Below are 64,865 nucleotides of genomic sequence, written 5' to 3'. Positions count from 1 at the left end.
TTGTTCAGAAATTTACACTTCTTCCTCAGGTATGCAAACAGACAGTCAATATGCTGAAGAAAGAAACAAACTGAATGTAAGAAAAGACTATAACAGTAACATTTACTTATCATAATATTATCATAAACTTATCATAAAAAAACACTATAACAATATACATACCAAGTTCACAAAAATAAATTAAAAGCTTGTAATCATATACTTATCATGACAGTATCATTTATTTATCATAATAAAAAAAAATATTTATAATGTTAACAGTATATTAATGAAAATAAAAATAATTATCATATACTTATCATGACAGTATCATGTATTTATCATAATAAAAAATACAAATTTAAAATGTTACTTACACTCGATTCCAAATAATCACCGGGTGTATTCAGCTTATGAAAGAAATCTTTTATAGTTATACCCTCACCACCAAGTCTGAATCCTGGCCGTAAAATCTTTTCTCTCGGATAGTAAATTTCACCGCTATAAAATTAAAGCAAAATTAGTATTCAAAGCAATTAATATAAGCAAGAAAAAATTATAAAAATAATCAAATAACAACTAACTTACCATGGATGTGGTTTCTTATATGTATTAGTTTCAATCCAATCATTGAATTCAGAAAGCCAGAACTGATTACACATATCGTGAACACTTTCAATCAAAAAAGGAAAATGATTTACGAAAGCATTCCCAACGGCTGCAACTTTTTCAGGCGCATCTAAATTCTTCACTCTTTCAAGAAGTGCATATCCAGTTGCTGCCTGATTCAGAGTTTGTTTCCTTTTAAAAACAAGCTGTTACAAATACATAAAAAATTAGAAAAATTGAAAAAACAAAACAAAACAAAACAGGATACTTAGTAAAAGAATGATAAAGTATATTACTTTTTGTCTACTTTTCGGAACAGCAACTATTTCATCATTTTTAGCTATGATATTAGGTAAATCAAGTTTTTCACCTAAATCAGCCGGTTCAGTCAACTGTTTCTGCAAATAAAAGTACACAAATAAATATATATTTGTAACAAAAAAAAAACTCAATTCTAAATTTGTTTAATAAATACCTCAACAGGAATAAAAGCAGAAATTGTATTAACAATCTTCAATATATCTGCCTCAGAAGAAGCCAGGTCAGCTATCTCATCCGATTGAGAGTTAACATTCTCTAATGATGCCTTTTCAGAAGGAACAGCTACAGTAACATTTTCAGCAGCAACATCAGATGGATTTACTATAAACTCATCACTGCAGATATCACCAAGCTTATCAACTTCATCTTGCATCAGTTTTTTTAAATTTGAATCACCGTCTTCATTAGCATTCTTGTTAACATTCTGTTAAAGCAAAAAACACAATTATGATACAGTTATCATAATATTATCATAAAAATTATCATATAATTATCATACATTTACTATGATTCATACAATTATCATAAGATTATCATACAATTATGATACAGTTATCATATTATTATCATAAAATTATAATGCATTTAACAGTTATCATATTACCTCAATTACATATTTCTTTTGTGAGAATTCCCTTCCAGAACCGATAGCATCAAAACCAAATCCAAAACATTCAGTTCTACGCACATTAACATTACTTACAAGCTCTCCCATTCCTCCATCTTTTCCAGCAGCCTCTCCAATTCCCAAAACTTCATTTTCATTAACAATATTAACTTCTACCATACCACCAGTATCCTTCTCAACAGCCCCACTCGCAACACCAACTTCTTCATATCGCTCATCCATATTAACATCAGCAGCAACTTCACCAGTAATAATTGGAGCATTGGATTCAGCATCAATCTAAACACAGATATAAGTATAAAATTAAATTATCATCAAATTATCATATACTTATCATCATGTTATCATTAAAATAAAAAATAGTACAATATATAAAGACATTATCATATGCTTATCAAAAACTATAACAATAACAATTAAAAAAACAATAAAGCATATATAATAAACAATTTACCTTTGCATTATCAAAATCAGCAACTTGCTCAATGGATTGATCATCAGCAGGATCAACATGATCATGTACCCCAACATTAACATCAACATTCTCATTAGCTTTATCTACCTCGGAAGACTCTTGATGATAGTTATCAGAATTGTAATTCACTACACCATCCATCTCAACATCAACAGTAATATCTTGAGCATTATCATCAGCATCAGCATCAATCTAAAAAGAAATACACAAATATGTGATTGTATTATCATAAAATTATCATTAATAATTATCACACAATTATCATCACATTATCATGTCGTTATCATATATAATAGGAACTTATAAAAAAACAAAAATTTACCTTTCCACTATCAAGACCAGAAACATTCTCAGGACCAGAAACATTCTCAGCAATGGATTGATCATGTACTTCAGCATCAATCTATAGACAGAAAAAACTTTCATTAAAAAATATCAGAAAATAACAGTATCATCATAGTATCATTACAGTATCATCATATTATTATTATCAACATATTTTAAATAACATCTAACATAAATTACTATTATCATACACTTATCATTAATTAGTATACATATTTATGAAAACTACAAGTAAAAATTTACCTCTCCACCATCTAAAACAGTAACATCCTCATCATTAAATTGTTGCTCTTCATTTTCAGTTTCTTCCTTGTAAGAATTATCATTATCCTTAGAAGAACTATCACCAACATCATTATCAGAAGAATATATCTGTTCTTCTACATTTTCATCCTACATTCACAAAAAATAAAAAAACATATTATATTATAAAAAAAGAAATTATCATATATTTATCATAAAAAAAAACATAACATACCTCTCCAGAATTATCCTTGAAAATATCAGTTAATTTGTTGTTTTCAAAATTCACAATAGAATCATAAATCTGCTTTCGAATATCTAACTCCAAATCAGAATATTCAACACCACTGTCAAACACCAAATCTTTAAGTTCATTCACAAAATCAGAGCAAGCAGACTTAGCAACTTCCAAAATACTTTCGTCATCCGAACTGGAAGCAGCAATGAAGTGTTGATGACTGAGTCCAGTCACAATATTCTGACTTAACTCAAAATCAGTTGCTTTAATATTTGGACCATCTTTAACCTACAATATAATATACAATATATAATATAATGATTAAAAATGCAAAAACAATTAAAAAGTAAATTAAAGCAAAATATTTATACCTTTTCAGTTGGATCAACATAAACTTTAAAATCAAAGTTCTGAATCTTTTTAATATTCTTTGGACTCCAGCGCAAAAACCGAGGAAACGCAGCAGCATTGCTCAACGAACACAAAAAATCAGGAACTGTAGTCAAGGTTTCATAAAACCAAAATTGAATGGCATGGGGGAAGCCATACAGTCGATAAAAAGTAGATTGTTTTGAAGCCTGCAGAAATGTCCAAAGCTTGTTCTTTGTAGACTGGACGAATAACTGAAATGAATATTTTCCCCACGGAAAATCATCAAAATCTGGACAGTCCAACAAGTGAATGAAACGACTGTCAACCAATGTACTTTCAAGACTGCCCAACAGAAAACATTGCACAAAATACAGCTTTGCAAACTTCACAGCATCATCATCATTATCCCAAACTGCATCATTAAACTTAGCTTCTATAACCTGACGAGTAATTCTATTATCATCGCCAAAGAATTTACCATAAAAGATTCCACCATCACAGTAATTTGAAAATCTAGACTCATCCCCACCGCAAACAAGACCACTAACCAATCCAAACTCATACAGACTAAAGCGCATGTTACGCGAACCAAAATTAAACCAAAGCTCGGACATATCTGGATAATGAACTTCCCTAAGAAGTATAGAATGTATAAGCCTAAGACTCAATACATCCTTTCCTAATCCCAGAAACACACCAAACCTACTGCTCTTGAATATAGACATTTGATCATGACTGAGCTTGGAATTAATATTAGTTATCACATCAATCGAACAAGCCTTGCCAACTTTTCCCACGAACCGACTAGTAGGAGCAATTAACAGATCAAATTTCTGCAATAAAAAGTAATAGTATTAAAAATATGTAAACAGTAGTAAATACAAAAAATAAAATGCATTATCATAACATTATCATAACGTTATCATCACAGTATCTATCTTTTGTAATCAGATAATCATGCTTAAAAATCATAAGTTAATGTCTCAAAAAGCTATTATCATTTAATTATCATACACTTATCATAATAAAATCATACAAGTACATAAAATAATATAATCATATCAGCATTTATCAAACAAAAAAGTTACCATTATCATAATGAGATATACCAAAATCATCATATTATCTTAACAGTAGTATACAAATTACCATCAAATTATAATTCCAGCTAGAACTAAATCATAAAACTATGAGCATATTATAATAATATAAACTAACAAATGACAACACCATAAATCATATCAATTATAATCATATGGCATCTTATAAATTATCATCATATTATCATGTTAGCATTGTATCATCATATTATCAACTAATATAAAAAAACCATCATTTTGTTCAACTAAAAATATAACAGAATCATCTATTATCATCATGTTATCAACTAACATATAAAAACATTATCATAAACACTATCAGCATATTATCATAATATAAACTAACACATGACAACACCATTAATCATATCAACTATAATCATATTAAAATATATATATTATCATCATATTATCATATTAGCAATGTATCATCATATTATCAGCTAACATATAAATACCATCATATTTTCAACTGATATATAATCATATAGCATACTATAAATTATCATCATATTATCATGTTAGCATTGTATCATCATATTATCAACTAACATAAAAAAAAAACCATCATTTTGTTCAACTAAAAATATAACAGAATCATCTATTATCATCATGTTATCAACTAACATATAAAAACACTATCAGCATATTATCATAATATAAACTAACACATGACAGCACCATTAATCATATCAACTATAATCATATTACAATATATAAATTATCATCATATTATCATATTAGCAAATGTATCATCATATTATCAACTAACATATAAATACCACCATATTTTCAACTGATGTATAACAGCCTTATATACTATCATCATGCTATCAACTAACATATAAAAACATTGTCATAACATTATCACCAAATAAAAATAATATTAAAATACCTGAAGAGAATCATCTTTATTCAAATTATCACTGCCAAGCCTTCTCATCTTAATATCTCTTTTTAATATAACAGGTTCTGCTTTTCTTTTACCAAATGAAGACTTTTTTACTGCTTTTCTCTTCACAATTGCTTTTTCCTCATTCTTACTCACAACATCTGGCTTTGACATTTTGATTCTTAAACTTTTCCGAACAGGAGTCACAACTACATTCTCCAATTGATCATCACTATCATCAGGCTTTCTCATTTGCCTTATGATTTGAGTTACAGTTTTATTTAAATCAGATTCACTCATACTGTCGATTCAACTGAAATTAAAACACAAAATCAATCATTAAAAACAACAAAAAATCAAATACAAACACATGCATGGACAAACAAAGAGCATTTTACAATACATAATCAAAATAAAACCTTAAAAAACAAAAAATCAAAACAAAAACTAAAAACAATGCCAGAAAAATTGAGAAAATTACTAAAAAACGCAAAGAACAGAGTAAGTAAACCGATAACCACTTCTTAATCAACGAAAACGAAAATCAAAGAATAAAAATCGATGAAAAACAATAATCAGTAATAAAAACAACAAAATATCAGGAAAACGAAATGCATTGACAAATAATTAAGCATTACACAAATACATAATCAAAATAAAACCTAAAACAACATAAAAAACGATTATATACCAAAATAATTGAAAACAGTGGGAAGCAATACTCACTAACGCAGATAACAGAGTAAGAACACCGATAACCACTGCTCAATCAACGAAAACGAAAATCGCAGAGCCAAAAACGAAGAAAAATGACGAACAGTAACAAGGAATATGAGAATGCGAAGAAACGAGAGGAGAGAGAATGAAATAAAGAGAGGGAATGAGATATAACTGCTCAGGGAGTAAAAAAATAAATATTTGAAAGCTGAGAGTAAAAACATAAACTGTCAAGGCATAAACACAATTAAAACTGCCCAGGTGAGTAAAGACATAAATGTCCATAAAGTGAAGAGTATTTTCAATATCTTTTCCAGCATGAGGTAGGATTTCTAAATATTTTATAAATTGGAGTATATTCCCTAAATTTCTCTATTTTATATAAAAAGCCCAAATTTAAACGTTGTATCGTTGGGCCGTTTGCTCCTGAGAAAACATATTAATGTTAAAGCCTTCCATAGTGCAATGACATGTTTTTATAAAAAGTACATTTCAAATAATAAAATCGAATACGTTTTTAGTAGATTATTGATAAATTTTTAAAAAGTACATTTCAAATAAAAGTAGAAAAAAATATTTTTATAAAAAGTTAAAAAAGCATATTTATTTATCTTTTTTATTATATAGATAAATACATATAGATTAAGCTCTAGACGATGAAAGTATATAAATTAAATATTACTTTAGATGGTATTAGTCGGAATCTACATACGTATTACTAACAAGTCTACTTAAATTTTTTTAATTAAACTTACAACACCAATTGATAAAATGTCTGATATATACATATATTAAAAGGTTTATTTTTAAAAGACCTAAAATAAATATGTGGCCCTTTGAAATTTTTAGAGTTCTAGTTATTAAAATATCTAATTAATCTTTAAAATATTTAATACATATTACTAAAATTTCAATAAAACACATTTAAGAAAATCAATAATTTTTTTATAAAATATTAAAAAAAATGAAGGACTCCATTTTTATATGGGGCCCTTCAAAAGTAGAGGCCCTAGGCACAGGCCTTAGTGGCCTATGCCTAAGGCCGGGCATATTTGTCGGGGCATGTGTTTAATTATTGCGAGATGCTCCCGGAGTGCGTTGAGGAAATAAATTGGCCGTATAGTCTAGCACAACGGGCATCCCCGTCTCGTAGAGTACTGGGATCTCAGGCTACTAGGAGTAAAAATGAATACACTTCCCCTAAAACTGAAATGCAGGGAGCCAAATCCAATTTGCAGGCTCAACGTAGATTGAATGTGGAGGAAGAAAGGGTTATTAATGAACTGGTTCGTGGGGTATACAACTTACCTTTAACGAATAATGAAGCAATGTATGCTCCTCACCTTGTAAAGGAAATGATTGATATTGAGAGAACTATGGAATTGCAAGCAGTTGATGATATTGATTTTGGTGTGGCATTTTAGAATTAAAACTTTTCACCAAGTTTGGGTGGTGCAAAAGCACATGAGGGGAGAGTTTGTTGTTCGGCCCGGACAGGCTACTCGTGATAGAGAGTGTTGAAGTGGGAAATCACACATTAATTGTGTGTAAACGGATTTGTATTTATATATTAGTTGGACACCTCCACTTAACACCAATTGGTTTCAAGATGGAATCTAACAATGTTCTCTTTGCGGCGTCTTGGAAACACAGGAGCATATTTTGATTCATTGTAGATATACTGGAAGTATTTTGTGCGATATTTTAAAGAGATTGTACTTGATTTGGAATTTTCCTTTGTCGTTGGTGGATTTTATGATACAATGGCAGAACATTATTCGGAGAGGTACCTACTTGAATTTATGGTAGGTAATTTGAATGCTTATGATATAGAAAATTTGAAAATGCAAGAATGCTAAAGATTTTCAGAATAAAATGTTGTATCTTTAACTGTTTCTGTAAGGCAGCTTGGTTATTTAATAATTGTAATAGGAACTTTTGTTATTCAGACTTAGACTTTTATAAAAGTGCTCGTTGTATTTTGTTATAGGATTCTTGATTTTGGCCTTAGCTTTAAGTCGTAGTCTTTAGTGCCACCTTAGTGTAGCATTTTTTTATGTGAAATTTTATAGCTTCGGTTGTGCCACTTCTCGTGGTTTTTTAAAATACAAATAATTCATAAAAAAATAAATAGAGTTAAAAACCCTGTTTTCAAAAAATAATATAAACAATTGTACCCGAAGGACGGAGTAGGATGCAATTCTTTAATAATTGTATCCGAAGAGCTTGTGCAATCTATCACGGAATAAGGAAAGAACTGAAAGATCAATTTGACAAGGAAATGGCTGGATATTAGGCGTTATTTGAAAGTGTTATGTCTCGAGTGAATCCGACAGTAGTTGAACCAAGTGAAAATTCGGATTCTGAAAGCGCTCAATTTTGATTGAGAACTCCTCTAGTTAAGTACTAGTTATGTTTTGTAGTATAATCGTTATGTTCGATGAATACATTTTCTTTTTGTGATGTAATGGAATATTTTTAGACTTTGAATTTTATGAATATTTTCCGTCTTCTAATTTTAGTAAATATTTTATGTTATCCATTTTTAGTGAATGTTTTCTGTTTTTAAATTTATCGAATAATAGTTTCTGCTTTTAATTCTTATTCTTTAAATATAAACTGTTGCGTATTCTATATAAACCGTTGTTTCAAGTTTAGCCAAACATTGCATCAGTATATTTAAGTGTTGCTTAAAGTAATATCAAATTGTTGCCTTACAAAAACAAATGTTGCCTATAATATTATAAAAATCGTTGCCTTATAAAAATAAATGCTGCCTAAAGTACTGTACAAACCGTTGCCTTCAAAACATAAATGTTCAAAAATGCATTACAAAACTGTTACAATAGATGTGTCAAACCGTTGCTTTTGTTATTAATTGCAGCGAGTTTTTTTCTACAATAGTATAAAAAAAAACTACTGCAATAGCTATCAAAACCTACTGCAGTGGCCATAAATGTAGCTGATTGAAAAGCGTTGCAATAAGCCTAAGACAATGGTTTTTACACATATAGCAACACTTACCTAGTGTTGCTGAAAGTGACTTATGTGGTAGTGAATATTCTTAATACAAGCATAATGAAACAGCAATTTAGACTGTGTAATTGAGAAAATTGACTTAAGTGGCAATATGCCCCCTAAACTTGTAAGCAATGTGCAATTAACACATAAATTAACTTGGTGGGCAAATCAGTATACGAACTTGGTGATTATGAGCAGTTTGCCCCATTTTGGCAATTTACCTCTTTAATTTGTGAGTTAATTGTATCTTAAATTGGCAATTTGCCCTCTAAACTTGTAAGTTAATTTGCCAAAATGGGCTAATTGCCCATAATCACCAAGTTCGTGTATTGATTTACCAACAAAAAAAAATTATGTGTTAATTTCCTATTGCTTACAAGTTGAAGGGGAAAATTACTACTTAAGTCTGAGAAAATTTATCAAAGTTTTAGTTTTATCTTTCTCTAACTTCCTATAATTACTTAATTAATTAAAACATATAAAACATGGCAGCTTCCAGATTTAAAATGGTAAAAAAACAAGACACATCCTAAAAACTATTCCATGAAGCTGTATGGTCCAAAATGTTCCACCATATCTCACCCAGAAAGTTAGTTTATTGGGCCCTCCAATAATTGTACCAAAACTATCACTTCCATCTCGATCATTCTTCTGCAAATGCAGATCCAAATTTTAATCCATGTATTTCTATATGTGTATGAAATGAGTGGATTTAATGACTTAGGAAATCAGAAGCAAAAGTAACGTCTTTTTTAGACGGTGGCGGAACTAGAAATTTTATATAAAATGGACAAAATTGTATCAAAAGTGAATAAGACGGACAAAATTAATAAATTATACAATTTAAGGTGGACAAATTATAAATTGTAAGGTGAGAAAACTATATTATTAAATTATATATTAATATTTTGATAAGAGATTTAAAATCATAAAAGGAGCAACTGTCCACCATAAACTCTTTAGCACTATTTGTATACTAGTGGTTTAGTCATAAAAAATTGATAGGAAACGCAGATTATATAAAACGAAGTTTTAATCGACAATTTCTTCATAACAATTAGGGCGGAGTTGATATTGAGATTTTTCTTTAAAAAGATTTTTACATTTTTTATCAACTCCGACTAGGATAAACGTCGACGAATCCACGTACAAGAGCTCTACCACTGCTGTGTAGTCTTTACACAAGCAAATAAAAACGCCTGTCACCTTGAAGGGTTTTAAGAGAATTATAAGTTAAATGCATACTTTGTCCCATGAACTTCTATTCTTGCATTGATACGGTTTTTCATCTTCCGGTTTAAGTTTTTCTAACATTTCAATTTTTAAATTGCTTTTTTAACCTCTAAAATAGAAAGTGAGAATTTATTTGAAAAAAAAAACAGGAAGTGAGACACAAATATACTACGTGGGTGGGGCTATACAGAACTGCCATTTAGTTTGATACATGTCAAAACTAAAAGATGAGGAATCAGATGGATTAAACTAGAAGTTCGGGGTTACATAAGCAAATTTGTATAAAAAAAATTATAAATTTAATTTTTAATTTTTTTTTATTGATTCTGAAGAAATTGACATAGTATTTTTATTTTAGTTTAAGAATTATAATTAATTGTTTTTATTTTTAGAGTTGATTTTATAATTTTAAATTTTTAAAAGTGAGTTCAAAATTTATTAATTTTTTTATTTTCTTTAATGCATTAATTTAACTTTTGTTAAATTTTCCTCTTATTTTTAAAAAGATAAAACGATTATAACCAAGTGCTTATGTCAGCTGCACAAGAAATAGGATCAAATCAAATGATTGTAAAAATAACAATTATGGAGGTCAAGAAGATAAAATTTCAATGCTGAAATGGCTGAAAGGTTCTACCGAAAGATGAAGGATCGTATTAATAAAACAATACAAAATTAAGAGTGTGAATCACTATATGTATATATATATATATATATAATGCACTGATCGGGGGCGCTCATAGTGACTGAGGGGTCCGAAGACCAAGAAGTGAGTTATTTATCAGCCAAGCATTCATTCTTCTTACGGCTAGATCCAATCTTCTGGTCCCTGCGGAAAAAAAAAAAGAATTTCACCTCCTTCGTTTTGGGAAGGGAGGGTTAGGAAAATCCTATTGATTGCAGCTTTCTCCAAACCTTCGGGAAAAGCATAAAAATATATATACTATCTTATGAATTAATTACTATTATCAACATTGGTTTATACATGAATTACTATTTTTTCCTTTTAGTTTTGAAAAGTGATTATTTTCTCCTTATCTTTCATATTTTATATGACTAAAAACTTATAAAAGAGAGTGTTAATTAAAAATAAAATCAAAATACGAATAAAAAAATATTATTTCTAAAAATTTACCATAAAAATAGTAGTTCGGATTTAAACACATGAAAATAACAGCAACTAACATTTATTTTATTTTACTATTGTGTCAGAAGAACTACGGTCAGTGAAACTGTTAAAGGATGATGGGCGAGTTAGGCGGTTTTCTCCACGACAGGGATAATTTTTTTTTTTTTGGTAGAAAACAACCAAAAAGCTCTTATTGATAGACACCAAAAGAGATTACAACCAATCCCCTAAACAGGTCTTAGAGGGAAAAAAAAGCCTAGGCCCTACCCTAATACAAAAGCCTCAGGGCAAGCACTAAGCAAGAACAAAAGAGAAACAATAGATAAAACTCCCTGTCTTCAAACAAAAGCCTCTAGGCAGAAAGCAACACAGCAGCAACAGCAACTAAAAAATCCAAGATCCTTTTCTGCAGAAAGACTGTTACAGAAGCCTCAGCCTTGCACCAGAAAGAAACAACCCAGCTAACCTTAACCCCTGTTACAAAAGCCTCAGGGAATAAGCAAAGCAATTAAATCTGTTGAATAGTTGTTAGGATACTAGTGAGAGTGTTACTATTACTGTAACCATTGAATTTGTCCAAAAGAATACTTCTGATTCTCTTCACAACAATGCTGGGCACACTGTCTTCCTTCAGAAATATTTTCCTGTTCCTGGTGTTCCATAAGGTATATACCACTGCAGCAAGGGTAACTCTTCTAATATTGGCAAGAGTGCTTTTTCCAGTAGCTTTCCTGGTAAACCAACTTATGAGCCTTCTCCATGAGTTAATCTGCTGATACATTCTGCAAATGGGTCTCATATTCCTCCACACTTCAGCAGCAAAGGTACAATCAAAAAAACAGTGATCAATGGTTTCTCTCCCATTCCCACACAGCTCACAATGGTCATCTGTAGTTACCCCCCAAGCTTTAAGCTTATCTTTAGTCTTGAGCCTGCACTTTAAAGCCAACCATAAGATGAAATTGTGTCTGGGGATAGAGTTCTTCCCCCAGACAATTTTAAACCAGGGCACCCCATCAAAACTGTTTTTATACTCTTTCCAAGTTTTGCTAATGGAAAAATTGTTGTGATCTACAACTTTCCATTCAATTTTATCTTCAGCATTGCAGTTGAGACTGTAATTCAGCTTAATGTAATCCCAAGCTTCATCAGTAGCTTCATCACTAGGGTCAGGTAAATCCCATCTGTTATTTCTCCAAAGAGCAGCAACTTTAGTATTCCTTTGAATGTCTGTGTCTTTCATCTTAACCCTAGGAAATTTTTCCATCAAGGTGCAGCCCTGAATCCAAGGGTCATTCCAGAATTCAGTTCTAGACCCATCCCCCATTCTGTAATCAATCACTTTTCTGGCATCAGGTCTAATTTTGAGAATCCCTCTCCAAATCCAGCTGGCTTTGTCATTGCAGTTAACCTTCCAAAAGCTTCTATCTTTTATCTTGTTAATCTTAATCCATTTCACCCATAGAGAGTCGGGAGAGTTATAAATCTGCCAAATATGCTTAGTAATGGCAGCTTTATTCCAAACATGGATATTCTTCACACCTAGCCCTCCTTCTGACTTCTGCTTTGAGATATCCTCCCATGAGACCATAGCATTGTAGTTGCCTTCATTCTTACCAGACCACAAGAATCTAGCACATATTCTTTGTATATCTTTACACACACTCTTGGGAAGGAGCAGAATGCAAGCCCAAAAGATGTGCATACTCATGAGCACAGAGTTGATGAGCTGAATCCTACCTGCATAGGACAAGGACTTGCTGGTCCAGCTATGAATCCTCCCTGTAATCTTCTTCACAATACCCTTGCAATCCTCCTTAGTTAATCTAGTTGAAATCAGAGGAATCCCTAGGTAACGCATAGGCAGAATACCCTCTTTAAACCCCAAAATCCTCAACATATCATCCTTCACAGTATTATCAACATTGCAACAAAACAGTTGACTTTTGTTAACATTGACACTCAGACCTGAAGTTTCTTTAAAACACTTCAGCTTATCATTAAGAACAGCTATAGAGTTTTTATCACCATGACAAAAGAGGAGTAAATCATCAGCAAATATTAAATGATTCAAATTAAGCTTCTTACACCCTGAATGGTACTGAAAATCATTGTTGACATTGGACAGCATCTTAGAGAGGTAATCCATGCACATAACAAAAATAAGGGGAGACATAGGGTCCCCTTGTCTCAAGCCTTTAGAAGAACTGAATTTCTCACCTAGGTTACCATTCCAAGAAACACTGAAAGTAGGGGTTCTGATACAATTCATCACAAGAGTAATGAAACTATTAGGGAAGTTAAGGCCTATGAGCATTTCCTCCACAAAATCCCAAGAAATTGAATCATAAGCCTTCCTAAGGTCAATTTTAAGAAGACACCTAGGAGTACCATTATTCCTATGATAGTTTTTAACTAACTCATGAGCCAACATTATATTATGGGCAATACATCTTTTAGGCACAAAGGCAGACTGATTCTGAGAAATCAGATTGACTAATAAAGGGCTAAGTCTAGAAGAGATAACTTTGGTAATGACTTTATAAATGACATTGCAACAAGCTATAGGCCATTAATAAAGGCCTCCTTCACAGCTTTAGTTAGATCAGCACTTAAGATATCCCATGTTGATTTGTAGAAAAAACTATTATACCCATCAGGGCCAGCTGCCTTATCAGAGCCTATTGAAAACACAGCCTGCTTCACTTCCTCTACCAAAACTTCCCTGGTAAGAGAGTCACAATCCTCAGAAGATAATCTATTCTCATTGAAGTTATTATAATTAAAAGGGATTCTTGATGCTTTTTTTTCAATAGTCAAAGCATGGGATTGGGTATTGTTGTTAGAGACTACCTTGGTAGTGTGGTGCAAGTTGGGCAAGTCGGATATTATGGAAACCTTTTCCCGAGAATGGCGGAAGCGATAAGAATTCGAGAAATTTTGAATTGGTTAAAAGAGTGTCAGAAATTGGTTATAAAATCTGATGCGATGGAAGTAATTTTTGGAAATTAGGAATCCAAATATCTTAATAGGTAATTGTGCGTATGTCCTAATATAAATTGTCCATTTCATTTCAGGTTATCATCGCTTTTCTAAATTCCTTAAATTTTCTATTGATTCTAAAGGAAAAATCTATCAATGAGCTCCACTGCTCAGATATGAAAGAGACAGCTTCCATCATGAATCCAGCCAATTTCAGCACTTCAATATTTGCAGATGGTCTAAGAAAAACTAAAATGAGAGACCCTACTCAAAAACAAATTGAAAAACGACAACAAGAAATGGAGATGCGGGGGATCGAACCCCGTGCCTCTCGCATGCAAAGCGAGCGCTCTACCATTTGAGCTACATCCCCATCTTGTTATCAAACAAAATAAAGTAACACTATATACAGTGTTTTCAAACAAAGTAAAACTAGTTTTTCTTGTGTCTATTTCGGGAAATATATAAATTGTTTGTTATGTTTAAAATTAATGGTATTCCCTAAAAAAAATATAAAAAAGTTAATGATATTCGTGTCTTACAAGCACTTATTGTAAAATTAAATTAGATATTAGTTATTCAAATTTTAAATGAAAAATAATTTAGTATATAGTTGACAGTGTATAGAAAATGAAATTTGAGCATTATTTAAAGAAACATACACTGATTTAAGTCAATGCTAGAAATTTCCCACAGTTCCAGACACAGAAGTCGCAGATTTAGACCATTGAATTTCGTTCCTTTTCCGCGGAGCATACATGTAACAAAAAAGTCCCCGAGGAAGAACATTATTGAGGTTATTAATTAACTACGACGTTTTACTGATGACACAGCAATTCTTCAATTTTTTCGGACAATTTATCAGAATGACGATAAAGAAATCATGGATGACAATGAAAATCCAACAAATGGCTATCTTGTCCAGCAAGAAAGCCTGAAAGTTGTCGCTTCAAAGGCGAATGAACTTAAACCAAGGCAGAACGGAAATGGAGATGAGACCGGAGTTCATCGAGCAAATAGAATCGTCCAACACTTGAATGAGATCCCCCATGGTAGCAATACTTGGAATGCCTGGAGTAGGCAAAACAACACTTATTATGCAAAATAAAAACATGTATTCAGTAATTTAATTCAGTACTTACCGTACCTTATAGTAAAATCTGCGATTCATAGTTAATTTTTTCCAACTATCATGTGTATGTTAAGTCTACAAACACAATGAATGAAACAAAAGAAAATGAATGAACCAAAGAACAGACCTGATATAGAGAAATAGTTACAGTTCATAGTAGCCCTTCAATTTAATATGCCGTCCGTCAACGTTGATATTAGGGATATGAGCAATGTTATTCCAATCCTCTCCCTTGTTGTTGCTGCATCTTTTTGAAAGCATAGCACATTCATTAATCTCCAACTGTTGCAATCTAGTTAACTCAACCATCCACTCTGGTAACGTCTTCAATACCGGACAGCTTCTGATTTCGAGTTGTTGCAAAGCGGTAACATGTTGAAGTGCCTCTGGAAGAGATACCAATTTCGCCAGATTCACGATGCGAAGTTTTCTGAGGTTTTTGAGAGGCTGCAGTTGGTCAGCTGATGATAAATCTAGCTTCTCACAATCTCGGACGATAAGAACCTCGAGTGAGGTCAAGTGTTGCATACCATGAGATAAAGTTGTGATTCGTGGGCAATCTATGATATCTAGTTGTTGTAAGGAAGTGAGCTTTCTCAGTAACTCCTCCGGCATCAAGTCTAAATCCTTAATTTTTTGAATACTTAATTCTTTCAGTTGTAATAGAGATGGAGACTCCGAAGAAGAAGATTGTGGCAGCAAAGTTTTCAGCTTCAGTATGTCTTCCACTGACTTGATGCTCATATTTTTCAGCACCAACTTCTCCACAGTTGGAATCAGCGGCATTGATGTCAGATTGGGACAAGACTTGATCTCCAAATAAGCAAGACAATGAAACTGGAATAACTCGGGCGTTGATGCGTTCATCCTACACCATCCCTTTAGATTCGGACAATTCCTGAGCCATAATTTCTCCAGGGAAGGGAAGAATCGTGCCAACCCTGACTCTGGAGGATAAGATGTCATACCACTTTCGATGTACTTCAAATCGGTCATTTCATCAAGTGTCAAATGTGTTAGAGAAGGGAACTGATCGAATGGCGGGAGATGTTGACATTTTATGCAATTATCGATTCGAAGTACCACTAAGCTGGTGAGTGATGCAACCCAGCTTGGGAACTTCAATTTTCCCCACCCACGAACATCTAACCATTGTAGATTTTGATGTGGCTCTAGCTCTTCCAATGATGTGTCGTCAGTCGAATTACTTTCAGCATTGTCATCATCACCAGCTGCTTTCCATGCTAATCTCAAGGTTTGAAGATGCTGCTTCTCTTTCAGATTTGCTGCCCTGAATTCAGATGCTGGATTTTTCACATTCTTCAAGTTCATGATTTCTAGAAGTCCTCTCAAATTGTTCAAGTCACGTAACTCGCCAAGTCCACTGGCATGCTTGGAAACACCGTCATCTTTAGCCACTAAGAATCGAGACAAGTTGCGAAGGGAAGTCAATTGACCCAGACCAGGTGGCATATGAGTCAAACCGTCACATTTCCAAAGGTCGAGATGCATCAGATCCACCAGCTTTTTAATGTCCTTGGGAAGCTGCTTCAGTCTTTTCAACCCTGCTAACTTGAGCACTTGCAGATTTTGAAGTTTAGTTATGGAATCAGGAAGCGTCTCAATTTTTGTATTATAAGAAAGATCAAGAAATCTTATATGCTTCAACTTCTCAATGGAACGAGGAACTGTTAAAATTCCTGAATTATGTGCATCCAATGCCCTTACACTACTTAAATTGGAGAAAATTTCACGGTAACGGTTTGCATCTCTATTATGCCTCGACTCATTTGACAAGAAAAATGTCCGCATCTTCCTCATATCTAGCAAAGAAGAAACCATAATTTCCCGATGATAATCAACCGATGCATGTCGTGTTCTATTGCTGACGTGTTTGACATTTGAAGATGAATAATCATTTATTGACCCAACCACCGAAACACAGAGATCATGCAAAAGATCATGTATTCTACAAATGGTAATATTTCCAAAATGATCTTTTTCTACTTCTTGAAAAAATGACCTCCAAAGAAGATCATTGAAATACTCAAATCCCACATCTTCAAGACATTGGCTTGGATCTGACGACTTGATATATCCTTGCGCCATCCAGAGATGAATCAATTTCTTGACATTAATCCTAGAACCTTTCGGAAATATTCTACAATAGGCAAAACAACTTTTTAATCGTGGGGGGAGATGATCATAGCTCAACTTCAAAGTGGATAAAATGTCATTATCATTTTGATCTACACTCATAAGCTCTTTATTTTTGAAGGACAACCACTCTGAAACATTCTTAAAGTACAATAAGCGTCCTATCGTTCTAATCGCCAGGGGAACACCAACATATTTACCTACAATCTCCTTTCCAATGGCCTCATAACTCGGATTTGGCACTTTACCTTGTTTAAATGCCATCAATTTAAACAAAGACCATGACTCCATTTCTGAAAGGCCTCCTAATTCATACGGCTGATTCGTGCTAACTATCTCAGCCACCTTCTTAATCCGACTAGTTACGATCACTCTGCTCCCCCTCGCACCACCAACCAGCAAATCCCTCAAACGAGACCATCTCTCAAAATTATCACACCATATATCATCCAACACAAGCAAATATCTTTTCCCATTAATAATTTCATGAAGTCGATTCTTCAAAGTATCCATCTCAAAACTAAAACATCTCTCCCCGGTAATCGACTCTAAAAGCTTTTGAACGATTAGTTTCACATCAAACTCATCCGAAACACAAACCCAACTTCTAAACTCGAAATGGGACTTAACTCTCTCATCATTATACACAAGCTGAGCCAACGTCGTCTTTCCTAGTCCACCGATACCAACAATCGGAACAACTACAACATTCTCCTCATCATTACACTCCATCAACAACTCGATTATCGCCTTTTTATCGTCCTCTCTCCCTACAATTATCTCAGGTGGAGAAGAGTGAGTCTGCTCTCTCTCCCTAGACATCATCACAGGAATAATCTCAACTCTACGTTCCTCTAAATGAAATCTCCTATTAGCTACAATCCCATCAAGCTTATCCCTAACAGCCTTAATTTTATGACTCATTTTAAGACCAAAAGCAAACTGATTAGAACTAGAAAAGAAACGTCGTACCTCCTTGGCCATTTTATTACCAGACATGGTCTGAATCTGTAAGATTTCTGTAGAGAATTCATCCAACAAATCCTCAGCATCATAAAAAACTTCCTTCAATGAATCAACCCAAACCCTGACCTGATTACTCTTTGAGTATTGCTCTTCAGCATCAAGAAGCACAGCTTGGATTGTTGAAACTGTTGCACTGAATTTTTCAAGCTCGTCTTTGAGACCGCCCCACAGGGTGATTTCTTGAAACGGTAGAGAACCCAACTTTGTAATGATCTCAGCAACCACAGTAAATAAAATCGATTCAGCCATGGCTTGTTTAAGTTTTTTTTTTTGTTGTTGCTCAAAGTAGAGTTTGAGAGTGCAGCTATGCCTAAGTAATTTGATTAGTTGTTACATAGAAGTTGTTTGAAGTTCATCAAAAACATTGTAATTTGTCATTTTCTTTGGAGATGTCAACTGAAGCTTCTTGGAAAATGGAAATGTGATTATATTTTTCTTCTTATTTTTTTTGGCAAATTACTTTAAGACCCGGCATTTGTCATTTTAATACCTCTTATTTAAAAATTAAACGATTTAACACCTCACTTTTAATCATGTAAACTAATAGGTTATTTTATAGTTTTTTACGTTTTTCCTGTTAAATACGAAGGAAAAGACAAAAATACCATTTCCCTAAAACTATGTCGTTTTCTAAAACGAAAATAAAAATATTCAAGAGACTGGCGGTGACTGGAGACGACCCAGACGCGACTGGGTTCGCTTAAGACGAACTCATTTCCATTTGGGTTTGTCTCAGACGAACCCAGACGTGTTTGGGTCCGCTTGAGTCACATTTCCGGTAGCGATGTTGACAGTTGTTTTCGGCACAGGTGTTTTTCGGTAGTGGTTGTCGAAAAATTTGAGAAGGTGGGGGAGGAAGACGAACAGGTTGGTAAAAGTGCTAATAAGCCCCTAAAATTTGTTTACAGTTTAAAATAATCAAAAGGCATTGGTTTAAATTTTTCATTTAAGGCTTGACTAAAATTTCTTTGTTTAACATTCAACTTAAACGGAATAAATTAACAGAAGAGCTTTTATCATTGACGAAATTGAAACTGAGGTACCAAATTGTTAGATTTTCAAACAATTGGTACCAAACTGTAAGTTATGACTTGGGGTGTAAACAAGTTGGGCTACTCGTGAATTACTCAAGATCGACTCAAAAAACGCTCGGGATCGGCTCGAAAAATTTGAATCGAACTCGAGTATCAATTACTGAGTCTCGTGAGGCTTGCGAGTCGACGGGGCTAAACGAGCTTGTTATTAAAAAATAATATTACTCTTATAATAATTATATTAGATTTTTATGCCTTTAAATTTAAGTGTGTATCATATAAATGGATTAAATTGCATATTATATTATGAAAATCATTAAAATGACTCAAATATGATTATTTTTTAATAATTATTTTTGATTTTATTAAATTCAAGTTGAGCTCGAGCTTGAACTCGAGTAGTTCGATATTGTTTGAGCTCGAGCTTAAAAATTTAAGCCCGTTCGAGCACGAGCTCAAGCCTGTAGAACACACTCGAGAACAAGTTTGAGCTTGGCGCCTAACTCGGCCTTGGCCCGACCCGTTTACACCCCTAATTATGCATTCGTGGGGGACCTTAGAGTAATTTGCTCTTTTTTAACATTTATTTTAACCAAGGCTAAAATTTCTTTAGTTGAAGGTTTATTTTCACCTATTGTTCCTGATATTTGGGTCTTCTATCAGCGCATTCCCTAATTTCCTTTTTATACCTGTAAACCCCCTGAGTTTTGATCTCATGGCTAGTAAACTCCTTCCATTTAATTTTTAGTTGACGTCATTAACAGACGCTGATGTGGCACTTAAATAAAAAGATCACTCCACATCATTTGACACTCATCAAACCTTAAACATACAAAATGTCCAAAATACCCCTAAAAACAAAAACAATCATAAAAAAACTCAAACTATTTACCTAATTGCCATCACCTCTAACCCCCAACCATTCCTAAGCCCTGCCGATGTTACCCTATCGCCGACTGCAGTTACCCAACTCCCAGTCACCTCCACCCCCGACCATCTCCTCAAACAAACAAGTTCGTCTTGCCTGAGACGAAGCTATCTAGTTCGTCTTAGGCAAGACGAATAGAGATGAACCATGCGTTCGTCCAAGGAGACGAGCGGTTTGTTCATCTCCTCTAACGAACATGTGGTTCGTCTTCGGAGATGGCAGGGGTGGAGTTGGGGTATAGGTGGCTGGAGGTGGGCGCGGCGGCGGCAGAGCTTAGGGGCGGCTGGGGTGGTGACATTTAGGTAAATAGTTTAAGTTTTAGTTTTAGGATTTTAGGTATTTTAAATATTTAAAGTGTTTTGATGATGTGCCATGTATTTTAAATTTTTAGGTGTCATGTCATCAAAATTAGCGGCGTCAACAAATATTGGATGAAAGGAGTTTATTAGCCGTGAGATCGTAACTCTAGGGGTTCACAGGCCGAAAATAAAATTTAGGGACTGATAATTAGAGCATTGTTTTAAAAATCGGACCGGCCGTTTCAACCGGGATCTGGCTAGCAATTCGATTTTTTAAATATTTAGAACCGGAAATCTGGTTCAACCGGTTTGGACCAGATTAAACCGGAAAACCCGGAACTGGTGAACTGGAATCGGATTGGACCCGACAGTTCGATCTATATATATACACATTATTTGAATTAAACTTTATATTTTCTTGCTTTTTTAATTATTTCTTTCTTATCCGGATTATTTTTTACTAAAATTAAAAAAATTTGTAAAACGATTTAATGTTTATTTTACTTATTTAACATTTGGTAATAAACCATAATAAATGATTTAATTACTAATTGAGTTAAAAGTGGTACATTTATAGCATTTAGATCAAATCAGTTATATGTTTTCATGTCGATTAGAGTTATATTTAATTTAAATATGGAATTGGACATTGTAATTTTAGAAATATATTCATACTTTAATTTTATTAGCTTAATTATTTAATGGCCAAAGTTATAAAAACCCTCAACTTATTCAGAAAGTACAAGAAAGCCCTTATACTTTTTTTAGTCCAAAACGGCCCTTTAATTTTTGTTTCCGAACAAAAAAACCCTTCCGTCCAAAATCTCCGTTAAATAGTGACATGGCACATAGGGAAAAAATTCAAAAACATCCTCAATGTTTAAAATACTTACCAATTTTATGTTTTTAATTTTTTTTAACCTTTTTCACCATCTTATTCATTTAAACATCAATAATTAAAACCAAATCAAATTAAACCAAACACAATAAAAAATAACTTATCCTAACCACCTATTCACCCATTGATTTCAGGGCCGCCGCCTCATCCGTCACCGCTCCACCCACCACTGCTGCCTCGCCCACACTCCCACCGCCGCCTCGCTCCATCCTTTTAGGGATGAACCATTACTGTTCATCCCTTAAAGGGATTGTCACGATCCATTTTAGGGTATGGGTAATGTAGTACCAAAACCCGTAGCTAGCCTTTCATTTAACATATAAACACATAAACCTGCAGAAAACCAATGCTCGGGGGCAACCGAGACTTTAGCCTAAATCTAGCAGTTATAATATTCAACAGTTAATATAACATGTTTATCCAATTTCGAGTCTAAAATAGATTTATCATAAACCAATGTGAATAATATAACATGCCAAAGCAATATAACCAGTCGAATCAATCCGATAAAATATATAATAATAATAAAGACGTTTGGTTACTACTGCGGTCTAAGAATAAAACAGTTTTACAGTTTATCAAAAATAAATAAAACCTCCGAAGAAAAGTAAATGCGGAGATCACCAAACTCTCTCAGATCATAACCCTGGGAAAAATTGGGAAAACAACGGGGTCAGATATACTGAGATGAGTTTATACCACTATCTACATTTATTAAGTGGAAAACCTTTAAAACCGTTTAAAACATTTAAATACGATATTACGAATAATAGTTGGAACCCTAATCCACAATTCTAAATAATATACATAATCCAATAGGTCTGGTCCCGGGAGCTGAGCTACACCGAGTTACCACTGACCACACTTACCATATCCAGAGTCCCGAGAGCTGTGCTACACCGAGTTACTCTATTTGGTCCCGAATGCTACGCTCACACCGAGTTACCACATTTCCATAATTACCTTACCCAGATCATTACCGGTGCGCACGCAGTCCAAATGATGTCCATTAGGCAGCATGTTCCAACTAGAAGCCATAATATAAAAACAGTTCGAAATATACGTGTAGTATATATATTTAATATTAAAATAACAATTTACTTAATAAAGCGGTAAATAGTAAGTACAAACTCACTGCTTGCTAATCCACGTGAAAACCGGCAAGCAACTAATCCTGGTTCGCCTCTGGAGTACGAACAATAGACGGGTCTAGACAAATAAAATAATTATTAAAAACAGACTCTAACTCTAGAGAGTACTAGACACCATATAGGACTAGCACAAATAACACGCCGGAATTAAATAATCCAAAGCAACACAAAAATACCCAAAAGGTAATAAAGCCCAATTAATATAAGTCTATTGAGTTCTCGCTTGAAATCCAATTTATAAATATTATTTAATAATCTTTAAATAATAATTAATTTCCAAATAGTGGGTTAGCCGAGTTATCATTAATTACCAAGCTAACCTCACTTGTCGGATGACCCAAGTCTAACCCGACTCAAAACGTTTATCAAATATAAACCCGAGTTTATATTTATAAAATAATTCCATAAAATAATAAACCATTTTAAAAGCGGAACTCAATAATTTCAATTTTAATTAACCCAAGTTACAATCCAAAAATCTACCCATTTTAAGTTTAATAAAGTTTAGGGACTAAACTGTACTTTAGCCAATTAGGGACTAAACTGTGCTTTTGCCAATTTGATATCCGAAATCAAATTTAATTGCTTTTGTTTATAATTAAAACAAAATATTAGGTTATTAACCCAAAGCTCACTTAAATAAATTATAAAACTCATTTAGGGACTAAATTGTAATTTAGCCAAATATACGTTAAAAGATATTCGAAGTCCAATATAATTACCCGAGTAATTATATTAATTAAAATTTCTGAATTCACTTCCGTTTATAACATTTAATTACAATTCAAAACGAAATCCAAATTATTAGGTAATATTTAACTTTAAGGATTAATTTGATTTAAACAAAATAAATACATGACTAACATAGCCATTTGACCATCTTCTCATTTCAAAACAACATGAAACCCGCCTACCTCGTGAACACCAACATGCCAAAAACTCCATTGTTAACCTACTGAACCTTACTTTAATCACAAAACCTACTTAGATCTTTAAACAACTCAAAGGCATGATCTTAAGGCATTAATCATAATCTAGCAACAACAATATGAGGATAATTCGGCAATCACACAACAACACATTTTCATACCAAGCCGACGAAGAGAACCGCCGAAATTCCTAGAGATTCAACTACGATTTCGCAAATTATCATTACTAAACGATTAATACCCGTAAGCCCAGAGATTATAGTCAACAATAACATCAAAATCAAGGTCAAATAAAACGAGAGGGACACGGCAGTAGCAACAAAAATAGAATTCATAACTTTGAACGGAAACCGTACGACGATTAAAACGAGATCGATAGCGTACCGTTTACGAAAATGAGGTGGGAGATCGAATGTACGCGAGTCTAGATCGTCCGGAAACAAACGATTTTGATTTCGATCTAGAAACGGATGAGAACGATCAGAAATACGCAATGCCGTTCGAAAGTAAAATCTGAAATTTCAAAACAACTTACCGATGATTTTCAGCAAACTTCAAGAGTGATTTTGATCAGCGAATCTTCAGAGAATTGGATGAACAATGGCAGTTAGGGTTAGCTTGCAGCAAGGAGAAGAGATTAGGGTTGGAGTTTCGTCATTTAAAGGCTCCGAAACGGAGAAATAAATCCCCAAACACCCCTCCCCCCCCCCCCCCCCCCCCCGCCGCAAGGCCCATTGCTGGTCTCGTACGAGACCAGCAAAAAGGCCTTTGTTCTTGTTCGAGAACCACGTTCTGGAACGAGAACAAAGAGGATTAACACAGGTCTCGTTCGAGACCTGTGTTATTTCGAACGAGAAATTGGCTTTGCCAATTTCCCTTGGGCCAAAAGGAGTTGATTAATTTTCTTGGGCCCAAGGCTAACCCAACGAACTAACTTGAACCGACAACCAATTTTGAATAATTTCAAAACACTCGGAACCACGTCGGAAATTACAAAAAAAAAATTAAAATTTTACGGGATATTACAGGGATGAACAGCAGCTGTGTGTTCATCCCTTTTAGGGATGAACATGAGTTGTTCATCCCCTTTTAGGGATGAACACACAGCTGTTGTTCATCCCTTTTAGGGATGAACACACAGCTGCTGTTCATCCCTTTTAGGGATGAACTGCCACTGTTCATCCCTTTTAAGGGATGAAGATGAATGCCATTGTTCATCCCTTTTAGGGATGAACATCTCAGTTCATCCCATAAAAGGGATGAACAGTGCATTTTCATCCCTTAAAAGGGATGAACACCACCGCCGACAAAAAACATTGATCGCCGGAAAGAAAATGCTGGCGGTCGGTGAGTGGCGGCGGCCGGAAATCAGTGGCTGATTAGACTTTGATTAATTTAATTGGATTTTGAAGTGTTTATTTAGTTTTTGATAGGTTTAATTGAATTTTAATTTATAATTTTAATTAATTATAGGTTTTTAAATAATGAAGAGGGTGAAAATGATTAAAACAATTCATAAGTATAAAATTGGTAAGTCTTTTAAACATTAAAGATGTTTTTAACCTTTTTTCTTATGTGCCACGTCATCATTTAACATAGATTTTGGGCAGAAGGGGTTTTTTGTTTGAAAAAAAAAATTAAGGGGTCGTTTTGGACCAAAAACAAGTTTAAGGGCTGTCTTGTAGTTTTTGAATAAGTTGAGGGTTTTTTTTTGTACCTTTAGCCTTATTTATTTTATTTAATATTTGGTAATAAATAATAAATGACTTTAATTACCAATGAGTTAAAAATGGCGAACTTATAGTATTTAAATCAAATTAATTGTTTATTTTTAGGGTTAATTGCATATAAAATCATAACTTTTACACAAAGTTTCAAAAATAATATGACTTTTAAATCGTGGCAATCATAGACATTATCTTTCATTTCTTTTCAATTTCATCATGGGCACATTTTTGGTGAAATTTCGCTGACTTGGACACACTATGGAGTTGCCACGTGTCATGCCACGTCAGAAAAAATGTCACTAAAAATTGCCGATGTTATTTTTGAAAATAAATGAAAGGTGGTGTCTGTGATTGACACATTTTAAAGGTCATGTTATTTTTGAAATTTGGTGCAAAGGTCATGATTTTATATGTAATTAACCCTTATTTTTATGTTGATTATAGATATATTTATTTCGTATATGGAATTAAACATTGTGATTTTGGAAATATAATCATATTTTAATTTTAGGGTTTTTTGTATGATATAGCACATACTTTAGCGTTTTTTTCGTTTTAAGCACATACTTTAATTTGTATCAACCGGTAGCACGAACTTTCAAATGTTTTTATTTATTAGCCCAAGCCTCATTTCCGAGCTGATTAATCCTACGTGGCACGCCGGAGGTCCATGTCATCTTCCAGCGTGGCTTCACCATACGACGTCGTTCCGTGCTCCCTCCAATACGCTCCATATTTACTCAATACGGCGCCGTTTTTGTTAATTAAAACGGCGCCGTTTCAATCAAAACCAATTTTCCCCCTTCCCCCTCACTCCCGCCCGACCTAATTTCTATTTCCCTCTCAAATCCCTAATAAAACCCCTAATTCCCCTCTGAAATCCCTAATTCTCCAAATCCCTAATTCCCCTCTGAAAAATTCCTAATTCATATCCTCCTACACTTGGTTTCTTGTTACCAAGTTTGAATGACGAAGCATGATTACGAGACAAGTACCGGAAGCAGTGCCGTTTACTCTGAAGCAACGAGTTCAGAATTCAATGCCATTCCTCAGAAGCATTGCTGCCATGACGTTGCTGCTTCTGTGTATACGGCATACACGAAAGGGAACCCTGGAAGGAGGTTTTACCGGTGCAAGTTTAGAGAGGTAAATTTTCTTATGACCTGCATTTGATAAAGTTTGTGTCTGCTCTTGGATTTGATAAATTTTGGGTTTGGTCTTGTAGTTGATAAAATTTGGGTCTGGCTGTATGTTAGGGTTGTGACATTTAGGTTGATAAAGTTTGTTGTTTTGTCTAACTATTATGCATTTGATGGTTGTGTGAAGCATGATGACTGCAATTTCTTTGAGTGGATCGACCCAGAGGTAACTGGTCGTGAAAGAAAAGTTATGACCAAGTTAATTGATAAGAGGGATGCACTGGAAGAGGCATTGAAGGTGAAAACTGAGGCGGAGTCAAAGCTTAGAATTGAGCTGCAAAGCAACACATGTAGGATGACTGCTTGTCGAGGACTTCTAGGTGTGATGAATTGGAAAGTGGAGGAAGCTGATCGTAAGAACCTTGAGCTGCAACAAACGGTGAATGAAATGGCTGAGATGAACTCCAGAGTTGGGAAGCAAGCTGATAAGCTTGGAGGCATCAAGGCTAAACTGTTGCAGGACAAAAAGAGTCTACAGAAGAGAAATCAAGTGCTGATGAGGATCATTTGGTTCATAATTATGCTGCTTGTGATTGTTTCAGCGATTTCTTTTAATTATTGTCAGGCTGATCAGAAGATGCTGGAGTAACCTTGATGGTTGTTAGTTTATAGTAATGTTATGTTGATGTTAATGTATTTTGGTTCTAGAATGCTGGTCCTTAAGTTGCTGTTAGAATGTTAATGTATTTTGGTTGTAGGATGGTTTATTCTGTTTATTATGCAACTTTATTAGGATGGTTGTAGGCTGGTTTATTGCTGTTAGAATGTTCAAGTATTTTATGCAACTTTATTATGAGTTTATGCAACTTTTGAGTTTATGCAACTTCAAATTCATACCATATATAAAGCATTGCAGGTGCAAAATGGATACAAAACTGCATAACCTAAATAGCATAACCTGTATTAGTAATAGAATGTATGTAACTAATGTAATTTACAAACTGTCATTCTATCAAAACCTGCTACAAGCAGGTGCAAAAAATGGGTCTAGCAGAACCAGCAACAACCAGGTTCCACAAAACTAACCTATAAACCTGCAACAAGCAGGTGCAAAAAACTGGCATTCCAGTTGCAAAATAACTGTTCTAGCAGTTACAAAAAGCCTGCATAGCAGTTTCAAAAAGCCTATACAATTTCAACTAATCTAAGGCTAAGGCTTAGTTACACTAGCTTGAGAACTGGAGGTCCCATAGTTTGGCACTCCTCCATTTCCAGTAGCCCTTCCACGTCCTCTGCCGCGTCCAAATCCTCCACGAGGTGGCTATAACAAATTACAAAACAACACTATCAACACACTGTTTACTTATTAAATGGTTTTGCAAGTTAAATTATGAAAACCTTACCCTTGTGTAGATGTTGCCACCAGGTTCTGAATATAACCTGGTAAAGCCACCATGTGTTGGAGCTGTGGTAGCCATATTTGGCTGAGTTGTGGTAGCCATTCTTGGCTGTTGGTATGGGGTGTGTGCAGTCATTCTGGTTCTTGCCTGAGATGAAGCTGGTGTACTTGCACTTCGAGTAAGCCTGCCTCCAGGAGCCTTTGCAGCAGGTCCCTTTGCAGCAGGACCCTTTGCAGCAGGTCCCTTTGTAGCATGACCCTTTGCAGCAGGTCTACCCCTCTTAGGTTTAGGTGCACCTGAAGATTCACCAGGTTGGGCTATAGGATGCTTTCTAGGTCTCCCTCTTGGAGCCTAACAAATACAGAACACACCAAATTAACATCAAAATATCATGATAAAACATAGCAAAACACACAGAATTTACAATTAAATAAACTCACAGGGGGCTTGTCTGGTCTCCTAACTGCATTGTTATATTTTGCGAGACAAGTTCTTTTGTTATGCCCAACTTGATTGCAAATTTTACATGTCATTTGAACACCATGTCTGGTCATCTTGTCCATTTCCAATTCCTCAATTCCCTTTCTTCTTTTTTTCTTGGGCCTCCCTGGCATCTTCTTGAAAGGTGGGGGTAAAATATTGTTACCAGTTGCTTCAGGCCACATTTTTCTCCCATTCAATGGTTGTAAAGCATACCTATAGGTTTCAATATATAATCCCACACTATAGCAGTTGTCCACAAAATCTGCACAGTCTTTGTGCTGCCAGGCCCTACATGCACATGTACCATTGGGCAGGTCCACCACAAATCCATCCTCCCCAATGCTAACCTCAAATGTGTCACCCACTGCTGGCTTGACAGAACACATCCTACTGTAATATTTAATTTCCTCTAACTTTTTTCTAATCCTAGGACAAATTGTATCAGTTCCCCACACATATGTGTCAGTTTAGTGTGAGTCCTCTCCATAAGATTAACCCTAATGTCCTCTAGCATGTCTATAATGTGCTTGACCCTAGCCCTAACAATGTACCCATTGAAGGTTTCACATATGTTATTGTCTATCATATCATTTTTACTATGCTCAGAAACATAAGCCTTACAGAATTTGGTGGGATCCCTTTGTATGAAGTCCAAATAGGCTGCCTCATTTTCATCCATCAGTTTTGTCAAAGCCAACTTCAAGCCAGCCTCATAAGTTTGTCTTGCTGCAATCCAAAATAATTTCTTCAATGCCTGACCCTTGAACTCTTTCTTCCAATTGCAGTACACATGTCTTGCACAGTTTCTGTGTTGGGCCAGGGGTGCCAGCTTTCCTATGGCATTGCAAAGGCCCTGTTAGACAAATATCCAAAACATGCCTAAAAATTAACCCATGCCAAAACATGCCAAAACATTAACTAACAGTTTATAAGTATTTAACATTAACAGTTTATAACTAACACACTTAGTATTTAACAGTAACAGTTTATAACTAACACACTTAGTATTTAACAGTAACAGTTTATTAGTATTTAACACTAACAGTTTGCAATAAAATAGGGTTCATACCTTTTGTTGATCACTTATAAAAGTCCAGCCTAGCCCATCCCCAAGATTTAGCTCCTCAAAAACAATGTTCATAAACCAAGTCCAAAAATGTTCATTCTCACTTTGAACTACTGCCCAAAACACAGGATACATCTGATCATTCCCATCTTTTGCAACTGCAGCTAATAGGGCCCCACCCAATTCTGTTTTCAAAAAACACCCATCAAAACCAAGCACCAACCTGCAACCTCTTTTGAACCCTTCTCTTAAAGCACTGAACCCAATAAAAAAATCCCTCAAATGTACCATCGGCTTCATTAATTAAAAAATCAAACCTGCCAGCTCTATCAACCCTCATTAACTCTGCCTTGTATGACCTCAATAAGGCATAATGTTCAGTAACTGAACCCTTTAACATTTTTGTAGCCTCATACCTAGTTCTATAACATTTGAATTTTCCTGCATCAACTGCATACTTCTCCATCAAATCACCTGCCAATTCCTTTACATCCCAATTAGGATTTCTCCTAAATTTTGAGATAAATTCCTTTGCAATCCAATTAGATGTAGCAGCTCTATTCCTTGTTACTCTACTACATGTGTGATTGGGTTGTAGCTTCCTAATAGCAAAAGTGTTTTCCTCCCTTATCAAGCTAGCATACAATCTCCATCTACATCCCTCATGACACACAGCCTCAAACTTATTGAAATTTCTCCTAACAATTTTCACATTACGTCCAATTACAATTCCCCACTTCTGCACAGCCTCTTTTAATTGTTGGCAGCTTTCAAACCTCATGCCTACTACAAACTGCAAGGACTTATGATCACATCTAGGGTCATAGACCTTCCTCATCTTCCTTTGCAGTTTATCTACCTCATCCAAGTTCTCTTCCTCAGATGTGCCAAGAGAATTCACATCACACTCACTGTCTCCATAATCAGAAGCATACCCAGCCGCCTCATCTGCATTTTGAATTGGTACCTCAGCACTATGATCAACAGTTTGTCTACTGAAATTATCCAGACCAGACACTGCAACATGGTCATTGGATACTACATTTTTGTTTTTCTGGTGGAGTAACCTTCTAGAGCATATGTATTCTTCGTCGTCTGACATCTCATCGTCGTCTAATCCATCATCAGTTTCAGACCCATCAGGATAGTAGTGCATCTTCAACCTCATCCTCTTCAAGTTGTGCCAAGCCTGCCCTTGTATCTTCTCCAGTTCCAGCAATGGGTGCCTCCAAACCACCAACATCTTCATGTTCTTGATCATTCTGTTTCTGCTTCTCATTGCTTGTGGTTGCCTCAAATACACCTGATAATGAAGTGGCTGGTTCATTTTCAAATTCTACCCCTGCTCCACTAGCATTGTCAACCCCTGCTGCACTAGCTTTGTCAACCCCTGATCCACTAGCACCTAAATTGTCATCTACATTGTCTAACACTATGGAGTTTTGAGTAGGAAGATAGTCAGCCACTGCTTCACTCCCACCTGCATTGTCACAAGAATCCAGTTTCTGCCCTTCCACATACACATCTATTTTATCATTCCCAAGCATAACAAATTTCACCATCTCCAACACAGCTTTATCACAATCTAATGCTCTTAATCCACTTTTTAACGGCATACCAGGGACTCGATATCTAATTTTACTGTCTTTAAACCCTAGTTTTTCAGCAAACTTTTGAATACATAAAAATTGAACCCTATCTGGACAGTAACCATAATCTGCCTCTATTCTTCCCCCCATGTAAATCATATCACCACTGGAAGTATGAAAATCCCCATCATAATGATACCACATAGAAAACCCAGATTGCAATATTCGTTGCTGCATACATATTTTGTTTATCAATGAAAATGTTTCTTACCCTATAGAATTTAACTAAAGCAAATAACAAAATCAAAAAACTTACCTCAACTAGAGATGGAGTGAGAGGACTTCCACCAGGAGGAACAAACACATGCACTGGATTCTTCTTGTTCTTCTTCATAGCGATCGCAAATTAGGGATTTAGGGATTTTAGGAGACAACAAGCACAGTCAGATGGAATCGTTTCAATGGAAAATCGTTTTAGGGATGATAGCAATTTTAGGGATTTCAGAAGAGAATTGGGGATTTTAGGGATTTGAGAGGGAAAATAGGAATTAGGTCGGGCTGGGTGAGGGAAAATGAGGGGGAAGGGGGAAAATTGGTTTTGATTGAAACGGCGCCGTTTTAATTAACAAAAACGGCGCCGTATTGAGTAAATATGGAGCGTATTGGAGGGAGCACGGAACGACGTCGTATGGTGAAGCCACGCTGGAAGATGACATGGACCTCCGGCGTGCCACGTAGGATTAATCAGCTCGGAAATGAGGCCTGGGCTAATAAATAAAAACATTTGAAAGTTCGTGCTACCGGTTGATACAAATTAAAATATATGCTTAAAACGAAAAAAACGCTAAAGTATGTGCTATATCATACAAAAAACCCTTAATTTTATTAGTTTAATTAAGGTCTAAATGCACCAAAAATCATCACCTTTCGCGTGTTTTGCATATTTAACATAAGTTTTTAATTTTGACAAAAAAATACATGAAATTTCCAATTTTTGCAATTAAGACACTAGATGTAAAACGTCACCATTTTTCAAAGAAAACGCAAACATGGTCTTAATTGCAAAAATTTGAAAGTCCGCATACTTTTTTGCCAAAATTAAAAGTTTATATTAAATACGTAAAATACGCAAAAATTGGTGATTTTTGAGGCATTTAAGCCTTTAATTAATTAAAACTTAAAAGGATGTAATATTTATTTTAAGAAATAATTATATAATAGGAGTTTGAAATGATAATGCCTAAATAAATGTTAAAAACATATTCGATCTGACTTTTAAAACAAATATAAGCTAAATATATTTTTTTATTTACTTATCGGGAACCGGCGGCCATAATGGTTCGGCCACCGGTTTGATTTTTAAAACACTGGATATAAGGCCCAAATGTTAAAAATAATAGGTGAAAATAAATTTGAAGTAGAAACTAAACTATAGGAAACAATATGGCTTTTCAATAAAACACACTAAACACATACTTTTTTATATAAAAGACTGAAATTTCATTAGATGAAGGTAAATATTATATAAATAAGTACGACTCTTCAATACAATAATAACGAGTGAGTTAATTTTAAAAAAAAACGGCGAGACTAACATAGTGCAAAGTAGTCATCAACAATGGTTTTGAGACCTAATTTCTGAAAAATCAAAAAATTAAATAAAAAATATTCTTCAAGACAGTCTAACATCTATATCATCACTAAAGGACAAATTTAATGCATTTATAAAACTTTAGAAATTATTTTCAAAGATTAAATGCTGAGTCTTTAAGCAACAGATTTTCCATCGACGTTCAAAATTTTAGCAAGTCTACCACAATCAATCCAACTACTCCAAAAAAAAGTTGAGCCATAACTAAGATACCATTATCTATAAAATTTCAATCCAAAAAAACCAACAATTCGAAAGTGGACGCCGAGATCTATAATACCATCAAAATTCAGGATTTTTGACGGATTTGGTCTTATAGAGCTTAAGAAACTTCATTTTAGTGCCTCTTAAAAAAATACCAATTTTATGCATGTATTCACGGAATCCGCATTCTTCAAATGTGGATTCCTGACTCAATCCGCATTCTTGCGCATTCTTAGAATGCGGATTGTATGCTTACTTGTTTGGTAAAGAAATAGATTTAGTTCCTAATTTAAACCAACTGATATACTGATTCTTTCTTATTTTTATTTTTATATCAATAGGAAATATGGTTAATAGTATTCTCAATCCTTCATTTCTTTAACTTATACAATCTTTTTTTAATTTTTTTTTATCTTAACGATCAAATATCCGAATAAATTCAATTACTTACTTATTATTTAAGTGTAAAATTAATTTATAGTTGTCCTAGGAAGCAGGTCGTAATTATAGAAATTTAAAATTTAAATTTAGGAATTTAAATTTTAATAATCGGTTTTAAACGGAACAAATGAAGTTTAGAAGATAAATATATTAGAAATTAATATATCAATGTACATCTCTAAATGTAGAGTTAAAAGTTTTGAAAATCTCGAAATTAAAATGTCAAAATTTAGAAGTTTCGACGTAATACAAAAATATTTAAGTTAAGATATATATATATATATAAATTATATCTATATTAATTTAAAAATTAATAAAGGTTGACAGTGGTTAAAAAAATTCAACCTCTGTTTTGAATTTTTTTTAAAGGTTTTATTGGGTTGAAAAATATTTCTCAACCCCGCTCAACCTTCCAAATTGAGATGTTGGATTATTTTCAACTGAATTTTTTTAAATCTTTATTTTATTTTATTATTTTCTTAAATATAAAAAAATTAAATAAACACTTACCTTTCTTTACGGTCCGTTTACTTTATTTTAAAAATTCATACGATTACTTTATCCTCTTCTTTCAAACAAAGTTTTACTTTATTTTATACAAAAAGGTCAACGCGGCCTCTGAATTTGTAACAGAGTCATTTAACCCAGTTTTTTCTTGTTTGAGCAACTAACCCCAAAACTCTTCATTTTTGGATCAAATAACCCTATAAGTTATATTTTTATTATAAAAATAAATTTAGAATAATTTTATCGCAACAATTAGACATTTTTTTTATTTCTATTTTGCATCCCTCGCCTCCGATTTGTATTTTACACATTTTTAAAATACAATTATGGGGTTATCTAATCCAAAAATAAAAAGTTTTGGGGTTAGTTACTCAAACAAGTAAAAAGTGGATTAAATGACCATGTGTCACAAATTTAAGAGATGCGTTAACCATTTATTCTTTATTGAGGAAATTACACCATTTACCAAAAAAATAAAAAAAATTACAAAACTACATGTTGATTTTTTTCATTTACAAAAATCCTAAAAATATTTATAAAAGTACCAAAAAATAAAAAATAATTACAAATATACGGTGTATACTGTGGATATAATGTCAGTATACTAATAAACTAACATTATATCAACATTATATCAATATCATATCAAAAGTACCAACATTGTGCATACTGAGATTTTATTAATATTAAATAAAAATTTACCAAAATTACATCAAATCGTATACTAAAAATTAAATAAATAATATACCAAAATTATACCAACAGTATACCAAGAGTATACACATCAAAATATACTGAAATTTTATTATTACACCAACATTATACCTCATCGTATACTAAAAATTAAACTAACAATATACTAAAATTATACCAACAAAATACAAATTCTCTAGTTCATTATCAATTATAGTGAAAAATACATATAAAAAAAAATTATACATGATATCAACTAGAAAATATATATAAAATTTTATAATCGATATATAAAAAATATACTGAAATTATACGAATAATAAACCAAATACTATTTTTAAATTATCTGATTTATAGGTTTAATATTCCAAAATTATACCATAATTATACCGACATTATACACATCGTATTTTTGTAAATAATTTTCATTTTTTGGTAGTTTTGTAATTAATTTAAATCAATCGATATTTTTGTAAATAAAAAAAGTGTACATGTATTTTTATAAATATTTTTAAAATTTTAGGTAATTTTGTCATCGTCCCTTATTTATTTTATTATTTTCCCGAATATAAAAAGGTAACCTTTTTTACTATTCCTTACTTTACTTTAGAGCATCTCCATTGCATATGCATATGCTATATAGTATGCTATTTTTAGCACAAAATATGAAATAATGCTAAATATACCACGGATTTTAAATTTGATCTCCAGTGCATATTGCTATATTAAATGCTAAATTATTAATATAATATTAACTTAAAAAGCGTAAAATATTTATTTATAAGTTTAATTTTAATTTTGATATTTAAATTTCATTACTAATCACTAATTATATATTAGAATATAAATCTTTAATAAATAATTTTAATAGCGTATAATATTATTTTTAAATTTAAATATACATGATAAAAAAATTATAAAATTTATGTTTTTATTAATATGCTATTAGTTAATTATTTGAATTTTTTTTAATAGTAATTATTTATTATTATTATAATTTATTAATTTAAATTTAAAAAATTTATGTATAGTTATGGTAAATAAAATTGTTATAAATGGTATTTTTATAGTTAATTTAAGCGGATAAGGATTTCGCATATGTTAAATAAAGTGCCAAATTTAGCACGAGATTTAACATATGCTAAATTTAACACGTCATATAGCATAGTAGTGGAAAAGCACATCTCATTTTAAATGCTAAATTTAGCATTATGATGTTGATTTAGCATAGGAATGGTGATGCTCTCATAAACACATATTTACTCGCTGCATAGGGGAATCTCAAACTTCATTCTTAACCGAAAGAAAAAATTGAACCTCCACCGATCGATTGTTGAAGAAGCCATGGCGGAATCGATTTTGTTTACTGTGGTTGCTGAGTTCATTACAAAGTTGGGTTCTCTACCGTTTCAAGAAATTAGCATGTGGGGCGGTCTCAAAGATGAGCTTGAAAAATTCAGTGCAACAGTTTCAATTATCCAAGCTGTGCTTCTTGATGCTGAATAAAAATACTCAAACAGTAATCAAATCAGGGTTTGGGTTGATTCATTGAAGGAAGTGCTTTTATGATGCTGATGAATTCTCTACATAAATTTTACAGAATTCTAATCAAATGGCTAGAGAGGTACGCCGTTTTTTTCGAGTTCTAGTTAGTTTTCTTTTGCTCTTAAAATGGGTCATAAGGGCTGTTAGAGATAGACTAGATGCCATTGTAGCTAATAGGAGATTTCATTTAGAGGAGCGAAGAGTTGAGACTAATCCACCTGAGATTATTGTAGGGAGAGAGGACGATAAATAGGCGATAATCGAGTTGTTGGACTGTAATGATGAAGAGAACGTTGTAGTTGTCCATATAATGATGAGAGTTAAATCCCATTTTAAGTTCAGGAGTTGGGTTTAATCGTTCAAAAGCTTTTAGAATCGATTACTGGCGAGAGATGTTATAGTTTTAAGATGGATACTTTGAAGAATCGACTTCATGAAATTATGGGAAAAGATATTTTCTGGTGTTAGATGGTATATGGTGTGACAATTTCGCGAGATGGTCTTGTTTGAGGGATTTGCTGGTTGGTGGTGCGAGGGGGAGCAGAGTAATCGTAACTAGTAGGATTAGGAAGGTTGCAGAGATAGTACTTAGCACGAATCAGCCGTATGAATTAGAAGGCCTTTCTGAAATGGATTCGTGGCCTTTGTTTAAATTGATGGCATTTAAACAAGGTAAAGTGCCAAATCCGAGTTATCAGGCGATTGGGAAGGAGATTGTAGGGAAATACGTTGGTGTTCCCCTAGCGATTAGAACAATAGGACGCCTATTGTACCTCAAGAATGTTTCAGATTGGTTGTCCTTTAAAGAAAAAGAGCTCATGAGTGTAGATAAAAATGAGAATGACATTTTATCCACTTTGAAGTTGAGTTATGATCATCTTCCCCCACGATTCAAATATTGTTTTGTCTATTGTAGAATATTTCCAAAAGGTTCTAGAATTGATGTCAAGAAATTGATTCATCTTTGGATGGCCCAAGGATATATCAAGTTATCGGATCCAAGTCAATGTCTTGAAGATTTGGGTTTTGAGTGTTTTAATGATCTTCTTTGGAGGTCATTTTTTCAAGAAGTAGAGAAGGATAATTTAGGAAATATTACCACTTGTAGATTACACGACCTTTTGCTTGATATTTGTGTTTTGGTGGTTGGATCAGTAAATGATTATTCTTCTTCAAGCGTAAAACATGTCGGTAATAGAACCCGACATGCATCGATTGATTATCATAGGGAAATTATGATTTCTTCTTTTCTAGATGAAGCATATAAGATTTCTTGATCTTTCTTATCATAGTAAAATCGAGCCGCTTCCTGATTTCATAACTAAACTGCAAAACCTGCAAGTGCTCAAGTTAGTAGGGCTGACAAGGCTGAAGCAGCTTCCCAAGGACATCAAAAAGCTGGTGGATCTAATGCATCTTGAACTTTGGGAATGTGACGGTCTGACTCATATGTCAATTGACTTCCCTTCGCTACTTCTCACGATTCTTGGTAGCTAAAGATGATGGCGTTTCCAAGCATGTCAGTGGACTTGGTGAATTAGGTGCCTTGAACAATTTGAGAGGACTGCTAGAAACCATGAATTTGAAGAATGTGAAAAATCCAGCATCTGAATTAGGGGCAGCAAATTTGAAAGAGAAGCGGCATCTTCAAACCTTGAGATAGCATGGAAATCAGCTGATGAAGATGATAAAGCTGAAAGTAGTTTGGGTGACGATACATTATTGGAAGAGCTAGAGCCACATGAATATCTACAATGGCTAGATGTCCGGGGGTGGGGAAAATTAAAGTTTCCAAGCTGTCACTTGCTTAGTGGAACTTCGAATTGATAACTGCATAAAATGCCAACATCTGCCGCCAATCGATCAATTTCCTTCTCTAAAACATTTGACACTGGATGAATTAAGCGATTTGAAGTACATCAAAAGTGGGATAACATCCGATCCTCCAGAGTCAGGATCGACACTGTTCTTCCCTTCTCTCGAGAAATTATGGCTCAGAAATTGTCCTAATCTGAAGGGATGGTGTAGGATGAACACATCAACGGCCGAGTTATTCCAGTTTCATTGTCTTGCTTATTTGGAGATCAAGTCTTGTCCGAATCTGACATCAATGCCACTGATTCCAACTGTGGAAAAGTTGAAAACGAAGTTGAAAACTTTGCTGCCACAATCTTCTTCTTCATGATCTCCATCTCTATTACAACTGAAAGAATTGAGTATTCAGATTATAGAGGATCTAGACTTGATTCCGTATGAGTTGCAACAAAAGCTCACTTCCCTACAACAACTGGATATCATAGATTGCCCGAGAATAACCACTTCATCTCATGCTATGCAACATTTGACCTCTCTCGAGGTTCTTATCGTTAGAGACTGTGAGAAGCTAGATTTATCATCGGGCGGATGGGAGCCTCTCAGAAGCCTCAGAAAGCTTCGCATCGTCAATCTAGCGAAATTGGTGTCTCTGCCAGAGGGCCTTCAACATGTTAGCACTTTGCAACAATTTGAAACTGGAAGCTGTCAAGTTTTAGAGTCGTTACCAGAGTGGATGGCGGAGTTAACTAGATTGCAACAGTTAGAGATTAATGAATGTGCTATGCTTTCAAAAAGATGCAGAGACAACAACGGAGAGGACTGGTATAAGATTGCTCATGTCCCAAATATCAAAGTCGACGGACGATGGATTAAACTGGAGGATCACTACGAATTGTAACTGCATTGGGTTAGATACTTTTCTGTTTCTTTCTCTATATCAGATTTGTTCTTGTTTCATTCTTTTTCCTTATTTATTATTTATTATTTTCAGTTTTCTTTTGTTTCATTCATTTGTGTTTGTTGACTATATATTTACTTGAACATGAATGTACACAGTTTATGTATAATTATCTTAATAGTAAGTAAATTTAGTTTACTAAGATTAAGGCTGTAAACGAACCAAGCCAAACCAAGCTACTCATAAGCGGCTTGGCACTCGGTTCATGTTCGTTTATATCCTAAACAAAGCGAGCTCAAACTTGGTTTTATGTTCATTTATTTCAACGAGCATAACATTACATTCATGAACAACCCATATATATAAGCTCGTTTAATTGTTCGTGAAGGAACTCGTATACAAGCTCTAATAAGAGCTCGTCTCATATAAGAGTTCGATAAAGATTTCGTGAACTAGCTCATATAGTAGATGGATAAAGAGTTCGCGAAATATCTTCTATGTAAATTAAATATACAATATTTTTTATTGATTATAGGAACATACGTAGTTTTAATAAAAGAAATATTGAGTTATATGGAAACTTAAAAAGTCGTATACAATTTACTCCTATAACTTTATAAGTCTCTTAACTCTAAGTGAATCGAGCTCGTGTTCGTTCGTTTAACTGCTAAATTGTTTCTAACGTGATCGTTCTTTCCACTAAAAATATCATTGGACTTCTGCTAAGTTTTTGCTATCTTTTTCTATATTTTTAGTATGTAAACTAATTATTTAAAACATTCTGTATTAAAAGTTCATTATAAATTATTTTATGAGGTACTAAATTCCGAAAAATATTAAATATAAAAAATAACTTAGGGATTGTATCCAATTAAAAAATAGATAAACTATCTACCTATTTATTTTGAATTATGATTTAATTAATTTAATTATATGTATTTTCAATTAATTTGTATTAGAAAAATCATTAAACTAGTAATGCCTTGAAAAAAAAAATTAAGGTGAATTATCCAGTATTTCTTGTACAAATTTTGATGATGAAAGTTGCTTTTAGGTGGAACAAACAACCTGGTTAGTCAAACATTTGATAAGGAGCTTTAAAAAAGAAGGAATAAAATATTCCTGAAAGTTTTGACTGAGTATATGACATAGTTACATAGTTGATTTAATATAATAATAATACTAAAAGTCTATGATTTTAAGATGAGTTGTGCTGCAAAAACTCAACTCTTGACAGCTCCTTTCTCCTTAAAAGTCTATGCATGTTCAGCATAAGACCATACTAAATTTAATTGTGAATTTCTTGCTAGATTCGGATGACAGTGAAATTATCAGACTTTAGAGTTAAGCAATTTTGCTGAGAGAAATATTTATACAGATTATGACTCTGTCCACACCATGTCATTTATGGATAGAACCAATGACATTATAGCACATAATAAAAATACATCAATAATATAGTTAGTTAATTAAAATTTTGATACATTCGGTATTGTTTTTTAATATCATTAGCCCTATATAAGAATTTCCCGAGTTTTGCATATTGATTTAATCACACTTAAATATTGATCAAAGACTTTTAGAATGTCAATGGTAGATAAATCAAAGACTAGAGCAACATGGTATATTTAAATAGAAATATATACATAGAAACTATTAATCTTTTGTAGGAGAATGAATATAAATATATGCTAATAGCATTGTCAATCTCCACACAGCTCATAATCTTGATCTTAAGCAATTCCTAACAGTTTCTTACAGAAAATAATACTTTACGTGGCAAAGCAATGGCAGAAGCAGTCATTTTCAGCATTGCTGGTCAAATCATTTCGAAGCTTGCTTCACCGATCTTTCAACAAGCTAGTCAGTTGTGGGGTGTTCAAGATGACATTGAAAAGCTCAAAATGACAGTTTCAACGATTCAGGCTGTGATTCTTGATGCAGAGAAGAAATCATCGGAAAGCAATCAAGTGAAAAATTGGGTGAAGTTACTAAGAGAAGCATTTTATGATGCAGATGATTTGGTTGATGAGTTCTCCACAATGGCTTCACAGAAGCAAGTCATGAGTGGCAATAGAATGTTAAAAGAGGTACGACTCTTCTTTTCGAGCTCAAACCAGTTTACTTATGCTCGTAAAATTGCGTATAAAGTCAAAAAGATGAGATCCAAGTTAGATGCTATTGCAGCAAATAGGAACTTTCACTTGGACGAGTGTCGTCATGAAGAAAAATATGTTACTTCTGTAGAAAGAGAGTCTCACTCGTCTTTGCCCGAAGTAGTTATTGGTAGAATAGATGATAAGAATTTAATTATCAAATCTTTGTTGCATTCTAGTGATCATAGCAAGAATATTTGTGTGATTTCAATAGTAGGACTTGGTGGCTTAGGGAAGACAACACTGGCTCAACTTGTATGGAATGATGAGATGGTGAAATCACATTTTGAGTTAAAATTATGGGTTCACGTATCGGAAAATTTTGATGTGAAACTAATAGCAGAAAAAATCTTAGAAAGCGTCGTAGGTGAAAAACCCAGGAACCTAGGAATGGACACCATGAAAAATCTACTTCATGAAAGAATCAACGGGAAAAGATACTTGATTGTGTTCGATGATGTATGGAATGAGAGTTTAGAGAAATGGATTAGCTTGAGGGATTTATTAGTTGGCGGTGCTAAAGGAAGTCGAATGATAGTAACCACTCGCCTTAGAAATGCTGCAGAAATTGCAGGCTCCGAGTTATTTCATGAACTACAAGGTCTAACCGATGATGAGTCATGGTCCTTGTTCAAAGAAATGGGTTTTAGACAAGAGGGTGATTTGAGTCTAGAGCATGAGATAGTTGGGAAGGAGATTGTAGCAAAGTGTGTAGGAGTTCCTTTAGCCATTAGAGCATTAAGCGGACTTTTGCGGTCCAAAACTTTGTCAGATTGGTTGATTTTCAGGGATAAAGATTTATCAGAAATCAACCAAATAAATACGAGTAGTATTTTACCAATTCTTAAGCTGAGTTACAATCATCTTCCTTCGCATTTAAAACATTGTTTTGCTTATTGTCGATTATTTCCGAAAGGCCATACAATTCCAGTGCCCTATTTGTTGAATCTTTGGATGGCTCAAGGATATATTAATCTAACAGATCCAAATGAATACTATGAGGATGTAGGTTATGAATATTTCAAGAAGCTATTGTGCAGATCTTTCTTTCAAGAAGTAACATATGATTCATTTGGTGACATAGAATTTTGTAAAATGCACGATTTGATGTACGATCTTGCTGGTTTAGTATCCGGGGAGGAGACTTGTCGGCATATGTGGGCTGATCTTGATTCAGAAAACTCATCCAATAAGCAAATCTTGCCTAGTTCTGTACGAAAGCTACGATCTTTTCTTTCGGTACACAGTGAAGAATCTAAAGAAAGAATGCTTCATGAAATGTTTTCTAATCTAAAATGCGTAAGAGCATTGGTTATAACGGATTTGGAAATAAATCGGATTCCACATTCCGTTGGAGAATTGAGGCATTTAAGGTTTCTCGATCTTTCTAGCAATAAAAAAATGGAGATCCTCCCGGATTCAATAACGAAACTGCACAACCTCCAAGTGTTGAATCTAGAAAAGTGTAGAAAGCTGAAGCAGCTGCCAAAAGATTTCAAGAAACTGATCAATCTCAGGCATCTTCAGCTCTGGGGTTGTGTTAGTTTGACACATATGCCGAATGGAATCAGTCAACTCAGTTTTCTTCAGTATTTATCAACATTTATTGTTGGTGAAGATAATGGCAGCAGACTTAGTGAGTTGGGAAAATTGAACCACTTGAGGAAGCGGTTGCATGTTCTGAATCTGCAATTTGTGAAAAATCCAACCGTTGAGTTTAACGCGGCGAATCTAGAAATGAAGCAACACCTTCAGCTAGTGAGATTAGCGTGGAAATTGGGCGGTTCCTATGACGATAACATCCATGAAACTAGTGGCTCCAATGAAGAAATATTGTCGATAGAAGAGCTACAGCCACACCCGAATCTAAAATGGCTTGAAGTGTTTGGACATGGAAGGATTCAGTTTCCAAGTTGGGTTTCTTCGCTCACAAAGTTGGTGAAACTTACGATTAATAATTGCAGAAGATGCCGGCATTTCCCAGCATTAGATCATTTTTCGAGTCTTAAACAATTGTTTCTGAAAAAGCTAGACGATCTGGAGTCTATAGAGACCGGGAACTGCGAATCCTTATTCTTCCCTTCTCTAGAGACACTCTGCTTAGCTGAATGCCCGAACCTGAAGGGATGGTCATCGTCAACTCGCGAGTCTAAATTACTCCAATTTCATTGTCTTGAATATTTGGAGATCGACTCTTGTCCTAATATCATTTCAATTCCATTAATTCCATCTCTTCAGAGGCTGCAATTGAGAAATGGAAGCCTGAAATTATTGGAAGGCTTGCTGAAGATGAAGATTTCTTCTTTTTCTTCGTCGTTGACATATCTTGGTATCGACAGAATACAAGATCTAGAATGTCTGCCAGAGGAATGGATGCAGAACATTTTCACTTCCCTGAAACAGCTTCACATCAAGAATTGCCGAAGATTAACAACTTTGTCGAATGCATTCCGTCATTTATCGTCACTCGAACGTCTTATCGTCGAGGCTTGCGAGGAACTAGATTTGTGCGATGATGTACATACATGTGGTACAGAGTTCGAGTTCCTTAAAAGCCTTCGAGAGCTTCAATTTGGGAGCCTGCCGAAATTGTTGTCTGTTCCGGTAGGACTTCTCTTCGTCCCTACGTTGTCCAAATTCTTCATCAAAAACTGTCCGAATTTAGCATATTTACCAGAGTGGATGGCCAACTTCAGAGAACTACAAGTTTTGGGGATTGATGATTGTCCTCAACTGTTCCAGCCATGTCCAAACAACTTGGGTACTGATTGGTCCAAGATCGCTCGTATACCAATGGTTGTAATAGATGGAAACTGGATTGAATTTGAAGAATGAGAAGGAAGAGAAGACAAGTTCTATAGTTATATTAGTTCATCAGTTTGTCTTTTATTATTGTTTTTTAAATTTTGTATTGGACAATTCCTGAAGTTGGTTGATCTAAAAAAAAATTGACTATGTTCTTTTACCATCAAATTAATCAGTATGATTTCTCTTGGTTCGTATAACTAATTTACTTGGTCAAAACATAATATACTTTCGCAAGGTATATCTACTTTAACCTCAAAACAGCTTAATTAATTTCAGATATAAAGCTCATTATCTAATATAATCAAATCTTATGAGGGTTAATTCCATATAAAATTACTATCTTTACACGTTTTTTTATTTTAATCATGTCCTTTAAGAAATATTAAATAAAATCATCACTTTTCATTTTCTTGCAAATTTATCACGAATGTGAAAATCCGGTGTATTTTTGTTGACTCGAAAACTGAAAGAAAAAAAAAAGAGAAAGGTTTTTTTTGTATTAATTAAGGTATTAGTCGATAAGGACATTTATTTGAGAGGAAAAAAACACAGGATTTTTATGCAGACTTTTAGATTTGAAACTGAAAAAATCGTGAGCAATTTTTTTTAAAGTCTGGAAGTTAATATAAATCGTAATAATCACTACGAGTTAAAAAAATCACTAAATTAAATATGAAAAACGGTGGAGCGACGAAAAAACGACGAAGAAAAAGAGAAAATAAATATAGAAAATACAAGGAATAGAGAATAAAAAAAATGGAAAAGAGAGTGTGTGACAGATGAAAAGAGTAAAAATATATGCCTAGGATTGAAAAAAAATAGGTATTATTCTAATATAAACAGGTCTTTGAATTAAAAAATAAAAATATAAAAAGTATGAGATATTTTTTTTATTTTTTTCGTATAAAGATAGAAAATCATATTATTTATAAAATAAAGTATTTATCATAAACTTTTATTGTTTTTTTTTATTATCTCGGTCTCTAAATTTCAATTTAGGTCCATAAATTACTCATCTTTAATTTGAAAGTTAATAATTTCTGCGCCGTCATTTTTTTCTTAACAATGTTAAAATCAACTGATGAGGAACCTCAAAAGAAAAATTACACACACTCCAACTAAAGTCTTAAAAATCCAAAAAAATCAAAATATTCTACCCCCTCAACTTGCTGCTGCCACCACCCAATTAACCACCGTCGCTCCCACCTAGGTCGGCGTTGCTGCCCCACCAATATGACCACTGCCAGCCATAGCATCACTAGAGATTCGTACAAAGGCACGCTAATTTGTAACACCCAACAACATGTATATATGCTCCATGAATATATATTCGTATTGAAATGTTACATGTTCAAGTTAATATATAGTCTACAAACACAAATGGATGAAACAAAAGAAAAATAGAACAACAAGACTTAGTTACAATTCATAGTAGCCCTTCAATTTAATCCATTTTCCATCAACTTTGATATTTGGGATATGACCAATCTTATACCAATCCTCTCCCTTGTTGTCTCTGCATCTTTTTGAAAGCATAGCACATTCATTAATCTCCAACTGCTGCAATCTACTGAACTCAACCATCCACTCCGGTAACGACTCCAAAACCGAACAGCTTCCGAGTTCGAGTTGCTGCAAATTGGTAGCATGTTGAAGTCCCTCTGGCAGAGACACCAATTTCGCTAGATTCACGAAGCGAACCTTACTGAGGCTTTTGAGAGGCTGCCATTGGCCAGATAAATCTAGCTTCTCACAGGTTTTGATGATAAGAACCTCGAGAGAGGTCAAATGTTGCATAGCATTAGATATAGTGGTTATTCTTGGGCAATCTATGATATCCAGTTGTTGTAGGGAAGTGAGCTTTTGTAGCAACTCGTCCGGGATCAAGTCGAGATCCTCTATTTTCTGAATGCTCAATTCTTTCAGTTGTAAGAGAGATGGAGGCACGGAAGAAGAAGACGATTGTGGCAGCGAAGTTTTCAACTTCACTATGTCCGCCACCGAGTTCATACTCATATTTTTCAGTACCAATTTTTCCACAGTTGGAATCAGTGGCATTGATGTCAGATTCGGACAACACATGATCTCCAAATAAGTAAGACGATGAAACTGGAATAACTGGGCCGTTGTCCTACACCATCCTTTCAGATTAGGACAATTTCTGAGCCATAGCTTCTCCAGGGAAGGGAAGAATAGTGCTGATCTCGACTCTTGAGGATCAGATGTTATCCCACTTTCGATGTACTTCAAATCGGGCATTTCATCAAGTGTCAAATGTTTTAGAGAAGGGAACTGGTCGAGTGGCAGGAGATGTGGACATTTTATGCAGTTATCGATTCGAAGTTCCACTAAGCTAGTGAGTGATGCAACCCAGCTTGGAAACTTTAGTTTTCCCCACCCGCAAACATCTAGCCATTGTAGATTCTGATGTGGCTGTAGCTCTTCCAACGACATATCGTCAGTCGAACTACTTTCAGCATTATCATTATCTTCATCAGCTGATTTCCATGCTAATCTCAAAGTTTGAAGATGCTGCTTCTCTTTAAGATTTGCTGCCCCGAATCCAGAAGCTGCATTTTTCACATTCTTCAAATTCATGATTTCTAGCAGTCCTCTCAAATTGTTCAAGTCACGTAACTCGCCAAGTCCACTGACACGCTTGGAAACGCCATCATCTTTCGCCACTAAGAACCGCGACAAGTAGCGAAGGGAAGTCAATTGGCCCAGACCAGGTGGCATATGAGTCAAACCGTCACATTTCCAAAGATCAAGATGCATCAGATCCACCAGCTTTTTGATGTTCTTGGGAAGCTGCTTTAACCTCCTCAGCCCTGCTAACTTGAGCACTTGTAGATTTTGCAATTTAGTTATGGAATCAGGAAGCACCTCGATTTTTATATTATAAGAAAGATCAAGAAATCTTATATGCTTCAACTTCTGAATGGAACGAGGAACCTTTAAAATTCCTGAGTTATGTGCATCTAAGGCCCTTACACTACTTAAATTGGAGAAAACTTCACGGCAATGATTCTCATCTCTGTTATGCCTCAGCTCATTTGACAAGAAAAATGTCCGCATCTTCCTCAAATCTAGCAAAGAAGTAATCATAATGTCCCTGTGATAATCAACCGATGCATGTCGGGTTCTTTTACTGACATGTTTTACATTTGAAGATGAATAATCATCTATTGATCCAACCACCGAAACACATAGATCGTGCAGAAGATCATGTATTCTACAAATGGTAATATTTCCAAAATGATCCTTTTCTACTTCTTGAAAAAATGACCTCCAAAGAAGATCATTAAAATACTCAAATCCCACATCTTCAAGACATTGACTTGGATCCGACGACTTGATATATCCTTGTGCCATCCAAAGATGAATCAAATTCTTGACATCAATCCTAGAACCTTTCGGAAATATTCTACAGTATGCAAAACAATGTTTCAATCGTGGGGGGAGATGATCATAGCTCAATTTCAAAGTGGATAAAATGTCATTCTCGTTTTGATTCACACTCATGAGCTCTTTATCTTTGAAGGACAACCACTCAGAAACATTCTTGAAGTACAATAACCGTCCTATCGTTATAATCGCTAAAGGAACACCAACACATTTTCCTACAATGTCCTTCCCAATCGTCTCATAACTCGAATTTGGCACTATACCTTGTTTAAATGCCATTACTTTGAACAATAACCATGAGTCCGTTTCAGAAAGGCCTCCTAATTCATACGGCTGATTCGTGCTAACTATCTCTGCAACCTTCTTAATCCTACTAGTTAGGATTACTCTGCTCCCCCTCGCACCACCGACCAGCAAATCTCTCAAACGAGACCATCTCTCAAAACTGTCACACCATATATCATCTAACACGAGCAAATATCTTTTCCCATTAATTCTTTCGTGAAGACGATTTTTCAAAGTATCCATCTCAAAACTAAAAAACCTCTCGCCAGTAATCGATTCTAAAAGCTTTTGAACTATCAGTTTCACATCAAACACATCCGAAACACAAACCCAACTTCTGAACTCAAAATGGGACTTCACACTCTCATCATTGTACACAAGTTGAGCCAACGTCGTCTTTCCTAGTCCACCAATACCAATAATTGGAACAACCACAACATTCTCCTCATCATTGGACTCCATTAACAACTCGACTATCGCCTTTTTATCGTCCTCTCTCCCTACGATAATCTCAGGTGGAGAAGAGTGAGTCTGCTCTCGCTCTCTGGATACCACAAGATTCGTCTCAACTCTACCCTTCTCTAGATGAAATTTTCTATTAGCTACAATCGCGTCAAGTCTGTTTCTAACAGCTCTAAGTTCGGGACGCATTTTAAGACCGAAAGCAAACTGATTAGAACTAGAAAAGAAACGTCGTACCATTTTATTACCAGAGATGGTCTGTTGGTGTAAGAGTTTAGTGGAGAATTCATCCAGCAAGTCCTCAGCATCATAAAAAACTTCCTTCAATGAATCAACCCAAATCCTGACTTGGTTACTCTTTGAGTATTGATCTTCAGCATCAACAAGCACAGCTTGGATAGTTGAAACTGTTGTCCTGAACTTTTCAAGCTCATCTTTCAGACCACCCCATATGGTGGTTTGTTCAAACAGTTGAGAGCCCAACTTTGTAATGATCTCAGTAACGATGGTAAACAGAATTGATTCTGCCATGGCTTGTTTAATTATCGATCTACAAATTGAAGTCAAGCATTTCTTTGGTCAACATGAAGTTTGAGAGTTGTAGTAGACAGCATTTTTGCTCTGGAAATAGGTAGCCACATAATAATAATAAGGGAAAAGAGACAAAAGGCAAAAATCACCTTATAGGGATTTTTACAAAAATAATATCATTTCTCAAATATTTTCTTTTGTACCATCTGTTTTTGAGCTCTTACATTTATAGTAGAATTTTTTTTATTTACTTTTATGCCATTTTAATTCAAGTGGGTCAAATTTAAATTTTTTCCACTCCTAATATAATAGATGGCAAAGATACAGCTCCAATTCCCGTTTTCTATTTAGTATTTATTTTTTGTTTATACAAATTTATTTTTTTAATTTATTTTATGATTATGACTATTTATTTATTATTCACTTTGTATACATAATATTAGTTTCAAAAAAATTAATGAAAAATAATTTTTCTTATTCAATTTTATTTTATTTTATATAATAATATTTTCAATTAATATATTTATTATTATTTTATTTCAATTTTTTGTCTATAATATATTCTATTTATATACTGTTTATTTTTTTTGTTTATTTCATTTTTATGTTTATTTATATATATATAGAATATTGTATTAATTGAGTAAAAAAATTGTGTTGTCTAACTACGAACGAGACGTTTCATATAGACATCGTAAAACAATTGCATTTAATTCAAATTTATTTTACTTTTTATTTATATGAATAATATAGGCTTAATGGCGTAAAAAACACAAACTTTAGCGTGTTTTGCAAATTTAACATAAACTTTCAATTTTTGTAAATCAATACACAAACTTTTGATTCTTTGCAATTTTAGTACCGATAAGTTTTCTGTGAAAAAAATGTTGACGTGGACGCCGGAACAGTGATTATTCCGGTGTACACATCGGCATTTTTCTCCATTTTTTTGAAGAAAAATTGGTCGGTGTTAAAGTTGCAAAAAATCAAAAGTTCGTGTATTAATTTGCCAAAATTAAAAATTTATGTTAAATTTACAAAACACGTTAAAGTTTGTGATTTTTTATGCCATTAAGCCAATAATATATAAAAATATATTTTATACTTCACGCATTGTTTATCTTATGTTTGTTTGTTTTTTTACATTATTATACATACACCTTAAAACTATTTCATATTACAATGGTGTTTACCTTTAATTTATTTTTTGTTTATTTACATTTACATAATAAAACTAAAATTTTAAGTTATTTAATATTAGAGCATTTGTAATTGATTTACTTTTAATATATGTTTCTTTCTATTGTAAAATATAAATTTAAAATTATTGATTATAATATTATTTATCTTTGATTTATTTTTTTTATTTTTATGTTACACCATTGTTTATTTTTTATTTATTTTATGTTTATTCGTCTTTATATTATAAAACAAAAAGATAAAAAATATTTTATGTTACATAATTGTCAATCTTTTGTTTTTTTTATGTTTTTGCTTTATATTTTTTATATCATAAAACCAAAATTTTAGAACTATTTCATGTTAATTGTTTTATTATCGATCTATTTTTTGTTTATTATGTTTAGTTGTTAAACAGAGAAACAATTTTTGCAAATAACTCGATGATGTGACTTAAAGTTTGTACGCATTATCGATTATAAAAAAAATTACTAAAAAATAGTTAAGAATTATTCAATAATTTAAAAATATTTTTTTATTTTTGATTCATTTTTTAGATAAATTTTATTTGTTAGTTTGATTAAAATATTTATTTTTATTTATTTTACAGTTATTGTTTGTTTGTGTTTTATTTATATGAAAAATATGTTTAGTTAGAGCATTCTTTGTATTTTTTGTTTATTTTTCTTTCCAATATAAAACATAAACTTTTTTTATATATTTTATATCTATGATCTATTTTTTTATCTTATTTAAAATTACATTATTTACGACATTGTTTATTTTTTTTTATGTAAATGGTATTGTAACTATATTAAAAAAATCTTTATGCAAGTGATTGAATATTGATAATGTATACGAGTACGATAATTGATGGAGTATTTCTTTTGATCGGGTAAATGAGACCTGCAAAAAAGGGTAGAAGCTAATCGTACGGTGGTTGTCCGATTAACTCTCCGATACTAAAGTCAGTTTAGAGCTTTGAACAGCATTTTAAGTATATTAATGTAGTTGTGTTTTTAGGCATACTGCATGCTCCTTTTATAGTAGATGATTGCATACCTAGCAGTGTTGTAGTATGAAAGTGAATCCTACTTTGTAGGGATTGACCCTGATTTGGTGTGATTTTTCTTATTCAGACATGAGTCCTATTTAGAAACGTCTTCCTAAATAGTCTCGTCTTCCTAAGTTAGAACTTATCTTCCTAAGTTGGAGTTTGTATCCAAATAGGAAGATACTTCGAGATTATGTAGTAGATCTGGCAATCTATTCGAATCCCAGGATCAATGCGCTTTGTCCGAGTCCTCAGGGATTCGGTCTTCACCTTGTTGAATGATATCATGGCGGATCCTATGGATTCGACCATCTTCCTTATATATTTGGTTCTTCTGGCGGGAGAGTGGATCTCCTGCGACTCGACTCCATTATAGTTAAGATAGGATATAGTATCCATCATTAGCCGCCCCCTCCCCCCCCCCCCCCCGCAAGTGGGCTAAAGTCTTGGTATTCATGCCTCAGTAAATTTTAGTTCTTTTGGGATCGAGTCGTTTCGCTTCTCTTGTAAGATTTTATTTTCTCTTCTTTTGCCACGTGTCGCTTGTTGATTCTTTGTAATGATTTGACGTCATCTTGTTCCTCGTACTTAAACTATTCGTGTTTCTTTTCCCATTTCCACTTATTTCTGAAAGCTCTCCATTTTCATTTTGAGATTATTTTCATCTTCATTTTTTTGTGATCTTTCTGCATTTGATTGTTTGTTTTTCCAGTTTGAGATTTCATGTATCTTTCTTTTCTTTGTTTGAGCTTTAAGGGTTTAGAGCAACTTCTTTGCTTACTTCATCATTTGTATTTTCTGATAAGTATTCTAGGAAATTATTTTTGTTGTTCTTGGTGTTCTTGGATATTTCTCTTGTTTTGATCTTTTATTTTCATCTTTCTTCGTAATTTCCTCTTCTAAGATGTCGCTTAGTCGAGCAGAAAACGCGTATGCTGCTATGGCTATTACTGAATCGGGGCTTCGTAAAGACGAAATTCTAGATATTTACTTTAAGTATAACTTTGCTTTTGATTATAAAGTGAAGTTACCATGTGCCAATATGGCCGCTTCTGGGTCCTTGGGTTCGTCTTGTAGGGCGATTATTTTCGAAGAACAATTCGCTGCTAGTCTTAGGTTCCCGTTGGATCCTTTTTCTTGATAGAAGTGTGTAGGGATTTAGGAATCGCCTTAGGAAAACTCTATCCAGGTACCATAAAGGTTATACTTGCTTTTGTGGAAGCGTGTAGGCTTCGGGGTCATGCCCCTTCCCTCAACGTCTTTCATTATTTTGTCGTTTGAGAAAGTGCGACGGCTGTATCGTTTATGCTGTCGGTAGGAAAGGTCGATCTCGTATTTATTTGCCTTGTTTGAATAACCGTTGGCCGAGGCGTTTCTTCATAGTGTATCATAATTTTTCCTTCCTTCATTTTCCGGATGGTTTTTCCACTAATCGAATCCAAAACCATCTGTCTCCTTTGAGTTTGCTCGAGTTGATTCTCGCCTTTAACTTGTCTTTTCATAGTATTTTCCAGCGTCCAGTTTTAGACGTTTTGGTTAATAGTCATCTTCGATGCCGATGGCTTCCTCTGGAGGATCCTTCGCGCGGCTTGGCGGATCTTCATTATTCATTTCTTGAAGGTATTTTTCTCTAATTTTGTTATTTCCTTTTTCTTTTGTAGGATGTCTTCTTCCTATGACGATTTGCTTTCTGGCTTTCAAGTAGATTCGGATGTTCCGATGGGTGGTTCTGAAGTAGATGTTGCTGCTGAGCCGGAGCCTGAAGATGAGGCCTAGGTAGCTTTGGTTTCTTCTGGAGCGATTTTACTTGATGGCGATGGAATAGTCGTCGTGACGGAGGGCGATGCGGTTGAGGAACTTTTGAATGATGAGATCGCTGCTCCTATCCCCCTGCCTGCTCCTATCCCCCCTTGCTCCGGTGAATTTGGAAGAAGAGGCGGGGGGTAAGTATGAATAAGGCTATTATTTTGGACTTCGGGGAAGCTTCCCCAAGTCGAGGCTCATTAGGTTCGCCATCTCGAAAGAGGTGTCGAGTTGAAGAGTCTTCTCCCCAAGATATTTCGTCATCCGCCCCTAACTTGGTGGGGTGGGTTGAGGGTCATGACTCAGCTAGTTTGTTGAACCCTCGGGTTCTAGCCGAGTACATCAGGACTCTAGCGATTCCTGATGATATTACTTAGTTTGCGTCCAAGCCTGGTCAAGAGCTCTCAGACATTACTTGCTTCCACGGATTTTCGGTAAGTTGATTTTTGTATTATTCCTGATGATATAACTTGGTTTGTGGATCGTCCTTTTTCCTCTTTTTTTATGGTAACTTGTTTTTCTTAACTTTGGATTGTAGGCCCTTCAGTCCGTGCTGGTATTAAATGACCGTTGGCAATGTGCCAAAGAAGAAGTTGAGCGTCTCTCTTCTTTTTTAGCGACGTCTGAGTCTGAAAGGGCGAAGTTAAAAGGCTTCGCTGGAAGAGCATGATTCACTCGTTTTGCAGCTGAAGACCCAAGATGATTAATGATCGCCAGGTCAAAGTGATCGAGAAGAAAACTGATGACCTGATTCGGGAGATTGAGGAGCTCATTCGGGTGAATACTTATGGAGGTGAAGAGCGGAATAAATTGAGGATCGAGGTGGAGAATCTCCATATTCGTCTTCTCGACACGAAAGCTTTTTGTTCTGCTTTAATCAGCGAGTATCGTCTCGCCATTCGGAAGAAGCTTCTGGAGCAGAACCCATATATTGATTTATCTGGCGTAATGGGTTGGATCCCCAACTCATCGCTCGTGACCTACTTGCAAAAATGTCGAAAGATCGCTCGAAGTAGATTTTAATTTCTTTTGGCTTTTGCCGTTATTTGTTTGAGACTGGTAGTCTCGTTTTTTATAATTTTGATTTATGAATATATTTCTATTCCCTCAATATTGAATCGAATGTCTGCTTTACTTTTGCTTTGATTTGTTCTTCTATAACTTGTATGAGTTGGATTTCTTGGTGTTTTCCGAGTCGTGTTGTATTTTAGTTTAGAGTTAATTTAAACTCTATGGTGACATTTTTTGCCTTGAGAGTTAATCCGAACTCTTGTTTCGGCGTTTTTCCTTGTTTGAGTTAATCTAAACTCTTATTTTAGCGATTCGCCTTGTTTGAGTTAATCTAAACTCAATTTTTATTGTTTTTTTGCCTTTGATTTAATGATTAATGATGGATTTCAATTTTTGTTTTTTGCTTTCTTTTCCGATTCTTCTTTTTAATCGCTTTTGGCCAATCACATAGTAGCAAAATTGAACTTTATTGATTTGAAAACTGCTTACAAAATATAAAAGATAGTTGTAACACCATCGGGTAAGACATAAAATCTTTACTAGCGATGGGTCGTTTTTCTTTCTCTATTCTTCTTACTTCTCTGCCTTGCTCTCTTGGAGATCTATAACGGATTTGTTATAGCATGTTTTGGCGATGTTTTGGTCACCTCTCAATGTCACCACTCCCTTCTCAGTTAGTACTTTCATTGCTAATGCTCTTATGCTGGTTACTGCAGCGGAATCATGGAGGAAGGGTCTTCCAAGGATGGCGTTGTATGTTAGTTCCATGTCCACTATGTTGAATAGTGACATGGCCTTCTTGTTAATTCCCCTTTCCGGGTTGATTATGACTTCCAGTGAGACTGCTCCTAGCGGGTTGATGGAGGGGCCACCGAGTCCTGATAGTGGGATCAGAACTCGGCGTAACCTTGATGCGGTTCCACCAAGCATCTTATATGCAACATTTGTCATGAGGTTTACAGCACTTCTGAAATCCCTAAATATCTACCTTAGAGGGGGGTGAATAAGGTTTAGTGAGTAATTAAAATTTAGTAGGAGTTTAAGAGAAGAGAGCAATTTAGAGTGGTTCGGATTACAAATCAATCCTACTCCACTACTCAATCAAAGATTGAGATTTTAGAATTCACTAATGGATTGTGCTTTAAAGCTAAACACAAACTTTACAAAAGAGATTTCCAAGAGATAATCTCAAACTCACAAAATGCTTTTCTAAGGACAAACACAAACACAAACCTATAATACTAATGATTGAATCACAATGATTAATCAATCAACAAAAGAGGTAAACAATCAATAATTGATGCACAATAAATGTAGAAAGAATAAATTGAATGCTTGAGTATGTTTGTTGTTGCTGGAGTGTCTAACCTCATAAATGAGGTAGACAAGGGGTATTTATAACCCCAACAACAAACTCTTGAAGCTTCTAGAAGAAAGCTCAAGTTTGTGCTGAAACAGACTCTGTCGCGCCCGAGATTTACAAACTTCAAGAATTCAGCCAATGGTTGAAGGCCACTTGTCAGGCAAGGAGAGGGAGGCTCTAAAATAGCCGTTGGGCCTGTTGGGTTTTATTGGTTCATAACGCAGCGGAATTTCAAAAATTTATCTAAAAACCCAAACCAAGATCCATGTAATTCGAATTAAACAGAACAATTACTTACTTGTATGTCGAATTCAACAGCAATGTAGGAAGGAAGGAGGTGGTTCACTTTGGTGATACCTGGCCTCGGATCAGAAACGCCTCCAAAAGAACGCGTCCTCTACGAGTATCCACACGAACAGACCTTAGCCAAAACTAGTGCTTGTGTGCTAGCACTATTGCTTCACAAGCAATTTCGAATTTTAGTGATTTAGTGAATAATGAATTTCGTGATTCTCAAACCAACTGCTTAATGAGTATTTATAGTGATAAATAACACTAGGGTTTGAGACAAATTCGAATTTCAATCTCATTGCAATTCTACAAGTTTATGTTTATCAAAAACTCCTTTTTGATAATTATCCATATATATTAATTACTATATTTATTATCTTCCAAAAAATAATAAATTAAGGAAAACACTTATCCTTAAATTTCGAATTAATATATATATTTATTAATATATATATATATATTACGAATTATATATATATATATAATTAATCACTTAATTACCTTGGGTACAACCCATAACTGTTTTGGGCCTGTTCTTAGTGTGCGACCCTGTAGGTTCATATAACGTTGGCAGTAGGCTCGAAATCCCTATTTCAGCCCACAAGTCATAAGTGGCCTCTAGCAAGATATTATGACTACCCAAGTTATATGAATATCGATAATCCGATTTAACCATTTACAATAATATTTTAATCCCTTTATCTCTCGATATCCAGATTGAATATAAGGCATAGTTATGTCATCCTTATAACATTCAATCATTAGTTTCTTGACTCTAAGTAGACTGAAAATGATAACTTCTTATCAATTAGCATGGCCATGCATTTACTTCAGTCTATCTTCTTCAAGGGGCCCATAGATATCTTACTCAAATAAATGAGGGACAAATTCCTTCTCAGTCACTCACATTTCTCACATAGTTACTTTCATATCCAATGACAATCTATTCCATTATCCTGTTAAAGATAATGTAAGACTGTATCAAAATATGAAATAGCTATGTAGAAATCCATGATGATTTCAAGGTCAAAGGATTATACTAATAGAACTGTAATGAGAATTACTTATGACAGTGATCTATGTAGTATTCTCACAGTGGGTCATCCAGTGCCTTATTTCTCAAATAGCACCTATGATTTGACTTAATATCTCATATACATGATTAGTAAAACATAATCATCAGTCAACATCATACTAGTCTCAATGTTCTATTAAGACTAGGGATAGATGGTATATAATTCTTTTATTAAACCTAAGGGTTCTACTATCAAGTCACATACTCGATGACCTTAGAAAGAATTAACCATTCAAGTATTTTAATCATTAATATAAAATGATAAAAACTGCCAATCAATAAATAATAAAATGATAAAGTCAAAACATGGTCAAACATGATTGACCTAGTGCATATCACTAACAGGGCCTTCAACGGTCATATGCATAGCGCCCGTGATGCATATGTCGCGCCCGAGATATCAAGTCAGACTTAAAAAGGATTTAGTTGACTGTCTTATCGCGCCCGAGATTACTTTTGTAGCGCCCGAGATTTATATGTCGCGCCCGCTATGGAAAGGGCATCTCGGGCGTGATTTCCTACTGGAACTAGTTTGAGATCCGATTTTTCGATTCTCGCTAGAAAGCTCTGATTCGACCCGTGATGGTTTCTATATGTTCCTACACACTAATAAACATGATTAGGCTCTTTAAATTGATTGTCAAACTCAAAATTAGGGTTCCAATGGGACTTGGTCCAACAATCTCCCCCTTTTTGATTTTGACAATCAATTTAATCAAAAGGCTAAGTTTGTGGGAGTTCAAATAAACTTTGGCTCCCCCTCACTTTATGCACTCAAAGTTAAACTAAATTGAGACAAGCATAAAAATAAAAATGGTTTTCAAAACTTAGTCTTTTTCTCAAACTTTGCAATTTTTGAGAGATATGAGAAAAACAATTTTAGAAGTGCAAATATCTCTCCCCCTTTGTCAAAAACAAAAAGAATTAATGCATAGAGATCAAAGTTAAGTAAATGCGGAATTAAAAGGAGATAGAAACACGGAATCAAAGAAATATAAATAATAAACTAGATATTAACCAAAGTAGCACCAACACTTATATGGAAGAAAATGGACAATACAAGACTTGCAAGAAAATATAAACACATAAAGATATGTAATCCTCAACAAGGTAGGAATTACAAGGCATGTTTGACAATGAAAGCAACATGCGAAAAGATATATTGAAGCATAAGACTTGAAAATGCATGAGATGAATGAGATGTAAATGGTCAATCCTCTTCGTCAACATCATCAAACACTTCTTCAAGTACCGGAGTATGACCCGGAGAAATTGGGTATTGAGCATAAAAACGCCCTCTCAAGTCACTAAGGTCATGTTCAATCCGCCCGAAACGGTCATCCATAAGAGACATCCGCCCAAGCATTTGCTCATTTTGAGCATAAAGTAAACCGAGCATTTGGGCGGTGCTTTGACCGGGAGGAGGCATCCATTGGGGATTACTGTTCAGACCTTGGTAGACGGGCTCTTGTTCGTGTTGAAGGGCTTCCATAGCTTCTTCCAATTCCGCTTCCAAAACATCTGGTTGAACCGGTCCTCCAACTTGCCCTTGGCGTTGCCTTTTCCGTGCAAGGCGAGTAACTTCATGAGGTATGGTTCTTGCTCCATACAAATACTCATAGTGCTCTCCCACTATGTTGAAGGCATTGACTCGATGTGCAAAGTAGTCAAGATCGAGGAATGACTTGTTCCAAGCAATGACCGCGCCATGTCTTTGGCGAAGAGCGGGAGTATAAGCTTTGGCTTTCTTGACCATAGCGGTGATGAAAGAACCCACTCGAATATTACTTCTTTTCTTGCCGCGACTTACAAGGTGCTCCATGAAATAGCGAGCACATGAAAATTTGGTGCCACGAACCGCACACCATAAGAAAATAAGATCTTTGATAGGAACTTTCTCATTACCTTCATGACGGCCATTAATCGAGTAGGTGATGATGCGATGAAAGACAAACAATGGAAGAGTGGAGATGGATTTGGCAATGGCGGTTCTTGGATCATGTCGCCCATCCGTACTTATCTCCACCCAAAACTCATTGGCATGAAACCCTTCAACCCGTAAGTAACTTGTTTCATGCCCTTCCTCAAAGCCAAAGCACTCATCAATTTCCATAGGAGTTAACTTGTAAATTTTTCCTTCCACTTGAAAGGTAACTCCGTAGAAACCGGACCTATTGTTCCCATTGGTAATCAAATGAAGTGTGATATCCCGTATTTTTCCGTTTGGTTTCGGCGTTGTTCTGTCACCGTGTTGATCGGTTTTGGTGTTCGTTAGGCTCCGTGTGTTCCATGTTATACTTTGGGTTTGGTCCGTCGTTGCCGTTGGGCCTTATGCAAGTTTTTGTATTTTTATAGCTTTGTGCAGGGAGGCACGATGGAAGGCACGATGGGTCCATCGCGCCTGCCATCGTGCCCTAGGCTTATTTCCATGCTGCTGAGGAAGGCACGATTGGTCCATCGCGCCTCGCATCGTGCCCTAGGCATTTTTTCCATTTTTCTTAGGAAGGCACGACGGAAGGCACGATGGGTCCATCGCGCCTCCCATCGTGCCCCTCTGTCAGATTTGATATTTTGACCTATAAATAGATCCTTAACTCGACCTAACCTAATTTTTCACTTTTCTAAAACCCTAGAGCCGCCCTAGCATCTGAGATACTCTATTTTCCTTCATTCCCTTTGGTTTAATCATTCGGTAAGCGATTCTAATACTCTTTTCTTCGATTAATCTATTCCTTATCGCGTAAATCGGCTCTTAACTTATTCAAACCTTTTTCCAGCGTATTATGGATATTGATTTGCTGTTTCCTTTCGATTCTTACGCCGATCTCGATTCATTACGGTATGTGTTGCAATCCTTTAAGTTTTTGCGTAGAGATTCGCGTGCTAATTCGATAGATTGTGTTCTATTGTGTTGTACCTATGTTGTGGCTGATTTGATCTCTGAAAAGCTTAGCCTAATCTGTAATAGGGTGTTTACGATTGAATTATCAAGCTATAACATTTAGATTTAAATGTTGATTATTGGGTTAAGGTGCTAGGTTGTTCGTATGATTATGGCTTGGTTAATTCGCTGTTTTATCAATGTAAAAGAGGGCTGGAAATTCTTATTAAAGGCTGATCTTATGTGTTTGAATCAATGTTACATCTTTGGGCATGCTTAGTAAATTATAGGATGATTGGTTGGCTTGTAAATGCATGATTTCACCTTGTTTATATGTTGAGTACACTTCAATGATACAGTTGATGTCCATAATCGTATTGGGACTGTTTTGCATCATTATTGGCATGTTGGCATTGCTTGGTTGTGAACTACTTTATTTGTGTTGTTTCACTTTAGTAGTCAAGTTCATGTTGTGGTTAAGTTGTGGTTTGTATCTTGTTTCAAATCTGAGTTTAACGTTTAAATGTATGATTTAATCTTTTTTGGTTCATTTAAAAGAAGTTTAACATACTTGTGTTAGTATGGTTTGGATGCGTATGAACCTTATGTGTTCGGTTATACGTTAGCTTGTTATTACGTGTGCTAGTCCTACATGGTGTCTAGTACTCCCTAGAGTTAGGGTATGTTTTTAATTATTATTTATACTTTGTCTAGACTCATCGACCATTCGTGCTTCGGAGACGAATCAGGATTAGATTTCTTGCCAGGTTATCACGTGGATTAGCAAGCAGTGAGTTTATATCGCTATTTACCGCTTTATTAAGTAAATTGTATTTTTGCATATATATATATATATATATATATATATATATATATATATATATATATTGTATATACAGCTTTCGAACTGTTTTCGACATTATGGATTTGGATTGGAACGGGCTACTCGATGGGCATCATCGAGACTGCGTGTGCACCGGTATATGATCATATGGTATTGAGGTAGGTTTGAGATACGTCTCGCCTTAGTGAGGGCGCTGGTGGAAGATACGTCTCCTGGGACTCACATATTTTATTTGAGTGATAGTCGGGGATCGATTATGGAGATACGTCTCACCGACACGACAACTGGATTTAGATATTTGTGGTTTAGGGTTTCAATGCTTATCCATAATGATAAATTGCTTTACAAATATTTTAAGGTTTTTAAAGGTTTTCACTTAATAAATGTAAATAGTTGTATGAACTCATCTCAGTATATCTGACCCCGATGTTTTCCCAATTTTTCTAGGGTTATGATTTGAGCGGGTCAACTGGTCTCCGATTCTTTATTTCCTCAGAGGTCTTACTTTATTTTATTAAAGTTATTGAAGTGATTTTACTCTTAGACCGCAGTAGTAATTAGAAGTCTTACTTGTTGTAGTACTTGTTGTCAGATTAACTCAATTGGATTATTTGTTGATTGGTATTATTATATTAACTTTGGTTATTTAATATTTATGCCGTGTTAGAGACTCGGAGTTGACCGAGCATTTATTATTTATATGTTGTACATATAAAATGCTATACTAGGTTGGAGTCTCGGTTGCCCCCGAGCATGTGGTTTTATGCAGGTACAATGTTTTATATGATTAATGTATGTTATCCGCAAGACTTTCTACGGGTTTCGGTACAACCATACCCATACCCTAGCGCCGGTCGCGATTCATGAAAATGGGTCGTGACAAACTTGGTATCAGAGCTTTGGTTTCAAACCAAGGCCTTATGCATGTTATGTGTTTATTAGGTTGGCATGATAAGTGATGTCGTGTCATAGGAACTACTGCGGAATTAGGATTCGTGTCTTGTCTTTTGAAACGTCATCTTTTGTTTTCAAACTTTCAGCCTACATCCTATAGGTGATGTGTGTCAGTCATTATTTAGTGTTGCTGCTATGATTGATAATTAATTTCACTTGGATGTTATTTGCTGTGTTTTATCATGTTGAGGTTATTTCACTTGGGTGATTATAATTACTTTTGATTTCTCGGGAAATCTTAGGTTGGTAAGTTTTTCTAAAACTCATACTCGGGTATGATGTTGTTTGATTAATTTTGGTGCTTATACCTGATATAATTTTGAGTATATGGTATGGTTACGGCTATTTTACATGATGCGTTGAATTGCTTATGCCTTATTAATAAAGTACATCTTGACTTTGGCCGCGATGGTTGATTTTAAATGTGATCGTATGTTGGGAGTTAGCCTTGTCTTTTTTTATATTAAAGAGATTTTGGGTTAAACTTTAAAACGTGTTTTGGTGGTCATACATTGTTTGACCACATGTTGTTTTAAAGATTTTCATTGAGAGTATTGTTTTATCTGATTTGTGTTTCAACACAGAACCATAAGAGAAGTTTGACTTTTAATTCTTTAAAGGTTTGCTTTTGGTTAAGTGGCCAGTAAAAAAGAAATTTCTTGTGTTTTGAAATATAATATTTGGTTTAGTGTTAACAAACGATGATTTCAAAAAGATATTTTTAAGAGATGAATCATTGATTTGAGAATTTAACGTTGAAGTTATTTGACCATGTTGTAGTATGTCAACATTTTGATTTTTTTTGGGATTTACGAAGTGGTTGTTTGGGATTAAAGATTTCTCACTTGAGTTTTTGAATTGATGGTTAACGGTTGGGTTATGTTGAGCTCCTAATTTTGAAAGTATGGAAATTTTATTTGAGTATATTTTCTCGGATTTACAAATGTTTTGATTACATTTAATAATCGGTTGTTTTGGGTTTGACTTGGGTCACCCAAATTTAGGAGTTGAGCTTGGTAGTTGTAATGACTCGGCTAACTCGATGGTTTCATGGATTGAGATACTTGGGTATTCTTTTCAAAGAAATTGACTTATAAGAAGAGACTTTTACGGATATTGATTTTGTTTTAACAGTGGGACTCAACAAAAATTTGGAAGTTTTGTGGTTGACTTTAAATTTCAAAATGAATTTTGAAGCGTACTCTTGAAAGATGAATTATTACAGGGTGAGTTTGTTATGAAATTCAAAGCTTGTTTATAGCATGTCTTGATATTTGTCTTTAAGAATGATTGAGTTGTTTTTGCTGAATGGCATACTTACGTGGTTTATGATTTATAGATTTGGTATCTTTTGGAAATAGCTTGCGTTGTATAACTCGCTTGTCTGTTGGACTAAGTTGATTGTTTGTGTTTTGTCTCTTCGTGCGGAGCAGCACGTGAGATGATTTAATCATGTGGTCATGGTTGGCTTACCTCGATGTATGGTCTTGACCTTTGTGTAAGAACTTTGTTTAGACCCTGTTTTCCTTGTTCGTTTTTGGGTTGCGCGGGGTTTTGCTGTTTGTTTCGTGGATCGAAACCTTTGGGTTTGGATATCGAGGAAGACGAGGGGAGTATTCCCCTGAAATGGTTGATGGTTTCTGATTATCCTAATAAGGATATTGGAAATTCTGGCCAAAAACATAGAGCGGTGTATTAATACACTGATGTTTTCATCAAGTTAATGATGTGATGCGGGAGCTGGCGGTAGGTTTCGTAGGAACGTATGTGATGTGTTATTTTCATTGAGTATAAGTTTCATTTGGGTTGAAATTAGTTGGATACTTTTACTGAAGAGTTGTAACAAAATTATTAGGTTGAGTTGCTATATAACATCGAATTTCGGTATATTACAAGTATGGAGTTTGAAAAATATTTTGAGGTTATTGAGTGCACATCTCACAGAGTGTAACGTCTAGCAAATATTTTTGAGGAATTGATTTCAAAGGTTTATTTTTAAAAAAAATATTTGAAATATTTTCAACACGTAATTGTGCCCAGACATATCATGAACATGCATTTTGAATGTCACGAATAGGATTTCATTGAGCACTAAGTATGTTCACTAAATAAAAGAAAAAAAAATTTGATACATGCATAATAGTACATTCATCACGTGCATAGAAATGATCAAGGTTGGATGCAACTCTTTGGGGATGAGAGATGTCATCACCCTTGCGCACAATTATGTAAAATGGATTTTATTGATAAAGTATTTTGAGAATGATGTTTTAAAACGAGCTCGCGAATCACATTGTGATAAACTTATTTATAAAGTTGTTGGATTTCAAATGATTTTGAAACTGTTATCGGAAGGTAGCTAGACAAATTCTCTGTGATGATGATGATGCATTTTGGACGATTGCGTTGTAATGGATTAGTCTGTTTTGTCAGAATCTTGTGTTTCATAGAAAATAAATATGGTTTTGAGGTTTGCACTCGAGATATAGTTGTACCAAGTGCAGTGAGTGGTTAGATTCAGATTAGAAAGTTTTCGTGATTGTTTCCGATTTGTGATTTAAGGATTTGTGGATTAAGGATATTGGTTATGCTCATGTGTGTACACTGCGTTTTTAAAAGGGACTTGTCTTTTCAAATTTTATTTTGTCCAAGTATTTTGGTATATGGATATAAGGGGTTTTCATAAATAAAGAGAATTGCATTGTTAATTTTACCCTTCTGAGGAAAGGAAGAAATTTTATCAAATTTGATTTAAAGGAATAATTAATTTTTTTGTTTAAACGATTTCTTCAAATTATGTTTTTGTATGAGAGTAAAATTTGGAAAGCGATTTAAATTTTGGATGTTTGAAACATCAATGTGCATTTTAATACGAAGGATTTTTCCACGGTTTCTGTATTTTCGAGAAGGAGATAAATTTATTTTAGCAAGTTTGATTAAAGAGAACATAAATTTGTCAGTTGAACTGTTTCATAAATTTACAAATGTATTTAAAAGTAAGGGAAAATTTGTGAATTCAAAATGCGAATATATTTGAAAATTTTCAAGGGTTTAAAAAACTGATGATTTTTCGACGGTAAAGCATTTTGATTATTGAATATAAAAACGAGGTGTAAGACGTATAGTCTTTTAAAGAGAAGTCAAATTTTTTGAATATAAAATGTTTGAGCATAACTAACAGTCCGGTCGAGGTGAATTGGTCGTAGTGATCTCTCGTTGTATTCGAGGTTTTAGTGAGTTGATTAGAGTAATTCTGAGAATTTAAATTTGGTTAGATTATTTGAGCTAGTTGATTCAGAAATTGATAATCGCGTTTGGTGAGTTTTGGCAACAATGTTGGCTGGTCGATACTATTAATTGAGGGTTTAATCGTGGAAAATTTGGATATCGTTTTGTTCGGATATTGAACCTTTTATGTGTGGAATAAACTTAAGTGTGTGAAATATAGTTAGGATGTAAGTTGATGGTTATTCACCTTAGACTATTTTGGGTTGTTTATCTTTTAATGATTGGAGGAATAATTATGATTGAGATTATTTCTGGCTAATCTGGGGATTCTGTTATCACGAGATAGGTTCACGTATTCTTTTGAACGATATGAGTTTTTGCGTTTTATGATTTACGAAATTGATGGTATTATTGAACTTGGTATTAATCGTTGGACTAGATAATCCTATTAGAGTTTTCTTTTGGCCGAAATATTATTTAGTTGTTATTGAGTATTGTTATCAATTATTTTGGTGTCGAACTCGTTATAAGTGGAC

At 34.3% G+C, this 64,865-nt stretch overlaps 6 protein-coding genes, 1 non-coding gene and 1 pseudogene across 9 annotated transcripts; 2 read left to right on the top strand and 6 right to left on the bottom strand.

The window, feature by feature from the left end:
• Positions 1-1,458: 1,458 nt before the first annotated feature.
• Positions 1,459-2,754, bottom strand: LOC126661615 (uncharacterized). Its single transcript, XM_050355469.2, has 4 exons — positions 2,601-2,754; positions 2,335-2,415; positions 1,992-2,204; positions 1,459-1,816 (listed from the first exon to the last, which is right to left on the bottom strand). The coding sequence occupies exons 3-4, from the start codon at positions 2,151-2,153 to the stop codon at positions 1,505-1,507; spliced, it is 474 nt and encodes a 157-aa protein (XP_050211426.2). The 5' UTR covers positions 2,154-2,204; positions 2,335-2,415; positions 2,601-2,754; the 3' UTR covers positions 1,459-1,504.
• An 8,900-nt stretch (positions 2,755-11,654) lies between these two features.
• LOC126661614 (uncharacterized) lies at positions 11,655-15,073 on the bottom strand. Its single transcript, XM_050355466.1, has 6 exons — positions 14,947-15,073; positions 14,606-14,659; positions 14,452-14,548; positions 13,895-14,060; positions 11,840-13,781; positions 11,655-11,776 (listed from the first exon to the last, which is right to left on the bottom strand). Exons 1-6 carry the CDS (start codon positions 15,071-15,073, stop codon positions 11,655-11,657), a joined length of 2,508 nt encoding a protein of 835 aa, XP_050211423.1.
• TRNAA-UGC (transfer RNA alanine (anticodon UGC)) lies at positions 14,585-14,657 on the bottom strand. The gene has a single exon. It is a non-coding gene; the product is annotated as a tRNA-Ala (tRNA).
• LOC126660706 (putative disease resistance protein RGA4) lies at positions 14,907-18,998 on the bottom strand. The gene is made up of 2 exons (XM_050354349.2): positions 15,544-18,998; positions 14,907-15,355 (listed from the first exon to the last, which is right to left on the bottom strand). Exon 1 carries the CDS (start codon positions 18,846-18,848, stop codon positions 15,561-15,563), a length of 3,288 nt encoding a protein of 1,095 aa, XP_050210306.1. The 5' UTR covers positions 18,849-18,998; the 3' UTR covers positions 14,907-15,355; positions 15,544-15,560.
• A 9,998-nt stretch (positions 18,999-28,996) lies between these two features.
• Positions 28,997-30,755, bottom strand: LOC126661612 (uncharacterized). The gene is made up of 3 exons (XM_050355464.1): positions 29,942-30,755; positions 29,657-29,838; positions 28,997-29,440 (listed from the first exon to the last, which is right to left on the bottom strand). The coding sequence occupies exons 1-3, from the start codon at positions 30,753-30,755 to the stop codon at positions 28,997-28,999; spliced, it is 1,440 nt and encodes a 479-aa protein (XP_050211421.1).
• A 5,327-nt stretch (positions 30,756-36,082) lies between these two features.
• LOC126660697 (putative disease resistance protein RGA1) lies at positions 36,083-39,104 on the top strand (annotated as a pseudogene).
• On the top strand, positions 38,916-44,135 carry LOC126660696 (putative disease resistance protein RGA3). 3 transcript variants are annotated; one of them, XM_050354310.1, is made up of 2 exons: positions 38,916-39,005; positions 40,748-44,135. In XM_050354310.1, exon 2 carries the CDS (start codon positions 40,784-40,786, stop codon positions 43,985-43,987), a length of 3,204 nt encoding a protein of 1,067 aa, XP_050210267.1. In that variant the 5' UTR covers positions 38,916-39,005; positions 40,748-40,783; the 3' UTR covers positions 43,988-44,135. The 3 variants fall into 3 exon arrangements, with proteins under 3 accessions (XP_050210267.1, XP_050210268.1, XP_050210269.1); XM_050354311.2 differs by having other exon boundaries at positions 38,917-39,005; positions 40,758-44,135; XM_050354312.2 differs by having other exon boundaries at positions 38,918-39,005; positions 40,791-44,135.
• A 1,135-nt stretch (positions 44,136-45,270) lies between these two features.
• Positions 45,271-48,774, bottom strand: LOC126662185 (putative disease resistance protein RGA4). The gene has a single exon (XM_050356083.2). It carries the CDS (start codon positions 48,644-48,646, stop codon positions 45,380-45,382), a length of 3,267 nt encoding a protein of 1,088 aa, XP_050212040.1. The 5' UTR covers positions 48,647-48,774; the 3' UTR covers positions 45,271-45,379.
• Between the last annotated feature and the right edge of the window lie 16,091 nt (positions 48,775-64,865).

The sequence above is a fragment of the Mercurialis annua genome, linkage group LG8, assembly GCF_937616625.2.
Source record: "Mercurialis annua linkage group LG8, ddMerAnnu1.2, whole genome shotgun sequence".
NCBI classification, from domain to species: domain Eukaryota; kingdom Viridiplantae; phylum Streptophyta; class Magnoliopsida; order Malpighiales; family Euphorbiaceae; genus Mercurialis; species Mercurialis annua.
This window is presented reverse-complemented; position numbering and strand designations above follow the sequence as displayed.

Excerpts from the sequence above, each read along its gene's own strand:
- LOC126661615 (XM_050355469.2), bottom strand. The coding sequence starts at position 2,153 with ATGGATGGTGTAGTGAATTACAATTCTGATAACTATCATCAAGAGTCT. Across the intron at positions 1,817-1,991 it reads CTGATTTTGATAATGCAAAG|ATTGATGCTGAATCCAATGC; the intron begins GTAAATTGTTTA and ends ATCTGTGTTTAG.
- LOC126661614 (XM_050355466.1), bottom strand. The coding sequence starts at position 15,073 with ATGTTCTTCCTCGGGGACTTTTTTGTTACATGTATGCTCCGCGGAAAA. Across the intron at positions 14,549-14,605 it reads TTGCATGCGAGAGGCACGGG|GGTCTCTCATTTTAGTTTTT; the intron begins GTTCGATCCCCC and ends GTTTTTGAGTAG. Across the intron at positions 14,061-14,451 it reads GTCTCTTTCATATCTGAGCA|ATTATCTTCTGAGGATTGTG; the intron begins GTGGAGCTCATT and ends CAATGAGAATAG.
- LOC126660706 (XM_050354349.2), bottom strand. The coding sequence starts at position 18,848 with ATGGCTGAATCGATTTTATTTACTGTGGTTGCTGAGATCATTACAAAG.
- LOC126661612 (XM_050355464.1), bottom strand. The coding sequence starts at position 30,755 with ATGTCAGACGACGAAGAATACATATGCTCTAGAAGGTTACTCCACCAG. Across the intron at positions 29,839-29,941 it reads TTTAATTAATGAAGCCGATG|AATTGGGTGGGGCCCTATTA; the intron begins GTACATTTGAGG and ends TTTTGAAAACAG. Across the intron at positions 29,441-29,656 it reads TTATAAGTGATCAACAAAAG|GGCCTTTGCAATGCCATAGG; the intron begins GTATGAACCCTA and ends TTTGTCTAACAG.
- LOC126660696 (XM_050354310.1), top strand. The coding sequence starts at position 40,784 with ATGGCAGAAGCAGTCATTTTCAGCATTGCTGGTCAAATCATTTCGAAG.
- LOC126662185 (XM_050356083.2), bottom strand. The coding sequence starts at position 48,646 with ATGGCAGAATCAATTCTGTTTACCATCGTTACTGAGATCATTACAAAG.